Source organism: Anolis carolinensis, chromosome 1 (assembly GCF_035594765.1).
Source record: "Anolis carolinensis isolate JA03-04 chromosome 1, rAnoCar3.1.pri, whole genome shotgun sequence".
Taxonomy (NCBI): domain Eukaryota; kingdom Metazoa; phylum Chordata; class Lepidosauria; order Squamata; family Dactyloidae; genus Anolis; species Anolis carolinensis.
Window position 1 is genome coordinate 39,001,493 of NC_085841.1, and position 60,948 is coordinate 39,062,440.

The 60,948-nt window shown below is 41.7% G+C and overlaps 2 protein-coding genes across 2 annotated transcripts in view; one reads left to right on the forward strand and one right to left on the reverse strand.

Moving 5' to 3' along the window:
* The window catches only part of LOC100567840 (histone H3.3A), a 10,013-nt gene extending 5,512 nt beyond the window's left edge, over window positions 1-4,501 (forward strand). The window contains exon 4 of the mRNA XM_003216069.4: window positions 3,857-4,501. Within this exon, the coding sequence (XP_003216117.1) occupies window positions 3,857-3,985 (129 nt within the window). The 3' untranslated portion in view covers window positions 3,986-4,501. The remainder of the gene's footprint in view (window positions 1-3,856) is intronic.
* Window positions 4,502-30,747: 26,246 nt separating this feature from the next.
* Window positions 30,748-59,577, reverse strand: acbd3 (acyl-CoA binding domain containing 3). Its single transcript, XM_003216088.4, has 8 exons — window positions 59,134-59,577; window positions 45,865-46,006; window positions 41,936-42,076; window positions 40,832-40,990; window positions 39,640-39,814; window positions 38,932-39,121; window positions 35,203-35,487; window positions 30,748-33,035 (listed from the first exon to the last, which is right to left on the reverse strand). Exons 1-8 carry the CDS (start codon window positions 59,468-59,470, stop codon window positions 32,824-32,826), a joined length of 1,641 nt encoding a protein of 546 aa, XP_003216136.4. The 5' UTR covers window positions 59,471-59,577; the 3' UTR covers window positions 30,748-32,823.
* Window positions 59,578-60,948: the final 1,371 nt, after the last annotated feature.

Here is a 60,948-nt window from a genome sequence, read left to right on the forward strand (position 1 = left end):
GTTGGCTTCACAAGCATGCATCCATTTGTTGTAGGTATAGTAATAACTGCCAGTATTTCATTTCCCCCAAGTAATTGCCTTGAGTTTAATTTTGGAAGTTGAAAGGTTAAAATCCAGCAATTTTAATACAAATCTTATGAAGGAGTTACAGGCAAATCCATCAGTGTGCCCTGCATGTCTCCAGTGTATGGCGATCTGATTTTATTTAAATTGGATTAGTGGGTTTGTTTTAAATATGGTATGTATTATGTTATGTAAGAATCTTTAGTTTATTTAATAGTTTCTGACTTTGCCAAATTGCCAGTCGTGAATGCTTATTATGTAGATTTTCTCTTTCTTTATATCAGTAAGAAGAATAGGGAAGCCTGCTTGAAGTCCTGTAAAATATGAAAGGGGGATGTAGATGTGCTTACTTTTCTGTGAAATATATGATTTTTGAATCCTCTAGTATGGTAATAATTGGAGATGGGGGGATGGCATGAAAGGATTTTGGTCTGTTCCAGCAAAGAAAATAGCTATTCAATGTAATACAAGGTTTCTGTTGTTAGGAATAGTGTTTGAATATTGGTTTTAATTTGTGATTTAGCGGTTGTGTCTTCAGTTCTTAGTTACTTCCCCTAAAAGACTAAGTGATATCATCTTTTTTTTACAGCTAGATAACATTGAAAGTTTATGTTTTGACTGTGTTTTTTATCCATTAATTGCTGGTTTTTAAAGAGCTATACATGAAGGATTGCTCCATGGTAGATTTTTTTTTTTTTTCGTGTCAGGAGCAACTGGAGTTGCTTCTGGAGTGAGAGAATTGGCCGTCTGCAAGGACGTTGCCCAGGGGACGGCCGGATGTTTTTTTGATGTTTTTACCATCCTTGTGGGAGGCTTCTCTCATGTCCCCGCATGGAGCTGGAGCTGATAGAGGGAGCTCATCCACACTCTTCCCAGGTGGGATTCGAACCTGGCAGCTTTCAGGTCAGCAACCCAACCTTCAAGTCACTTAGTCCACTACGCCATAGGGACCATATGTTCTGGAATCATTGCAATTTGACATCACTAACTCCCAGGGTTCAGTACTATGGAAACATGGGAATTATCGTTTTAGCTTTTCATGTTATATAGTGCTGATGCCTCACCAAATTTCAACTCTCAAGATTCCATAGCATTAAGTTAAAGCAGTGTCAAACTGCATTACTTCTACAGTGTAGATCAGGCATGGGCAAACTGGTCCTCCTAGTATTTTGGACTTTACTCACACAATTCCTAACAGCCAGGAAGCTGGCTGGGATTTCTGGGAGTTGAAGTCCAACAAATCACCTGGAGAGCGAAAATTTGCCAGTGCCTGGTGTAGATGTACCTTTTGGCAGAGAAGGGGAAGAACCTTGTAAAACTACAACTCCATGGTGACATAGAACTGAGCCATGGTAGTTAAAGCATTTGCAAACTGTTAATTCCACAGTGCAGTTGCAGCATGGCTGGCAAATAGGCACTGATTTGTCCTGGACTCGTAATTGCATTCGAAGTCGCCTGGGGCTAGTAGAATTTGTAGTTCAAAACAACTGAAGAGACCCTCTTGCCTACTCATGCGCAAACAGAACAAACACATCTGTCCTGGGACTTGTACAAGTCCCCCTTTGTATGCTCTGTTCCTTCTGTTTGATGTTACACTGTTAGGTAAAGGTTTTCCCCTGCCGTTAAGTCCAGTCATGTCTGACTCTGGGGGTTGGTGCTCATGTGGCCGGCATGACCATGGAGCGCTGTTACCTTCCCGCCAGAGTGGTACCTATTGATCTACTCACATTGGCATGTTTTCGAACTGCTAGGTTGGCAGGAGCTGGAGCTAACAGCAGCCGGTCCCGCCGCTCCCGGGGATTGAACCTGGGACCTTTCGGTCTCCAGCTCAGTGCTTTAACGCACTTCGCCACCCGTCCCATCTAAAGAGAGAGTTTATCCAGCCAGGGTTTTTAAAAAACTGACCATTGAAATAGGGTGTAATTATAACACAGTAAGATATACATGGTGGGAGAAACAATATAGAACTCTACAAGGCATATGCAGGGTTGACTGGCTTAGTAAAGCATTCAGTAGTCTAGAAGCTAATAGCCTACAAAAACCAAGAGCCTATTAGATGTGTGTTGCATGTTTTTAGACATCTGGCATTACTTGTTCTTGAAGTCCCAAAGCCAACGAATTGGAAAATGATTTACCTCATGCTGGGCTGCCATGTTGTGGCCAATGAGTGCAACCTGGGCTGAAGGGTCAAAATTGTGAAGGTTTCTTGTGTAAGCATTTGCCAGGATGCTGCACAAGTATATGATCTCTTCATTGCCTGGGTTTTTCTTAGCACAACCACAGAGAGGATTGGGGTGAATAATAGAACCCAGATGTCATAGAAAATTTTGCAGATTCATTATAATGGTTGCATTGTTTTTTTTAAAAAAAAAAACCCATAATGCAGCTGTCTAGCATGACAAATGAAGGGAAATTCTGTGCTAATGTATCTGAATTGTGAGGTGAGAGCTTTGAAAATGATAATATTGTGAAGAGCCCATAGGTTTCCTAGACCAGGTCTACACATTTATACAGATTTTTCCATACTTAAAATATGCAAGACAAGGGTAAAATTTGTAGTCCTATGATTGTTTGAAGATAGCAAAGGCAAGTTGAACTAGTGCTGTTTAAGATATTGAAATTGCAGTATCTAACTTTCATGGATCTGTAATATCTGAAAAGTATATAGTACTGAGCTGCGGTTTAGATATTTCACACTAATTGTGCTGCTGATAATACAATATGACACCCATGTCCATGGGAGATACATTCCATGCCCCTAACATGGATAGCTGAAACTGTGGATAATAGCAAACCCTATATTTTGTCTATCTGGGCAGAAATAATACTATACAATCTCACTTGTTGACCTAGAGAAGCCCACAAACATGTTAATGAGAGATAATTTTTGAAAATTGGGTAAGTGAAACCATCGGTAGCAAATCCCACATTGCAGTGCCATGTTGTGAAAGTTTTACATAAGCAGAGAATGGGGAGCCAGCCAGTTATAAAGGTGATATATATTGTTCATATAAATGGTCGGCTTCTAAGTATGGAACTAATATAAGGGCCTTGGATGTGATAGAGATGTGAAGGTCTGGAGAAAAATTAAGGAGGAAAATTTCTGAAGCTTTCCCCCCTAGATAAATAGAACATTGGGAAAAATAATTTTTGTGTATTTTCTTTTAGAAAAATTCACTTCTCCAAAATAATTTCTAAAAGCAATGTATGACAATGTGCATGTAGTTTATCACTGTTGTGTTTACTGCTTTTGGTTTCCCTTTCCCAATTCCTTCAGAGATAACTGAATGCATTATGTCTGCTTGATGTTACAGAGAACTAGAGTAGACCTAAGTAACTTTCTTTGTCTTACTGATATTAATAGTTTATTTTGATTTTATGTTTTTGTCTGCTTTTAATAAACTGGCAAAACCAAAGAGGTTCCTTACAAGTGGACATTATAGCTCCATTTGAAACAAAGAATCACTTTTTTTAAATACAGCAAACAAAAATCTACAGCAGATAAAATTACATATAATATGAAGTGACTTTTAATCTGTAAATGATGTTAACATTGCATGATTTTTAATTTTTCAAAAAAGTTTGAAAAATTCCAGAAAATACCATAATTGGTAAAATTGATTTTATTTGTGGCTTCAAAATTTCCAGAAATTTTGTGGCTATATTCCTGGTTCTTGCTAGTTTCATAAAACAGTTAAGAAAAAGAGAAACATAATAATAAGAGTGTAAATGTAATTGCTTAAAGCTCTGGTTTTTTTATATTTAATATGTTCACGTTCTCTTCTCTTAATAGGAGGCAAGCGAGGCCTACCTGGTTGGCCTGTTTGAGGACACCAACCTGTGTGCTATCCACGCCAAACGTGTCACAATCATGCCAAAAGATATCCAGCTAGCACGCCGCATACGTGGAGAGCGTGCTTAAATTCTACTAAGATGGATTTGTCATTCTCAAAACAAATAAAATCTCTTCTTCCTGTTTATTGGTAGTAATGAACATTAGATTTTTTCCATGGGGTAAAAGGTACCTAAGTATATGGTTGCAAATGGAAAAATAGAGGACAGAATCGGGTATTGGCAAGTTCTTTTTCATTTTCATTTGTGTGTGGATTTTTAATATAAACGTGGGGACATATAAAGCATTATTGCTATCAAAAACCATTTCAGTGAACAAATATCAGCAGTTCAACTTTATAATAATTATAAAATATGCCAGTCAGATTTTTCTGGACAATGCCAGCATTGGATTTTTTAAAAAATGGGTAAAATTTCTTATTGATGGCAACTATATGGTGTCTGTAACATTTTTATCATACAGTAGATTCCATCCATTCACTATACTTTTCTAACTAAGTTGTCCTACATGCAAGTACATGTTTTTAATGTTGTCTGTCTTCTGTGCTGTTCCTGTAAGTTTGCTATTAAAATACATTAAATAACATTTGTTTTCTTTGTCTTAATTTTAACCCTTCCCAATTTTACTGCTAGTTGCCATAAGCTCGACCAGTGGAATAAGAAAGCATAATAAACATACAATGCATTTACATTAAAATATTTAGGGGTGTATGTCATCACATTTTAAAAGATTACACTGGTCAACACACATTTTAGTCCCTCAAATGTTAGACCTATTTCTGTGTATATTTCATTCAAAAATGGTGCCAGGCTTCCCCTATCAGAACTAGTTTTTGAGATATATAACATAAGCCATCTACCTGTTTTCACTTTCTCACCCATAGAAAATCATGATAACCAAAGAACTCCCAAGAACAGGACTGAAAACGAAGACACCCAAGAAAATATTTTTTTGGGCTGGGCTGTGTTTGGAGAAGATTAAAACCTTATGTCTAATGGTAATCTTGTAAACTATGAGGGGTCTCCAATGTATTAAATCAGATATGTGTATATTAGAAGGTATTTTGTACTATCAGTGGTCTTTCAACAGAGGTTAACATAAAAGTGTTGGTTTTGGATTGGTATACTTGCTTGGCTAGTTTCATTAAGAGATGTTTTGGCAACCTCTAAGGCAGTGGTTCTCAGCCTGTGGGTCCCCAGGTGTTTTGGCCTACAACTCCCAGAAATCTTAACAGCTGGTAAACTGGCTGGGATTTCTGGGTGTTGTAGGCCAAAACACCTGGGGACCCCCAGGTTGAGAACCACTGGAATAGGACATTCCCAAGGTCACAGGGTGAGTTTCCCTAGCTGAGTGGAAGTTTATTTACACTAGAATTTGACACCACTTTAACTGCCATGACTCGGTGCTTTGGAAACATGGGAGTTGTAGTTTACAAGATCTTAATCCTCTGCTAAAGAGTGCTAGTGCCTCACCAAACTACAACTCCCATAATTCCATTGCATTGAGCCATGGCAGTTACAGTGTTAAATTTCATTAATTCTACAATGTAGATGCCCCACAGTATCATGGATCTAAATCTTGATTTGTAACCTAACATTCAAGTCACTACAATCTCTTTTTATAAGATAGGTAACCCTTTTATAGCAATAGGCCATTCAATTGGCTTTCCTTGGGGTCATATTTTCAATTTTTAGGGGTAAACGTTTCAGAATAACTACATTACTTGGTCATTGTGAACAAGAATATCTTACCTTGTATATATGTAGTTCCTGGTGTGGGGAGCTGTTAAGTGAATTGGAAAAGGCTTGTAAATAAGACATTGTGAAAAAATCCTTCTTTTTAGGCCTAAATCCAGTTGCTACCATCAAATGGAGTACATAAAACTTAAGTGTTGACTGGTGTTTCTAGCATTGTTGGGACTAGCATTTTTGATTTAGGGCCTATGTGTTCTCATCTTTGTTTTCGGACATTATGCCCTTGGGATATATTAGGCAAATGAGTGTGTCAAGTTCATAGGATGTTTCATTTTTTGTTCCTGTGTAAAAGGTGTATATGGTCCACTCATTGACAGAAATACATTTTAGTTCTTAATCTAGTTGAGAATTTTGAGAAAATTAAACCAGAATTCATGTTTAGGGTAGGATATGCTTGCGAATTCAATATAGTGTTTGCGACATTCATTGAAGAAGTCACCATGATGGAAAAATAACCTTCCTGAAATTAAAAAAATAGGAAACACTCAAAGAAAATCCAGATGTTTTTGAAGTAACTGGAGAATTCTTGCACTAAAATGTTTGAATTGTATAGTTGCATAAAGAATTGCCTGTTTCTCTAAAAGGTGAACAGGAAAGCTAAACGGTACAAAACTTCACTTTTTACAACGAACTTTAGGATTTTAGTTCAGTTAATATTAAACATCCCAATTATTGAAAATTTTATATTTTAAATGACTTTTAAAGCAGAACAAAATATGACCTAATTTTTTTTCTTCTATCTGAAATAATTTCCCCTTAAAAATTGCAACTGGATGAATGTAAATGTTCTATTTATAAAGTGAATATAAATTATGGATTAACTGTTGAATTTTCTGTGAACTCCTAGCCTCAAATCCTAAGAGGGAACTTCTGTCAGTAACATTTTCTATCCTCATAATCTCCAAATCCCTGGCCCCAAATATAAACTCCTTTCCTTTACTGTCTCTTCTGTCACTCCAATCTTCATTGTTCTGTAACACATTTAATTCATAGAATCATAGAATAGTAGAGTTGGAAGAGACCTCATGGGCCATCCAGTCCAACCCCCTGCCAAGAAGCAGGAAATCGCATTCAAAGCACCCCCGACAGATGGCCATCCAGCCTCTGCTTAAAAGCCTCCAAGGAAGGAGCCTCCACCACAGCCCGGGGGAGAGAGTTCCACTGTCGAACAGCCCTCACAGTGAGGAAATTCTTCCTGATGTTCAGGTGGAATCTCCTTTCCTGTAGTTTGAAGCCATTGTTCCGTGTCCTAGTCTGCAGGGCAGCAGAAAACAAGCTTGCTCCCTCCCCCCTATGGCTATCATGTCTCCTCTCAGCCTTCTCTTCTGCAGGCTAAACATGCCAAGCTCTTTAAGCCGCTCCTCATAGGGCTTGTTCTCCAGACCCTTAATCATTTTAGTCGCCCTCCCCTGGACGCTTTCCAGCTTGTCAACATCTCCCTTCAACTGTGGTGCCCAGAATTGGACGCAGTATTCCAGGTGTGGTCTGACCAAGGCAGAATAGAGGAGAAGCATGACTTCCCTGGATCTAGACGCTATACCCCTATTGATGCAGGCCAGAATCCCGTTGGCTTTTTTAGCTGTTGCATCACATTGTTGGCTCATGTTTAACTTGTTGTCCACGAGGACTCCAAGGTCTTTTTCGCACACACTGCTGTCAAGCCAGGCGTCCCCCATTCTGTATCTTTGATTTCCATTTTTTCTGCCGAAATGAAGTATCTTGCATTTGTCCCTTCGTTTTGTTAGTTTCGGCCCATCTCTCTAGTCTGTCAAGATCGTTTTGAATTCTGCTCCTGTCTTCTGGAGTGTTGGCTATCCCTCCCAGTTTTGTGTCGTCTGCAAACTTGATGATCGTGCCTTCTAACCCTTCGTCTAAGTTGTTAATAAAGATGTTGAACAGAACCGGGCCCAGGACGGAGCCCTGCGGCACTCCACTTATCACTTCTTTCCATGATGAAGATGACGCATTGGTGAGCACCCTTTGGGTTCGTTCGCTTAGCCAATTGCAGATCCACCTAACCGTAGTTTTGTCTAGCCCACATTTTACTAGTTTATTTGCCAGAAGGTCGTGGGGGACTTTGTCGAAGGCCTTACTGAAATCCAGGTAGGCTACATCCACAGCATTCCCTGTATCGACCCAACTCGTAACTCTATCGAAAAAAGAGATCAGATTAGTCTGGCATGACTTGTTTTTGGTAAATCCGTGTTGACTATTAGCAATGACCGCATTTGTTTCTAAGTGTTCGCAGACCACTTCCTTGATCTTTTCCAGAATCTTGCCTGGTATCGATGTGAGGCTGACCGGACGGTAATTGTTTGGGTCGTTCTTTTTTCCCTTCTTGAAGATAGGGACCACATTTGCCCTCCTCCAATCTGCTGGGACTTCTCCCATTCTCCAAGAACTCTCGAAGATAATTGCTAGTGGTTCTGAAATAACTTCTGCTAATTCCTTCAATACTCTTGGATGTAGCTGATCTGGCCCTGGGGACTTGAATTCGTTTAGAGAGGCCAGGTGTTCCTGGACAGCTTGTTTCCCTATTTGGGGTTGGATTTCCCCCAATCCTTCGTCCATTCCATGTTACTGAGGTTGAAGATGGCTTTCTTTTTGTGAGAAGACCGAGGCAAAGAAGGCATTGAGCAGTTCTGCCTTTTCCCTGTCCCCTGTCGCCATCATCCCATCTTCTCCTTGCAGAGGCCCTATCGCCTACTTTTTCTTCCCTTTTTCTACCAACGTAAGCAAAAAAGCCTTTTTTGTTGTTTTTTATGTCCCTGGCAAGCCTGAGCTCATTTTGTGCTTTAGCCTTGCGAACCTTTTCCCTACAGGTGTTGGCTATACGTTTGAATTCTTCTTTGGTGATTTCTCCCCTTTTCCACTTCTTGTGCATGTCACTTTTGAGCTTTAGCTCAGTTAGAAGTTCTTTGGACATCCATTCTGGTTTCTTTGCATTTGTCTTATTTTTCTTCTTTGTTGGCACTGTTTGCATTTGCGCCTTGAGTATTTCACTTTTGAAAAACTCCCATCCATCCTTAACTCCCTTGTTTTTTAATATTGGCGTCCATGGAATGCCGCTCAGTAATTCCTTCATTTTTTGGAAGTCAGCTCTCTTAAAGTCGAGAATGCGTGTTTGACTTGTCTTAGTTTCAGCATTCCTTTGTATTGCAAACTCCAGGAGCACATGGTCACTTGCCCCTAAGGATCCAACAACTTCAACTGTGTTGATCAGGTCTTCCACATTTGTTAAGATTAGATCAAGAGTTGCTGATCCTCTTGTTGCCTCTTCTACCTTCTGGACCATAAAATTGTCTGCAAGGCAAGTGAGGAATTTGTTGGACTTTGTACTCTTGGCTGAGTTTGTTTTCCAGCAGATATCGGAATAATTGAAATCGCCCATGACTACTATATCTCTTCTTTGTGCCTGTTTGGTCAGCTGTTGACAGAAGGCTTCATCAAGTCCTTCATCCTGACTCAGAGGTCTGTAGTAGTCATAAAGTTATAACTCAGTTTAAAAAACTGCTTCATTTTTACTTCTTGGAACTACTGCTATAACAAAATTTGGTACCAAAGGAAGAAATACTGTGGGAATGCAGACAAACATCTGATTTACAAACTACTCATAGTTAATAACAGGGATGAGACGACAGGAAGTGAGAGAAATCTATGAGTTATCATGGGGAAAAGGTGTTTCCACTGAAGCTCTTCACCAATCCTTTCAACAACAAGCCACATTTTTCAAAATCCAATTATCATAGGGACAGAAATAGGTGAAATCTTCCGAACAAACCGCAAAACATACATCCTAGGGGTTAACCCTTCCCTATGCTCTCCAAAGCGAATAACCAGTACCGAAGTTACACTTTAAAATGTACCCGTTCGGGATTTACATACAAATTCAACTTAAGAACAAACCTACAGAACTATCTTGTTTGTAACTTGGGAACTGCTTGTAATATGAATAGGATCTGACATCACAAAAAAAAGGAATTCGATTCAGTATGTCCAAACATTTTAGTCCAAACATTGAATCCCACCCACGGGAGAAAAGCAGGATATAAATGAATTAATAATAGTCAAAATGAACATACATGTATGCATATCAAGTAAACAAAAAACATTTCAAATGTTCCAGAGACCACTATGTTGTCTCTTCCAAAAATACATCAAGGAATGTTTTTTCAATTTCATCAGCTTCCGCTTTTCTCATGTGGCCGAACTATTATTTTTAATATGCTATTATTATTATTAATTCATTTCTATCATGCTTTTCTCCTGTGCGTGGGATTCAAAGCGGCGTACAACATATAAAATTCATACAAATACATCATACAGCAATACATGATCAATTAAAACATCATATCCCGATATAAAAAACCCAATTAACATACCAAATAAAATAATTTTAAAACTTGAAACAAACACCATTTAAAGATACCCATAACTTCTGGCCACTGAAGTTATTTGTCAAGTATTATCAAAGACAGGCTTATCTGGAGAACAAACCCTATGAGGAGTGGCTTAAAGAGCTTGGCATGTTTAGCCTGCAGAAGAGAAGGCTGAGAGGAGACATGATAGCCATGTATAAATATGTGAGGGGAAGTCATAGAGAGGAGGGAGCAAGCTTGTTTTCTGCTACCCTGGAGACTAAAATGCAGAACATTGGCTTTATACTACAGGAAAGGAGATTCCACCTGAACATTAGGAAGAACTTCCTAACTGTGAGAGCTGTTCAGCAGTGGAACTCTTCCCCCCCGGACTGTGGAGGCTTTTAAGCAGGGGGTGGATGGCCATCTGTTGGGGATACTTTGAATGCTTCTTTTCCTGCTTCTTGGCAGGAGGTTGGACTCGATCGCCCATGAGGTCTCTTCCAGCTCTATGATTCTATGATCTTTCCCCTTTTTCTTTGTGGTTCATGCCTGGAAAGAAAGTGACTCTGGAGGCAGCTGCTGTTTACTTTGCCTGCTTTAGATAGGCACCCAGAGCTGCAGTAGGATCCAATTGTTTTTGTTTAAGCTTTATTGCATTGTTGGGTTGCAGTTGTAGATGCACAACTACATCCAACACCAAAAGCTTGTTTTTTTGGGGGGGGGGGTTAGCCCTCCATCACCATTACAGTGCTCATGCTGCTAAAAAAACACCTTCCAATTAGACAAGATGAGGAGAAAAAGTGGGAGGGCATAAAAAGGAGCTTCTTCAAATATATGGTCAAATTAATATAGTTTGATACTTGTTTAACTGCAATGGCTCAGTACTATGGAATCAGGTGTTGTAGTTTATTGAGGCACCAGCACTCTGAAAGAAGGGTGCACATCTTGTGAAGCGACAACTCCCATGATTCCATAGCATTGAGCCATTGCAGTTAAAGAGGAGTAAAACCTCATTAATTGTGTAGATGCACTCTTTGTTAAATGAAGTATGCTTGTATTTCTAATTAGGTAATTCCTAAGTCTGGATGATTTTCACTGCCTTCAGTCTTCCATACACACTGCCTTTTAAAACTCCCATTCAAATGCTCAACCATTTGCCAGCCCCCCCCCCCCCGCCCCGCCCCTAGTATCCTATATGTCACGTCCCCTCAATAGATTCCATCTTATTAGGTATACTATACATCACATCCATTATCATATTTTATCTTAATTTCTATGATAACATTTTAAAGTCCAGAACATCACACAGGTAGTACAAGACATAATGGTTGTGAATTCATCCAGTGTATCTCCAGTAGTAGAAAGCTATAAATATCAACATAGTTCCTACTTGTTAAGAACAATATGAAAATAAGTATACTTTCCTGTTAAGTTCAACCAAAAAAAATTAATGAGATAGGCTAGCCCCCCCTTTTGTAGGTGGAGGATAAGAAATAATGAATTAGTGTCAGAATACATGAAAGCGATTTAATACTGCCATTCCACTGGCCGCTGAGTGGGAGGGAGCCAGTCTACTAATCAGGAGAGTCTTTTGTGTTTGGGTTGTGTTGTCATTACCATCAAATTTTGCTGTTCTTATCACCAAATTAATTTACACTATCAAGACTTGCCATCAGTTTGGGGCCCCTACGCCCAGCAAAACATAATACTATATAATATAATAATATTGTGCTATGATAATAATAGGAGCCTCCGGTGGCTCAGTGTATTCAAGTGCTGAGCTGCTCAATTTGCAGACCGAAAGGTCCCAGGTTCAAATCCGGGGAGCGGAGTGAGCGCCCGCTGTTAAGCTCCAGCTTCTGCCAACCTAGCAGTTCGAAAACATGCAAATGTGAGTAGATCAATAGGTACCGCTCTGGCGGGAAGGTAATGGTGTTCCATGCAGTCATGCCAGCCACATGACCTTGGAGGTGTCTACGGACAATGCCAGCTCTTCAGCTTAGAAATGGAGATGAGCACCAACCCCCAGAGCTGGTCACGACTGGACTTAATATCAGGGGAAAACCTTTACCTTTATCTTTTATGGTAATAATATAATATATTGTATATGCATATAATATTGATACTACCAAGAGGGTTTGCCCTTGCCTTCCTCTGTGGCTGAGAGAATATGACTTGCCCAAGGTCACCCAATGTGCTTTCAATATGTAGATCCATGGTATCCAGTCTTTGGTCCTCTGGGTATTTTGGACTTCAGATCCCGGAATTCCTGAGCATTGGACAAACTAGCCAGGGCTTCTGGGAGTTAGAGTCCGAAACACCTGGAGGACCAAAGGCTAGACACCCCTGATGTAGAACTTTGCCAAGAAGAAGAAAAGAAGGGCAACCCCCAACATACAACCCAGTCTGAACTGTATACAATGTGGAGGAAGGGAGCAAATAGATCTCTATGCAATCCCAATTTTGGGAGGAAAGTGGGATTTAATAAAATACTAAAGGCAGGCACTGTATGGATATTGAAAAATAGAAATTTTAGATGGTGTTATCTTTAATGTTTAAACCATGGACAGTTTTAAGAATCATTGGATATTACACATGGGTTTTAATTAATGGTTTTAATATTTCTATGTGCATTTGTAAATATGTTGTGATCCGCCTTGGATATGCTCTGGAGAAAGGCGGCATAGAAATCTCAGAAATAAATAAATAAATACTATTACTACTACTACTACTACTACTACTACTAATAACAATAATGATAATAATGTTGATACCTTCTGATTAATTTCACTAGATGGTAACTGTCTGCTAGAATGGATGTTAGATAGAAAGCACCAATATGAGATACAGGTTTTTGGAATAGTCTAAATTGTAATCTGCAATCTCATCAGGCATCCAAGTGATTTTCAGATGGTATCTTAAGCATTTGCAGGTGATAGGAGAGATCAATCTACCTAGAAAGGAGGATAAGAAGGGTGAGAGGAAGGAAAGAAGGGTTAAAAGCTGGAGAGGAGTGAGGGAATGAATTGAAAAAGCTTCTACCATTTCTGTGGGATAAATATTATATTTAAGGATTTTTAAAACTACCAAGCTACCAAAACATAAAAGTATATCAGTGTGATTTATGAAGTAACAGTCTCATAAAATGTACTGTCATAAAAGCATAATAATAAAGCAATGGTGAAACAGCTGTTTAAAAGCATTTGAAACTGTTACAGCCATCCTCAACCTAGAACCCTCAAGGTATGTTGGGTTATTAATGTTTCTGGCTGGGGGCAATGGGAACTGTAATCTGGAGGGAAGAGCATAATGATTCTAAAAACACAGGTATACTAGGTACATCACATTTGCTGCTAGAATCTCAATGGATCATGGTGAATACAGCGGTGTCGGGCGGGAAGAACCTGTTTCCCCGCACTCTGCATTGCCCAACTTATCCCTAACCCCATTGGGGGGGGGGTGTCTGCTGCCCAGCTCCTGCTCATTATTGCTAATGCCTTGGTGACATACACTGGTTTCTCTCCTTCTGCGCCATAGTGTCCCACCGGAAGTACCTCTACATTGTGGGATGGGAGCCAGCGAGCTCCTCGGCTTAAATGGAGAGAAACCAGCATACACCACCAATTTTATTGATATTTATTTATTTGCAGTATTTATATACTGCCCTTCTCAACCCCGAAGGGGTCTCAGGGCAGTTCACCATGTTGGCAACAATTCAATGCCCTTGATAAAAAAAACCAGCATAAAACATTGCAGTTGACCCTCCCCTAATAAAACATAAAACATTATTAAACACGTCACATAATATAATATCATATATCACACAAAGACATAGCCGTTGTCCATAAACAGTCCTGTGTCATTGCACTTTCAGCATTCACTTTAAATATTCCTATGATAGGCCGAACGCCTGGTTCCACAGCCAGCTGTTTCCTAAAGTAGTCATCTCCTCCCTGCCAACCCCACAAAGAAATTCCTGGACATTTGGGTTGGGCAAATCTCTTAGACAAAGGTAGCCATGAAAGTCGCATTGTGTGTGTCTACAGGAGGTATCCATTCTCGATCTGATATTGGTGGACTGATACTTATCCACTGATTATCTCAATAGAGCTGAGAGATGGCTGGCTGTGGAAACTTAAACCTAAAATCCAAAGTATGTGCACACATTGGATTCCTTTATTTTACACCCAAGGCTTAGTTGAAGAAGATCATCAACTTTTGTTCTGAAAGCCTGCACCCTTGTTTTTCCCAAGACATTTCCTCTTCACCAGAGACCAGGGCCGGTCGGAGATAAATTTAAATATTAAGCGGGGGCGCTGAAAAGCGCCCCCCGCCGGCCCCGCCTCCTGCGCCCTGGCCCCGCCTCCCAACCAGCGTGCCCTGGCCCCGCCTCCCGCGCTGCGTGGGAGGCGGGGCCAGGGCACGCTGGGTGGAAGGCGGGGCCAGGGTTGGCCCCGCCTCCCATGCTATTCGCCCTGGCCCCGCCTCCCACGCAGCGTGGGAGGCGCGGCCAGGGTTGGAAAGAGGGAGGCTTCGCCGCCCGGGGAGGGAAGGAGCGATCTCCTCCTCCCCTCCCCGGGCGGCGAAGGAACCAGGCTTCGCCGCCCGGGGAGGGAAGGGGGGATCGCCTCCTCCCCTCCCCGGGCGGCGAAGGAACCAGGCTTCGCCGCCCGGGGAGGGAAGGAGCGATCTCCTCCTCCCCTCCCCGGGCGGCGAAGGAACCAGGCTTCGCCGCCCGGGGAGGGAAGGAGCGATCTCCTCCTCCCCTCCGCGGGCGGCGAAGGAACCAGGCTTCGCCGCCCGGGGAGGGAAGGAGCGATCTCCTCCTCCCCTCCCCGGGCGGCGAAGGAACCAGGCTTCGCCGCCCGGGGAGGGAAGGGGGGATCGCCTCCTCCCCTCCCCGGGCGGCGAAGGAACCAGGCTTCGCCGCCCGGGGAGGGAAGGAGCGATCTCCTCCTCCCCTCCCCGGGCGGCGAAGGAACCAGGCTTCGCCGCCCGGGGAGGGAAGGAGCGATCTCCTCCTCCCCTCCCCGGGCGGCGAAGGAACCAGGCTTCGCCGCCCGGGGAGGGAAGGAGCGATCTCCTCCTCCCCTCCGCGGGCGGCGAAGGAACCAGGCTTCGCCGCCCGGGGAGGGAAGGAGCGATCTCCTCCTCCCCTCCCCGGGCGGCGAAGGAACCAGGCTTCGCCGCCCGGGGAGGGAAGGGGGGATCTCCTCCTCCCCTCCCCGGGCGGCGAAGGAACCAGGCTTCGCCGCCCGGGGAGGGAAGGAGCGATCTCCTCCTCCCCTCCCCGGGCGGCGAAGGAACCAGGCTTCGCCGCCCGGGGAGGGAAGGGGGGATCGCCTCCTCCCCTCCCCGGGCGGCGAAGGAACCAGGCTTCGCCGCCCGGGGAGGGAAGGAGCGATCTCCTCCTCCCCTCCCCGGGCGGCGAAGGAACCAGGCTTCGCCGCCCGGGGAGGGAAGGGGGGATCTCCTCCTCCCCTCCCCGGGCGGCGAAGGAACCAGGCTTCGCCGCCCGGGGAGGGAAGGGGGGATCTCCTCCTCCCCTCCCCGGGCGGCGAAGGAACCAGGCTTCGCCGCCCGGGGAGGGAAGGAGCGATCTCCTCCTCCCCTCCCCGGGCGGCGAAGGAGCCAGGCTTCGCCGCCCGGGGAGGGAAGGAGCGATCTCCTCCTCCCCTCCCCGGGCGGCGAAGGAACCAGGCTTCGCCGCCCGGGGAGGGAAGGGGGGATCTCCTCCTCCCCTCCCCGGGCGGCGAAGGAACCAGGCTTCGCCGCCCGGGGAGGGAAGGGGGGATCTCCTCCTCCCCTCCCCGGGCGGCGAAGGAACCAGGCTTCGCCGCCCGGGGAGGGAAGGGGGGATCGCCTCCTCCCCTCCCCGGGCGGCGAAGGAACCAGGCTTCGCCGCCCGGGGAGGGAAGGGGCGATCTCCTCCTCCCCTCCCCGGGCGGCGAAGGAACCAGGCTTCGCCGCCCGGGGAGGGAAGGAGCGATCTCCTCCTCCCCTCCCCGGGCGGCGAAGGAACCAGGCTTCGCCGCCCGGGTAGGGAAGGAGCGATCTCCTCCTCCCCTCCCCGGGCGGCGAAGGAACCAGGCTTCGCCGCCCGGGGAGGGAAGGAGCGATCTCCTCCTCCCCTCCCCGGGCGGCGAAGGAACCAGGCTTCGCCGCCCGGGGAGGGAAGGAGCGATCTCCTCCTCCCCTCCCCGGGCGGCGAAGGAACCAGGCTTCGCCGCCCGGGGAGGGAAGAGGGCGAAAGAGGGAGCCACAAGGCCAGGGCGCACTGGTCGGGCGGCGGGGCACCGTCAGAGCGGTGCCCCGCCTCCCTCCCAGCCTGACGGCGCCCCCCGGGACCTGCGCCCGAGGCGGCGGCGTCACTGGCCTTTATGGTGGGGCCGGCCCTGCCAGAGACTTAAACAATCAAAACTAAATCCCAAATCCATTTACATTTCCTGATTTGGACAATGGACTTTTCCGGGGCTTGCCTCCTTGCGGGGAGCCCCTCCCCACAGCCGATTGGTCCTTCCAGGGCTAGCCCCCTGTGTCTCTTCCCCTCCATCAAGGAATCCCCACCTGGAGGCAGCACCATCACCAAAGCGCAAGTCAATCAAGGCACTACTGGTCAATCAAGAAAGGAAGTGGATGGAGCAGGAAACTTGAATAGCTGTCAACTGTATAAAATCTAATTTCTGTGTACTGTATGGTTATGCTTATATATTTTAATGCTAGCCATACTTGCATCCTTTCTGGCCATACTGTGAATAAACTATAGCTTCACCTGGTGAATGGGTTCTTCATTCGGGAATTTTGGGAAAAGTGCATGAACCCTTCTGTTCCATAGTCCCAATCTCAATTCTACCTCACTACAATCCAGATCCACATTCTGAAACTGGATTATAGGGCAAGGTAGACCCAGCCAAATAGGCCATATCTCATGAGTTCTGTGAGCAGGGCGGCCCTAGGTAATTTTCAAGTGTAAGTGAACAGAGTTTTGGCACCCCCTCCCCCCAAACCAATCACTGAAAAATAAAAGCGTTGGATAAGCAAAAAATGTTGGATAATAAGGAGGAATTAAGGAAAAGCCTATTAAACATCAAATTACATTATGATTTTATAAATTAAGCACCAAAATATCATGTTTTACAACAAATCAACAAAAAAGCAGTTCAATACATGGTAATGTTATGTAGGAATTACTATATTTGCGAATTTAGCACCAAACATTGAACTGGGATATAGGGCAGTATGGACTCAGATAAACCAGATCAAGGCAGATATTGTGGGTTATTCTGCTTTGATATTCTGGGTTATATGGCTGTGTGGAAGAGCACTGAGGGCCTTCCACACAGCCATATAACCCAGAATATCAAGACAGATAATTAAAAGGCCACCTAAAGGGAATCTGGCTCCCGGTATTAAAAAAAAAACTCAAGGGTGAAGGCCAGGCCGAAGGCGGGCCAGGCTGCGGAGGCAGCGGGGACAAAGCAGCAGAAGGAGAGTAAGGCCATGCCTAGGCGGAGGACCAGGAGGGAGGCCCAGGTGCAACCTTCCTCTTTTTCCTCTGCTTTGTCCAAGCCTCCTCTGCCTATTCTGCCTCCTCCTCCTCTTGGTGGCAGTGACTTCTGGGGAGAGTGAGGAGGTTGGAGGCACAAAGAGGGCGGAGAAGCCAGGGAGGGGGAGGGAGGCAGGCTGCACCCTTCCAACTCATGGTGGCTTCAGCAACTGCATAGTTTGCCTAACGGTTGAACGGCCCCTGTCTGTGAGTTTCCTAGCTAAAGTCAAGCAAGGAGTTCCATCTGGAAGTAGTCTTGGAACACTTCACGAATAAAAGCTGCATGTGGGTCTCGTATACCAGCTGGAGTGACTTCAAACAATTTCAGTATGCCTGCGCATTGGAGAATATACACACGGGTCTAAGCTAAAGCTACTTGGAGGAACCCGAGAGACATACTCCCAGAGACGTTCCTCTATCTTGCTGACAGCAGGTACAGAATTGGCAGTGGTGAGCTTTCTGCATTCCCAAAGTGATAGACTCTGAGGAATTGTTTACCTCAAAGGGGAAATCTGTCTTTCATGTATGCTTTATTTCAATTTGTGGTTTGGAGTAGCAGCCGAAAGCTACAACAGAAGCACAAAGAAGAGGGCTGTATCTGACCAGACCTTCCTTCCTTCTCATTGACAGCATCTACACAGAATTGGTCAGAGCACAATAAACAAAGCTGCTGACAGGGCTTCAAATGCAAAATCCTCATACAAAACCTCAGCGTCAGCTTGGATTGCGTAGGTGGAGTGAAATCCTGAAGTAGATTAGTGGTAACTACTGAAATTTTATTCAGAGGGAAACTCTAAGTAAAAAAACCACTTGCCAGATTTGTCTCCTTTAATTTCAGCCACAACTGAGCAAAGATTGTGGTCCATTCCATGAATAAATATTTCTGGCCCTGTCTTTTTAATACAATTAGATGATTAAAGGAATGTCTTTTAATCAATTTTGTATAGAATCAAATTTAAAATTAATGTATATATGATGCTTTGTTGACTGTGTTGTGGTTCTGTTTGTGTGCTCCTGTCTCTGTGTGCTGTATTTGTGTCTTTTGGTCTTGCTCTGATTTTATTGGTGATTGACATATTTTTTTAAAAAATTAAGAAATCTAAAAAACTGGAGCATTGCTTTCAGCCAGATGTAACTGTCTGGCTCCAGGGCCAGGCTTAATTTCTGAAGTGGGAAGATCTGAGCTACATTCAGGCTTTGAATACTTTCCATCCAGTGCCATTCTTGCCTCTCTGTGTATTTCAGATTTCAGGGCCTGCTCAAGTCACATTACCTGCCACCTTCTCTCCAGGCCTCAGGGAGGAATCTCAAGCTAAGAGCACTGTCTTGAAAAGAAAATAATTATTAGTACCACAAACAGCAGTTGTCTTCCTCCATTTATTTACTATGTGCCACTAGCTCCTGCTGCAGTTGCTTTGAAGCAACTTTTCTAGACTCTCCTGCAGGTCCACCTTCCCTTTCTCTTTCACCCCTCAAAGATTGTGAAAATGTCTGCAGAAGGGAGCAGTTACTCAAAGGAAATTCCATTTCTGGATGCATCCCAATTTCTTCTCCCTCCAACCAAGCCAAGACCAGCTAATTCTCTATCATCTGAATTGCCTTCATGATACCCCTTTTCCTCGTTATTATCAATAACAGCAGCATCCTCTCTATTGGCTTGACAACTGATGGGCAGTTCAAAGATATTGAAACATCTATGAGAACTTATGTACACATATGAATATTGGACTAGATTTCTGTCAGTGAAGTACCTCAAACAGTCTCCCTCTGTAGATTTATGTTAGCATTAGGCAGCATGGGAAACAAGACTACTTCCGAGCCCTAAAAGGGCAATTTCTTGCACTTCTGGGCATGGTTACTGCTTGGACTATTTTTTCAAATTAACCCAGTCTTCAAATAAAATGTCACCACCTCAAGCTGTTGCACACAAAATGCTTGTGAAAGCGGCTTCAATTGACCCCAAATCGTGGCTGCTTTCTTTGTGTCGTGAGCCTTTTATTCATGCCAGCTTGCCATATTGTGTAGGCTTTCTTCACACAATGCTGAACAGAAACTTTTCCTGCCAAAGCTTGATGCTGTTCAGAGAAAATTGTCTGGTCCACATGGTGAGTGAGTCCCTTGGGATGATGACTGACCATGTGTTGAAACAGCTGACACAGTGAGCAAATGGCAGTAGCTCCTCCATGATGGCCACTTTGTAAGCACCAGCTCTAGCCATTCGCATTTGATAGATAGAGGGAGCATTACAAATAATCTTTAGTAACACTTCCACATGAAAAGCTTTGCTTAATAATTATTACATATGGCCTGGCACTTAGTCAGTCTTGCACTCCTATTCAGACTTACCACCTTCCCAGGGGTGGTTCAACCATTAGGCAAACTATGCGGTTGTTGAAGGCACCATGAATCAGAAGGGCGCAACCTGTCTCCCTCCCCCTCTCTGGCTCCCCCGCCCTCTTTGCGCCCTCCGACCTCCTCCCCCTGCCCAGAAGTCACTGCCGCCAAGAGGAGGAGGAGGCAGAATAGGCGGAGGTGGCAGGGACAAAGCAGCGGAAGGAGAGGAAGGCAGCCCGGAGACCTGGGCCTCTCTTCTGGTCCTCTGCCCGCAGTGCCCTCTGCCCAGGTGTGGCCTTCCTCTCCTTCCATGGCAGTGGCCTGGCCTGCCTCCGCAGCTGCGGCCTGCCTCCACGGCCATGGCCTGGCCCGCCTCTGCAGCCTGGCTCGCCTCTGTGGCCACGGCCTGGCCTTCACCCTCGAGTCCAGGTCTCCAGGATGCCTGGCCATGTTCCAGAAGCTTTCTCTCCCAATGGTTAACCCACACCTAGGCAGGCATCCTCAAAGGTTGTGAGGTCTAGGTTGGAAGCTAGGTAAGTTGGGTTTACATATCTGTGGAAAGTCCAGGGTGGGAGAAAGAGCTCTTGTCGGTTTGAGGCTAGTGTGAATGTTGATGGCCAGCTTGATTAGCATTTAATGGCCTTGCAGATTCGAAGCCTGGCTGCTTCCTTCCTGAGGGCATCCTTGGTTGGGAGGTGTTAGCTGGCCCTGATTATTTCCTGTCTGGGTTTCCCCTGTTTTCAGAGTGTTGTTCTTTATTTACTGTCCTGATTTTAGAGGGTTTTTTAAAAATACAGGGGGCCAGATTCCCTATCAAAGCAGAATAACTCACAATTCTGCCTTGATCTGGGTTATCTGAGTCCACACTTCTATATAATCCAGTTGAAAGCAGATAATGTGGATTATCTGCCTTGATATTCTGGGTTATATGGCTATGTGGAAGGACCCTCAGTGCTCTTCCACACAGCCATATAACCAAAAATATCAAGGCAAAATAACCCACAATATCTGCCTTGATCTGGTTTATCTGAGTCCACACTGCCCTATTTCCCAGTTCAATGTTTGGTGCTAAAATCGCAAATATAGTAATTCCTATATAACATTACCATGTATTAAACTGCTTTTTCTGCTGATTTGTCGTAAAACATGATGTTTTGGTGCTTAATTTGTAAAATCATAATGTAATTTGATGTTTAATAGGCTTTTCCTTAATCCCTCCTTATTATCCAACATTTCTTGCTTATCCAACACTTTTATTTTTCAGTGATTGGTTTGGGGGGAGGGGGCGCCACAATTCTGTTCGCTTACACTTGAAAATTACCTAGGGCCGGCCCTGCTCCTTCCCATCTTAGTAGCTGGTTGGGAGTTTGTAGGAACTGTACGCCAAAAGTTAACATTTCTTAAACCTGCTTATGACATTTATTTCCTATATCTCTTTCATCCTGGTAATCAAAAAGTCCTCCTATTAATAATGTCTAGATTAATCTCAGCAAAATTTCTGTGTCATGTAATTTCAGATCATGCCTTGTGGTGTATTTAGAAGTAAGACAGGATGGAACAGTAGTTTGTATATTCAATTGGACTTCTGGGAGACAATATTTTGAAAATGTGATCCGCCATGGAAATCCCAAAGGAAAGCTTGGACAAATCGTGCTCTCAATGTTAGAGGAAGGTAATGCCAATAAATTTTGAAGAAAAATGTGAAGAAGTCTGAGTAACCTTGAAAGTGCACAACAAGATCAAGAAGAGTTCAATTTTCCCAAATCTCTGAATATTTTTATGGGATTGCAATGCATATAACAAAAAATGCTTGGACAATGAATTGTATAGATTGTACTCCTTATCCTATCATCCTTGAGCAAGGCAAGAGCAATGGGAGTTGAGTCAAACAAAATCTGGCAAGCTGCTAATTCCATAATCTTGGTATATTGCACCTTACAATCTGCTTATCTTTTTGCTCACTCTCACAAATAGCATATTTATGTCAACACAGAAGTACTTGTGACATTCCAGAAGGTGAAGAAATATCCTGAGGAGAATGAAAGGGTATTATCAAAAAGAAATAGGGACCCACTGAGCAATTTGCACAAGAGGCAAAAGAAAATCACTACTGCGTATCTTCACAGTTTCATCCAACTGCTACTTTTTTGCCAGATCTGTTTAATGTAATTTCAGGCTAAGCTCTTCTTTGAAAATACAGATGGGAAGGCTGGGAGGAGGATGTGTCACCTTTTGTTCTAGGCACAGAGAAGCCTATGCTATTGGAGAAGTGCGAGAGTCATACTCTGGAAGAGTAAAATTCCAAGCTCTAACATAGCTGAAATTGGACAGCAGTGGTTAAAATTATTGATATAGGAGTGATGTGAATTATATCTATATAAGCCAGGGAAAGGCTGTTTAGATACAACTAGTAATATCATTATAACTGGGACATATGGGAATTAGGGGGAGAGACAGAGCGCTGGAGATGCATTTTTTCTAATCTATTACAGAATAAATCTGCTGCTCACGTGAAAAACCTTAATCTAAAGATCTAATAACAGACCTCTTTCTTTCAGATGCACAATAATGAACACACAGGGATGCCCAGAGGAAATAACCACAGCAACATCATCATCACTGCTGAGCTAAATATCTACATTTCACAGTGTGCCAAGTGACATTGATGGGGGTAATTTCCACATTTACTGGTAAGGAATCTGTTTTTAAAAATGCGGAGATAAAGTGACTAGTGACTTTTACAGCTAAACAAATACTAGCGGTGCTCTCCTTGGTGAGAGAATGCTGAATTTCTCCTATGATTCCACTCATTCTAGATCAATTCTGGACCAAATGAGTTCACATTTAGTATCACTCCTTTCAAAGACTAGATTTGTGCAAAACAGTAAAGGAGAAGAGACCAAAACAGTCTGGAAGCCATATCTTATGAAGAGCAGCCCAGGGAGCTGGAGATGTTTAGTTTGAAGAAAGGAAGGCTGAGTGGGGACATTATAGCAATGTTTAAATATTTGAAAGGATGTCACATTGAGGAAAGAACAAGCTTTATTTTCTGTTGCTCTAGAGACTAGGATACAGAGCATTGGATTCAAACTGTAGAAAAAGAGATTTCCCCTAAACATTAGCACATTTATGAATCAACTGTAGGTTATGAATCTGTAACATCAGGATAGAACACCAGACTATACTAGTCTTGTGCTTTTGTATAGAATCTCTATTTGTTTCTGTTTGTTTCATTCGTATGGACCCATTTTCATTTTCAAGTGCTGCTTCCAAAAATGGGGCCTTTCCAAATGAGCTGTTTCATTCTTTCGTCTGAAAGAATAAAATTTTTCATCCCATTGGCCAACATGGGAGGGCTTCCCATGCTCCCCTTCCCCTCAGTTTTAGGGCTATTTCAGTGATCCTCAGGCTCTCTCCAGCATTCGGGTTGTTAGGGTTTCTGGGATAAACCCATCTCTGAATCTGGATAGGCAAAATGCAGTCTATGGCTCATTGATGCTGTTTTGGCAACCCTTGGCTCTTCTTCAGACTCCATTATCTTTTTAAATGGGTAGCTAGCAAGGCCCCCCTGTACTTTCCAACACACAGTAACCTGCAGGGCCTGCAGCTGAGCACTGAGCAGAGTTGCAGAGCACCTCTTACTAGGCACTGTGTGTATGGCCTGCAGGCCCAAAGAGCCCATGACTTCCAGGGCTTGCAGCTGAGCGCCGAATGCCAAGTGCTTAATAACAGGCGCTCCGCACTATGCTCAACGGTCAGCTGCAAGCCCTGGCAGTCACGAGCGTTTTGGGGTTGTAGGCCACACACACTCTTAAAAAGAGTTTCTTTCCAAGTTACTGTGTGTTGAAAAGTACAGGGGGAGCTTACATCTTAACAGCAGGAATATTTTCTTAAAATATTGTGTATGTATTAATCTTAAATCCATAATTTCATAGGATTTTCTTAAGCAAGGAATGCTTGAATGCCAGTTTTGCCAGTTCTTTCCTCAGAAATATGGATGGACTATAGCACTGGGTATTCCTTGGTGGTTTCTCATCCAAGTGCTAACCACAGCTGACCCAACTTAGCTTCCAAGATCAGATGGGATCTGGTACATTTAGGGTATCTAGGCAAAATATTACTTGTATCATTAAGAAATTATTGGCTTCATGAACTGAAACATCCTCAGGATCTGCTACCCTAGAACTCATTTCAAGTAAACAAACAAAATCCAATTGCAGAAAGCCAAGATTTTACAATATATTGTAGAATACTGCCAACTAACACCAGAGCTATACATCAATGAATGCTAAGAGGTATTTTAAGGTTGCTTGATGGCATATCTTTATGTACAGGAAGTTTCCTCTCTATGCTCAGCTTTGTGAAGCAGAATTACATCTGAAAAAGGTATCTGTATACCGAATGTAGCCTCGGAGATTTTTAGTGTGCATGTATCAGTGATAAAAAATAATAGAATTGCTTTTAGTGATAATAAATGCATCAGCATCGACTGTAAATATTTCATTGCAAATCACACACGTCTAGCAAAACATTCAGTAATAAAAAGGCCTTTTAAAATATCCATTAGGAATCATATTCTCTTACCTTCATGGTTAGAAATCACTCTTAAAATACAGCTATTCTTATCTATCTATTTAAAATATATTATTTATATGTATCAATTCCCACCTTTCCAAAGTTTGAGGAGTCTAATGGAATAAAAGCACTGCGATGAAAATTAAAGATAAGGATTTAAAGCAGCAAGAAGTCTCTCTTAAACTCTATATTTATGTTCACTTCTGTCTCTTCTCTTAATGCTGTGGACAAAAAGGGAAAGGGATCATCAGTGGAGCATTATGTGTTACAGAAATACAGCACCAGTCTGTATCTGTAAAGAGGTGGCTGTGTTAGTCTGTCACAGTATAAAAAGAAAAAAGTTAATGGGTAAAGGAATCCAGTGAAGGTTGCGTATCCCTTATCCAAAATTTTTTGGGACTGGAAGAGATTGGGACTTTGGAATACCTGCACTTGCACAAATATACATGAGATATCTTGGAGATAGAGACCAAGTCGAATCCCAAAAATCACGTATGTATTATATACATTTTATGCCCATAATTTGAAGGTTGTTTTATGCAATATTTTAAAAACATAGTTCGGTGCACAAAACAAACTTTGTGTACACTGAGCCATCAGAAAGAAAATTAGCCAGCCATATGGATAATTTCAGATATTGGAAATCTGGATAAGGAATGCTCAACCTGTCATCTTTTAGAATTTCATCTTGAGCTTTCGTGATAGCAATCCATTTCTTCAGATGATGTGGTGGAAATGCTTTGATTGTGGGTTTCTGCATGGCAGGGGATTGGAATCAATGGCCCTTGTGGTCCCTTCCATATCTAGTTCAGTGTCAGAAGGCAAGGTGGTGGGTTGCACTGGGGGTGGGCTGAGAGGTAATTGTATTGTGAGTGGCGGGTTCTCTATGTATGTGTATGTGTATGTTTGTAATGTGTATTGTGGGCGTTTTACAATTTTAAAATAAAATTCTATTTTTTAAAAAGGAATAGATGGCTCTTGTGGTCTTTTCCATATCTATGGGCCATTCTACGCAGACTATAAAATCCAATCTGACTCGAGATCAAGGTCAAGGTGCCGATGTAATGTACACCCCCAATGTGAGCTGCAACATGAACCCTGCTGGAAACAGTGTGTTAAAAATCACACCACAAATTCTGGATCAAGCCTTATAATTAGTTCTATTGGTCCAATGAAGCAATTCAGAAATCATTGCTGACCCACAATGGCACATATCACAATTGGGGGGGGGGGGGGTAAACAAGTGAATGGATCTCCTGCCTGCTCCCATGGCAGCAACCAGAGATGCATCTGGACCAGTCATGGCCTGAAGCTTAACCCTTTGATCCCTTCTACTCTGAGGATTATACAACAGATCGTATGGGACACAGAGTGTGCACAGGGGAACTGGTGAGAGTGGCAGCCTCTTCAGGCTACCCAGAATCCTTTGGGGGTGCCACATGTGGCCCATGGGCCATATGTTGTGCAGGTCTAATCTAGACTGTAGAATTAATGCAGGGCCCTTCCACACAGTGTATAAAATCCACATTGAACTGGATTATATGGCAATGTGGACTCAGATAATCCAGTTCAAAGCAGATACTCTGGGTTATAGAGTTTTGTGGAAGGGCTCACAGTCTGACATTACAACCGCAGCTCAGTGCTATCATAGGTTTTGTAGTTTGGTGAGGCAACAGCACTCTTTGGCATGTAAAACTACAACCATGGCAGTCAAAGTGGTGCCAAACTACATTAATTCTACAACAGTTACAGGATATGACTGTTGCACAAGGTCCACAAAAACATACAGCATGCAAAGTGTCATTTTCCCCATCTATTCAAAAGCTGCAACTAATAGCCTCTCTGCTGACCATTCACATAATTGTAACTGGCTTATTATTCTAAACAGCATGAAGGTAGGAGAATGTATGTGATTGGACCTCTACTGGGCAATTGATTTGAAATGTATGTCAAATTAAGTGTCTGTAGCCCATATCCTGGCTTAAAAGACTATTTTGAAAGGTTTATTATAAAAATATGCAAGAGTGCTATGAAGGCCATTCTATAGTGATCTCTCACTTGTTTGTCCTCTTATATCTGTGTCAAACAACAGAATAAAGAGTTCAAAATACACATGTTCATGGTATTCTTTTACTACATTCAGTTCTACCTGCAGTTGAAGTGTATTAGTTCCTTAAGAGTACATGTGTATATATTGTACCTTTCATCCTAAATGCCTTTTGCATTCTTTCCTTGCATATGTAACATTGTTCTCAGTAACCACACAATAATCATTTCTATAATGAGAACTGGAGGAACAATATTCCTTTGCGTTTGCTGGATAAATGGTTAAGAGTTCTTGTTCCCCTGCCAGTGTTTAGTGCATTCAGTGTTCCCTTCATGGCCAAACACTTCTAAGATCTTAAAGCAATGCAAAGAGCATAAAGAAACCGTTATCAAATTGTTTGTTGCATTTTTCTTTTATTCATAGATTTTATTTTGAGTGATAAGGAAGCTCATTTGACTGTATAACCTCTTTGATCCCAGCTCTAAGGAATGAAGGTTTTGTACACCAAAAATATGCCCTTTTACCAGATGGCCACCAGATGTCAGTAGCCAAACAGATGTGGAAGTGAAGAGGTTGAGAAAATATCCCAGTTTGAAAAGTATGCCTGTGAATTACTAGCACTTAAAATGCTCTCCCGTGGTTCCAATATTCTTGCCCCTATGTTAGTTCAATTCCCCACACATTGCAAGAATGAGTAGGGAATTAAACTAAGGTGGGTTTGCTTGTGATCAGAGTTGAGAAAAATACTTTTGAACTACAATTGTGAGGAATTGATTATGTTAAAGTAAATATGACCAAATTTATAAATTCTTCCTGTTTTCCCAGCAGAGACTAGATCTTGGAAAATTGCATAATATTTTAACCACCTATTATTTCAGTTGGGCTTAAATACTGTGAGCGAGCCATATTTCACTGCACAATTGTTGCAGATTTTGTACCAATTTCCCCCAAAAGTACAATGCAACCATTATGTAAATCATTTTTTTTAAATGTGCTGCTCCAGTTGTGCCTAAGGCTCTCCATTGGCTAAAAGCTGACTTCCGTGATTTGTTTAGAGCACTGCAGTACTGATGGTATTGTCACTCAATGCAACAAAGAGCCATTGGCACAAGTGTTATTGAAAAATCAACCCCCTCCTCTAATAATAATAATTCAAGTGTATAACATATTTTTAGAGCTTGGCTGGGTCTCAACCAAGCTCGGCCCCAGCCCAACCCCAAAAATTCCTGGGAGGATTAATCTAATCATTCACCAAGCCTAAAACTGGATTGACAGGAAGCACCCAGGCCACAGACAAGGGTCCCATACCCCTTATAGATGTTTGCATTGACAAAAAAAATAGGTTTCTCCTATGTCTTGATTCAGGTTTATGTATTATTAATAGTGGGGAGAAGACTCACACATATACACAAAAACTGGGGTACAACCATAGACATATCCCTGGGCACTCAAAGTATTATGCTCTAAATTTTTACATGCACAGCATTGCCCTGATGATAGAAATTTCTGTTGCTTGCTAATGCAATTTACATTTTCCTCCTAAGCTTCTCATGACCTCAACCTCTTAATTTCGTTTTACCTGTTTTGTCCTTCCCAAATGAAAGCTAGTCCCTCTGCTGGACATTTCTAATATTGCAAGTGTGTAAAAACATGATTTTAAATTATCTGAAGAGAAACCAGACAATTTGGAGTTGGGAATAAGGATTAAAATAGAAATATATAAGTTAAGAGCATTTGCTGCAGGCCAGTATGAATAAAGTAGAAAGGCAACTTGTGTGGAGGGAGATGAGAAGGGAGCTTTCCCCCTCATTCAGGGCCTCTAAACTGCACAAAGAGAGATGAAGCAAAAGAAAAAATGTGTTCCTGGATTAACAGCAAAATAGCTTACCGTGTTCACTCTGGCCTCTGCAATTCTTAAGCCCCGAGTGCCAAGAAAAATAGGGCACAACCTTTCGGTGGCCTATAGGATGAAAGTGGGATTAATGTCTCTCTTATATCCTGTGGGCATTCAGACTTCTACAGCATGCATTGTGTATGGAAATAAAAATAACAAGATCCATTTGACCAGGTTATAACATTAAATCATGCGCTGAAGTAGAAAACAACTAATCCTTCAAGCCAAATAATAAATCATACACTTGATTTGCCTCTATGGCTATCGAAGGAGGGTCTTACAATATTCATATTTTAAAAATCCAAACATGAAGTAGAACCATATACTGCAATATGGTGTCTAAGACCTAAACAGAACCATATACGAATATCATTTTTAAAGTGCAGTAAGCAGAACGTACCCAGTATTCACACTATGGAATTGTATAAGGGCAGTACTATGTTGACAGTTTTATTTTTAATTCTTCACCTTCACTGGCTATGTATCAATTTCCAAGATGAATTCAAAATGCATATCCTGTGAAGCCCAATGCAGCTTGAGTCCGGACTATCCGAAAAAGCTAATATTTTCTTATATGCCCAAACCTAAGGAGTGGGGAAGGGGCTTTCTCTCCCACCACTGGAAGAAGTATGGTTGGAGAGGACATGGGCAAGGTCCTTCTTAGTGGCTGCTTCCACGCTGTGGAACTCCCTGCTACAGGAGGCTTGGTTGGGTCACACAGTGATCTCTATTCACCCGCAAGCAAAGCCCCTTTTTATTAAACAAGTCTTTGTAATTTACCTGGTAAAAGGCTCTTCCAATGAGGTATGTCATACCATTAATGAATGTTGTATATGTAATGTAAACTGTTTTAAATTGTTAATATGACTATTTATTTAATTACTTTTGAATGTTTGTTCCACATATTATTTTAAATGAATTTTATTTTCATCTTATAAGTAATCTGTTGGGGGTCCCAGATAGGGACAAAGACAAGATACAAATTAAATACAACTTATTGTAATTTATTCTGGGCACCACCTGATGGTGGAGAATACAGGCTATTGCATGTGAAATTAATACTTTATGAATTGGAATCCCTCTTCTCTCGACATGTGAGAACTGTGTGTGCGTGTGTGCATATAATCCTTGAAGGCAGCTGTTTGTTTCTGGCAGCTTGGGTTCAATGCCTTTAGCTAAATCCTCAATTCAGTTATCACTGCTTGTCCCAGGAATGTGGCTATTGCAGTTCACATACTAGAACACATATCCAGCACAATTTTCTTACAATCTGTATAGGTGTTGCGTCCTCTCTCTTCAGATTTATTGCTATCATCCAATGTGTACATTTTTCCATTTTCTCCCTACATCTCTTAGGAGATCTGTGTTTTCTGTTATGGATCTGTATCTCTATCAGTAGCACAAGCTTCTCCATTCATCCTATCTTTTAAAGTTGACATCCCCCTACAAATGGCAAACCATTCTCTCTGAATATAGGCAATCCTCAATATCCAAGGGTTCTACATCCATTGATTCCTTCACTCATGGCTTGCATGGTATAGATTGTGAAGGTTCACTTGTGGAGAGGTTACCACAACTAGCATCCTTGCTTATGGGACAAATTATTATTATTATTATTATTATTATTATTATTATTATTATTATTATTATTATTATTATTTTCTATCCCACCCTTCTCCCGTGGGTGGGATTCAAAGCGGCATACTGTTAAATTAGTAACTTTCAATTCCATTATTTAATCGATGGTTTGATGGTTGTATAAGAGCCAAAATTGATGATTTTTCTACACATGAGGTGCCCAACAGGTGCAGTCTGGTGGAAGACAACAGGTTCAAAAACTACTGAAAAGATTCTCAACTCTTGCATTTTATGATTCCCATTGTTGGCTGATACTTAGTTTGGAACAGGCTGAAAAAAGACTAATTTGCACACGTCTTCCGTCAACCGATTTCTGACGCACATTGTTCTCCCCAATGCCTCCTTATTCAGAGCATTTCCTTCGAATCTTCACCTCAGCAATTTATCTCTAGACAGCTCTACATTCCACAAACTAATCTGAATTACGGAAACAAAAATGATGTCAAACACCACTAATTTGCTAAATCATGCAGATTAAATCCATTTTGCTTAATTTACACCATGCACAAAAATCTGTAAAAATTTCAAAATGAGAAGCTCCTAAAGGAACCATTAATTCCCAAGACCATTGACATAACAGTAGGGATAAACATTTGTTTCATACAGCTAAACATCTTGCCAATACCATAAAATATTTTCCAACCAGAACAATGCCAGTAGTACTTAAGAAAAAGCCAAGAAGTTCCATGTCAGCATTTATTTTAATTCAGATTAAATATATTATTCCAAGGGATTTTGAAACCACACTTTTCTGAGCTAGTCAACAGTAAGAGGCAGTTTTTGGAATTTGGATATCCAAGATTTGAGAGCAAAACCTGCTGTTGTTTACAAATATACACTGTCCAACACAATTTCTGTTAAATCATAATTTAATATGGACAAAAACAAACCTGAAGTATTTAGTAGAATTAGTGCCTCCCTCTTAATTACTTTAAAAGTTAAGATACAGCTCTGAAAAAGCAAGCTACTTTCTAACTTTATGGGCTTATACTGTGTTATGTACACATGAGAACAGAAAGTGTTATTAGAGTTGTCTGGACAGCAGAATTAGTAAATCTTGCAATGCACAACTAAAATAAAATGAGACAGGAAAAATAAACTGCCTTTTAAAAAGAACCCTACAAGATGTAAAAATGAAAAAAGTATAATATATGTACAGATATTAAACAAAAAAACCCTTCCAGAATTCCAACACTCATTTCTAGTAGAAACACATTTACTTGCAGCTAATTCATACACATTCAACTGCAAACAAATAATTTGTAATACAGGTTGGGGGAAGATTGTATCCCTCAAACATAACATAAAGCCTTTTTTAAAAAAATAATAATACCTGAACTGCATCCTGCTTCTTGGAATCATGGTTCCACACAAACAGGGTAACGCTTCTACAAAGAGAGAGGAAACCCATTCGTCTTCATCACTGATAAGCAAATATGCAGTTTTACAGTTTTACTCTAGACCTGTTGTGCAATTTTGGAATGCCTGTACTTCTGGTGTAAATAGAAAATATTTAAGGGCATAAGAATGGGCATAGGATGCAATGTGAATCGAACAGAGATGAGTGTCTTTCTGGCAGTGATATCCATAACAGTAGTGTAACCTGAACTCCTACAACATAATTCGGTTTTATTAAGTTCACAAAGTGCAAACTATGGTTTACTCTTATCCTGTCTGACAAAAGTCTTCAAAGATTACAAAAGCTGGCAGAGATCTGGTTTTAATTTCAATCCTATTTATGCTTCAAAAAGATGCACTCCAATATGAGAGCCCCATTATGTAATTGTAGCACAATATACACTGGAAAATTCTAGAGCTTCACCCAAATACCAAATCAATAATGTTCCAGCTCTGACATCAAAACCCTGCACAAAGCTTGCTCTCAGGATTACAAGGATTCAAGTGAAGATAGATACCTGTCTTGTCATCCAAAATTAAATTTGTTAGTTTGACTTCGGACAAGAGATTTCACTGATGTGCATGTGTTCTGTGTGTATATATACATACATACATACATACATACATATATATGTAGGTATATGTATATATTACACACATTTGCCTCAGAGGAGTCCATCTCCCTCTACCGAGGGCACATGGGGATGCAAAAACTCACACAGACTTTCCCCTCTTCATCTGGCAGCATGCTGTCTGGACAGAGGCTCCAAATGACTTTTTCAATGAGATAGACACAAGACGGGTTCATTTCTAAACTGCATCCACTAAGGTTTCAAGTTTAATGGTGTAAAAATCTGACATTCAAATACAGTTGTAAGAAACTTGCTTTTCTACAGTGCAGACTGCATCTGACTCCCTCCCCCAGAGATAAGGCTGGCACCCTCGTATGAACAACTAACAGGTTTTTTTAAAACGTTGAAAGCATATAGACCAGGCAACACCATATGGACTGCCACCAATTAAAGAAATATCTTCCTCTTTTTATAATGTGTGTGTTAGGCATTTAAGGGGTCCGAAAGGTCAACCATATGCCACTTGTGAGACCTTTTATCTTATGCTCTGGCCAACAACCATGTTACCAGAAAGGACTGGGGAAATCCTAACCCCACAAACTGCATTAACACTGAACTGCAGAGGAAAACCCAATTCCCAGTGCCAAATGTTAACACGGACACACAAAAAACCATACAGATACATCAGACAGGGTAACAGAGTCAAGAGGTCCAATATGCGTGACGGAAATCCCAAACAACATGACGTCTTCTGCAATACCCCAGCCTCCGATACCAGAACAAGATTTTTATCTAGTATAATAGACTCTGTAGTAAACTGTTTTTGACCTCCATAATGAGTAGGAGTTGTCAAATTTAAGGAGATAGACTCCTTTCCCTGGGTACTGATGGCTGCCAGCGTACACTTCTTCATGACAGTCCCGTCTGTACACAGGCACTATTTCATCTAGTTGAGGCTTGTTGGCGTTCTTTTTGGCTTTCTCTTCACTGTTAGCGTTTTCTGAAAAAAAAAAAAAGGCAGAAATAAAATATTAAGTCACAGATGGGTTTCCTTGATTCCAGACACAGCGCACAACCCATCATTTGTAATCAACACTGACTAATCTTCCAGGAAGCATAGCAACACATATGTAAGTAATTTAATTGAATCAAAGCACAAAAGTCTACAGAATACAGTGATGACCAAACGTTTCTGCAAAGAAAGAATACACTGTGGCTACCACATCAAGGTTTTGTCTGAAGCAACTCAAGTTCATCCCTTAATTCACATCTCGGACAATATCAACCAACAGCATTACTTTTGCAATGTCACAAACTTGACCACAGTGAACAGCATTACTTTTGGTTTACAACTAATTTTTCCCTTTAAAACCAGAGAACGGTAAAATGATGACCATGGTCTTCAGTCTTCTGTCAAATAACTGCTAAGTGATAATGTAGTTGCATGGTGAACTTGTAAAAACAATATTGGAAAATAATATATATTTGTAAATTGCGTTTTTCTATAGTTTCAGTGATTACTTTTTTAAACTCGTGGATATCAATGGGACTACAGCCTCTCAGTGACATAGAGGGAACTGACATAATTGTAACAATAAGGTATTCCTAACAGGTTCTGCAAAAATAAGAGCTGTGCCTTTAGCTGCCACACCAAATGCAACTGAAAACATCTCACGCAATTTCCCATTAAGAAATGATGCTGGGAAAGAGTTCTACAAGACAAATAAATGAGCCCAAGAGCAAATTAAGCCTTAGCTCTCCCTAGAAGCCAAGCTGATTAAACTGAGACTGCTCTACTTTGACCATATCATAGTACGATATGGCTCATTAGAAAAGGGAATGATGCTTGGGAAGGCAGAAGGCAATAAGGAAAGAGGAAGACCACGGTAAATGTGGACTCAAGGAAGCCCTGAGCATGCAAGGCGTGAACAGGGTTCTTGAGGACAGGGTGACTTGGAGGTCTCTCATTCATAAAGTCACCATAAGTTTTTACTTGACAGCAGTTAACATGAAATAATGAAAGATTATGATAAAACAAATTTGGTAAATTGGAAGCAAAAGAATTCCATCAAAGATAGCAACTCAATTAGGCCTTGCAATGAATGGCATTAATAAGCTTCTAACCTCAAACTGCAGCTAGCAAAGGCTGAATGTATCTTAGCATCCAGGAAGGTTCTTTCCTCCCACACTACAAGGAACATTTCTCCTAATCAAAGATTTAAAATTTACCATATAGAAACAATAAAATTCATCACTGACAGTGGAAGATACATATCTGAGCAATGCTTCTATAATGCAGCACTTTCCCCTTAACCATTAAACAATGATGGCTTAGGGGAAAAAAGAGGACATGGGAAGTTACACCAAAAATGTACTAGATGAGAGAACAATAAAAGCTAGTATTTTACTGGAAATGGATGAAAGGAGAGAACTGGAAGACCTGTAATTTGGAGTCTAGATACTATTATATTATGTCAATCTAGATCCCTAAACATAAAGCAATCTACATTCTGACTAAGCTTCATTTCTGTAAAAGTAAAGCACAAAGCTGTATTTCATCTGGTAGATTTTGGTGATGTCTCCTCAATTCTTATCAGATTTGAAATTCCCAGGAAATTCATGGGAATCATGAAAGACATTGTGACAAGACAGACAGCATTATCATGGAATGTTGTTCTAGACAAGGCTGTATAAGGCCATTGACAGCAATAGTCATAAAGAGGGTTTTCAAATTCAATTTGGTTCTAAACCTATCTGCATGACTCCCATTTGAAAATTCAAATGATAGAACAAATGACTAGCTTACAGCGTTGTACAGCTTCTCCTATTTACCAGCTGCCATATTGGAACCAACTTTCCAAACTGGACATCTGTCAGTTCTTCCTTGGCTCTTGCCCCAACCACACCATGACATAGGCAATCTTGTCTGATTTTGGAATCTAAGCAGGGCCAGGACTGGGTAACATTTGGATGGGAGACTATCTCAGAATACTATGGATTTCCAGGCAGAACAAAGAAAGAATCCTGCTTGCATTCCTGAAAAGTTGCTATCAGTCTGATGCAGTATTAGGTAGCTTCTTATGTTCCTATGATATATAACTGAGATTATTAGCAAGAAATAGCTTTTTCATGTCTCAAACTACTGCAAAGTGCATGTTATAAGATACCTTCATCTTCATCCTCATCCTCGCTGGATTCACTAACGTGTACGCTGACTGCTGTGTTAGGGGAGTCTGTCCATTCAAAATATACCCCAAAACCAATGTCATAATTGTCTGTAGCAAACTCCCAGAAGAGATAAGAGCCTTCTTCATGCGTTGGTACACGAACTGTCACTACTTCTCCTCTGCCAACTGTGATCACAGAGTCTGCATCCTGGCGAATCTTCTCCTTGAAGTCTGATATCTGGGGCCTTGTCCACATGGAGGGCGCTGCTATGACTGGAACAGATTCTAGAAGGGAAGACAGGACAAAGAGAGTAAGCAAGCTCAAAAATTTATATCTGGACAAACAATAAGTCTTGGTGTACAGACTAATAAATGAGAAGAAACTCCCAACAATGCAGAAATTTCCCTTCCAAAAATATTTACAAGCATTCCCTGGGATTATGAACAAGACAGGTTCTGTAGGTTTGTTCTTAAGCTGAATTTGTATTTAAATTACAACAGGCACATTTTTAAAATGTAATTTTTTTAAAGTTTTGGGTAGCATAGGGAAGGTTAACATTTCTGTTATGCTTGTTTTGCTGACTGTTCAGAAGATTTCACCTCACTTTCTATTCATATGACAGTTGGAATTGGAAAATTTTGAGTTGCCCTGGAAACTAGGATTGATGATAAAGCTTCAGTGGAGACACTTTTATCCCATGATAAGTTTTACAGGACTGAATTTCTCTTTTGAGGGGTTGATTTCCTCTCATATCATACTGTCTCACCCCATTTGTAACTAGGAGTAATATATAAATCAGATGCTTATAACTCTGGGACTGCCTCTATTGCTATTTTCACTGAGGCCCAAAGGAAAAATGCTGATGCTTCAAAAAGTCTCCAGGTTTTAAGTCAGGTCAGGATTGGTTTAAGAGTAATAGAGTAAATTCCAAGCATATACTATGCATTACCTTAAACTAGAAGCAAATGGAAAGACTACTACTTCTCTTTTCACTCTAGAGCTTTCGTTTCTCTCTGCTTATGAGACTTCAACTCTAAGGAAATTTCACTGTAAAGCATAGTGGGCAACTATGCAACATGTAGGGGCCGCTCTGCCTCATCTTCCACCATGAACTGAAAATGACTGGAAGATCACCTTAAGCTTTCTGAAAATATTATGGACATTTTTCATACTTGTCATTGTAATTCTTCGAGTGGCCATCTGTGAATCACACAAATAGGGTTATCTGCACTTGTGCAGCACATCATTTGGAACATTTCAAATTCTTACGTAAACTTTTTTGGCAGCTGCATCCATGGAACTGAGGATTTAGGCAGGAAGGGTACAGTATATTGATCCTAGGAGTGGGCACCCATTCTTAGGGCTGACATATCTCAAAAACTAAGGACAGGCAGGATATAAAGAGGAGAGGATATGAAAGATGTCTTAAGAACCGCCTTTACTGAAGGCTAGAGGATATAGGAGAAGAAACCAACTGCTGTGGCATGCCAGACCAATAACACAGATACTTATTAGATTAGGCCTTATAAAGAGGCCTGTTCTTCTCAGCTCGAGTCTTGGTGGCAGCCAATAAGGTGCCTTGCGGCAAAGGTCCCAATTCTGCTTGCTCTGAGTTGTGAAGGCCTCGCAGTGAGGACATGAACCAACTTTGTGATCCTAATCCAAACAGAATAGATACTTGAAGTGTCTCAATTTCACCCTATCCCTCACAATCAATGAATTTTTAAGTAATGCCAAGGAGGCCATAAAATATCTCCATGGGAAAGGAATGGCCAAAAACAGGTTGAACCTGAAAGCCGCTAACTAAGCCCTAGTCTGAAACAGAAGGGACCAAGTGAGAATGAGAAATATAACAGAAAGCTGAAAATGTCGAAGGGAGGAAACATCCCAAAGTAAAACAGAGTCAAAAGGCTTCTAGCAGTGCCACTGCAATGGCAGTAGAAAAGGAGCTGATGAGGATTTAGGTGGGACAGGTACCATGGCGTGGAACAGAAAGTGGGCAGGATTACTACCAAAAAGCATTTAAATAGAGAATGTTTTCTGGATGCTTCTCCACTTCTCTATTCCCCCTTCCCATGCTAAAAAGTGGGAGGAGGAAAGGAAATTTTGGGATAAGCCCAAAAGATGTATAAAATGAATTCATGGATAGGCATAATTTCACTCCTTCCTCTAAAAAGTTAAGCAGCAGATAACTACAGATTCACAGAGAAGAGACAACAGTTTAAGGGCTTGACCTAGCAAAAAGGAATGCTAGTTGTTATTAGGCATGGGCGAATTTCTCAGAATCATTGTTAATCGGAATAAAATTGTATCTATTTTGGGTTCCGAACGGAGTTCCAGGGTGATTTGGCCCTTCGGAATTAACCTTCCAATTCAAAGCATTGGAACCCATTTATTTAATGACCTCGGAAAACCTTCGGATATACGAGAAAGCGTTTTTAATTCAACCAAACTTTGTTTGCAGGGAGGAGCAGCCTAGCCTGGGCTTGCCTCCTTGCCCAATCAGTGCTGATTATTATAATACAATAGAGTCCTGGCAGAAAGGGAAGAGCGTTTTCTCTCGAGTGGCTGGTGGCTAGCATCGGGCTTAATATCAGCCCCATAGGAAGAAACCCAGTCCTGAGTGTTTTTCCTCCTGGTTAGCAGCAGGCTTAATACCAGCCCCATAGGAAGAAACCCAGTCCTGAGCATTTTCCCTACTGGTTAGCAGCGGGTTTAATATCAGCCCTATAGGAAGAAACCTACTCCTGAGCGTTTTCCCTCCTCGCTAACAGCGAGCCGGTTTTGAGACAGCATGGTGTAGTGTAGTGGTTTGAGAGTTGGATTACGATTGTGGCTTGATTCCCCACTCAGTCATGGAAACCCACTGGGTGATCTTGGGCAAGTCACACACTCTCAGCCCCAGAAAACCCAATGAAACACGAAATAACACTTTCAAACTAGGAACAGATTTCCCTATTCAGAGGCTGATGGCCATCTGTCAGGAGTGATTTGATGGTGTACTATGATTTCTGTTCCTGGGTGATAAATGTCATTTCCTAATTGGTTCTGTCATAGAAACATGGCAAAACTTTATTACACTGCCAAAACCTTGTCTTTGCGTAAGGGATATTGTTCTATAAATAGCACATTATGGTTGTTGAGTCTCTCTCCACAAATTCAACAAAGTTTCTGAAGTAGAATGACTTTCAAAGTAAAGACAACCCAAGGAAACAGGAAATAACACTTTCAAACCAGGAACAGATTTTTGTTATTACTGAAAAATGTTTTTTTTATAAAAAATTTGAAAATTTGCTAAAAATCTGAGGATAAGTCAAACGTTGTTAGATTTGGTGAGCTAACAGTGGTAAATGTGTTCTACCACTGTAGCAAGTTTCATTAGGATAGCTCAAAAAATGAGGGAGAGAGAAGCCCCTCAAGTTTCCCCATTGACAATAATGTTTTCCTTCATGCGCATCTGCCATTAACGAGGTACATACAAAGATTCGGAAGTTTCGGAAAGTTTTGAACTTTTTGCCCTCAAAATTCAGAAATGACTTTAGAAACGAAGTGCCAGTGCCCTCTACTTTTGAAGAGAATTTAGAACCATTTTTTTCCTGGATCACACATGCCTAGTTGTTATCCATGGCGGAAGAAACAACAAATAAGAAGTCCAGTCAGAATCAACATACAAGCTGGTTTCCATCATCATCACCATGATCATCTTGTTCAGGAATTTTTACTCATACCTTTTGGTCCATTCTCTAATGCTTCTTCTGCAATATCCGTTTCCAGGTCTTTTTCCGGGTTCTCTGTGTGAGGACTAGCTTGTCCATTTACTGATGGGATCTCTCCTGTGACAGCAGAGTTGGCCTTTGACATGGAAGTAACTGAAGCCCCTGCTGTGGCTGCTGCTTCCTGCTGCTTTTGCAAAGCTGCCTACAAATAAATATGGGACATAAGGACAATGAAAAATGGGACATAAGGACAATGAAACAGGAATTACATGTGAAATTAATATTATAGGTGAATAGCACACCACAATCTACATAAAAACTAACGAGGATTTGAATATGAGTCCCTAGTAACCATCATACTTTGACGATCAGTATTTACAGCAAATATTAACAGTAAATTATGTATCTCTGTGGACTGGGCAAAGGATCAGAAAAGAAGCTCTGTAGGAGGTAGAGAATTTTAGAATAACAGTTAACAAAATTAGCACATATAGTACAAACAATATTAAACTCCAAATTTATATCCTTAATTCCTTGTGAAAGGATAGAAATCAGAAAAATAGGGGATCTGTTTAACAAAAAAGAATGTTAATATAAGAATATGCTTTTATCCCTCTCCATGACAAACTGCAATACAGGCATGTTCTGCTGCTGATGCCTTAGCTGAGAACTGAGCATCTATCTTTCCGATAGCAGCTTTGACAACACATTGGATTATACCTGTTGCTGTGCAAGCTGGACCTGATAAAGTTGTTGCATGTATTGTTGATAGTGTTGCTCTTGGAGCTGACGAATTAGGATCTGCTGCTGCTCATAGTTGCCCGGATACTGCTGGGCAGCATATTGTTGGAACTGAACAGCTGTCTGGGAGTTCAATGCTGCCATTATCTGTTGCCTAGATGAAGAACAAATTGCCTTGATAAATGATTCTACAGGCATCTGAGGACACCTCTGAATTACTCTCTAGGCATTTGAGACCATCAACTGGCATCAAATATATCAACCTAACTGCTCCTAAACCAACAAGCTTGCTATAGTAATAAAGATATACAATATTAGCCTTTCTTTCTGCAATATAATAGTATAGGAAAAAAGTGGTTGCAGTATTTACTTATGTACAGGTGATTAGTGTTGTGCATTTGTATGGAATTGCTATCCGTTTCTGTATGTTCCATTCACATGGCCCCATTTTTGTTTTCGGGTGCCACTTTTGAAAATGGGTGCCTATACAAATGGCGTTTTGTAAAAGGTCCAAAATAAACCTGAATATTTTCATGCCTGCCAGGGCTGCAGGCCTTGGGAGGCACAAACGTTTCTCTCTTCTTCCCCCCTTAACTGTGCAAAGCAAAGGAAGAAAAAACACCTTACTGTAATTCCATCAGCATGTGTGGACACTGCGCATCTTCATGGTCTGGCATGCGCGCGCGTGCGTTTTGGGCCTGCTTGCCAGACGCATTCTTCTTGGAAAAAGCCCCATTTCAGACCCTGAAAGATGCGCTTGGCATTTAAGTGGAGCATCGAGTAAAATGCATTATTTCAGCGCTCCGCTTCAGGGCCCGCTGGCAGGCCTGCTCGCCAACACAGTCTTTTTCCAAGGAGAATGTGTTTGGCAAGCAGGCCCAAAACGCATGCACGTGCCAGACCCTGAAGATTCTCTGTGTCAACACACATCGATGAGTTACAGTAAGGTTTCCCCCCCCCCCCTTTGCTTTACACAGTTAAGGGGAGAGAAGGGAGAAGCGCACAAAAATCAGACACAGTTACTGTTCCCATTTTTAATTTGTTTCAGTGGTGTTTCCGTACTGAAGGGGGGTGTACCATTTCGTGCATTCTGAATAAACAGAACGGTATGGAAACATGGATGAAACAAATTAAACAGTAACTGAGCCCATGTCTACAGGTGATGCCTTACTTCTGCTGTTCCATGCGAAATCTTTCTTCTTCTATTCTCCGCCTCTCCTCCTCTTCCCGTCTCAGCCTCTCTTCCTCTTCTCGCCTTCGCTTCTCTTCCTCTTTTTGCAATCGTTCTCGCTCTTCCTCTTCACGTTGTCTCCGTTCCTCCTCTTCCCTCCTGTAATAGCCACATAGAGTATTTGGTGTGCTATGATTTTTCTGTGTCCATCCTTCATAATTGATTAACAGTTGAGAAACAGATGATTTCTCCATCTCTCTACAGAGCTGGCTTTGGATATGCTAATAATGAAGGCAATCAAATAAGACACAGCCATATTATTTGTGGTGTATTTATATGTCGCTATTTCAAAGTACAGTCCATTTGATTCAAAGGGACTTAATCTGGGATAGGCATGAATAGGATTGCACTGTAAAGTAGAAGGTGATTTCGAGCAGCACAGAGAAGGTGTAAGAGATATGTTCCAGAATAAACACTACACAGAAAGATTATTATTTTCTGCTTTCCACCAGGGGTTAGAATCATGTCATTCTCCAAACATTGATGGATTACAAGTCCCAGTAGCACTAGCCAGTAGTAATGTTGAGTAATGTGCAATCCAACAACAACTGAAAAACCACATGATTCCTTCACTTGCTTCATATAAAAAATTGAAATGTTAAAAAATAGTTATTCCCCACAGAAGGGAATAAGTGAAGGATGCCATTAGTGTGCAAGCAGAGTCACATCTGACAGGAAAAGGACAACGTAAGAACACAGTTCAATTTTTAAACAGGAATCCAAGTTCTGTGACACTGAACAAGATAATATATCAAACAGATATGCAAAAGATGAATGTCTGCATGCAAAAGATATCCTACTTTGATAAGATTCCTGTACAAGTAAAATATGTACGTGCTACTTCAAACAATGTTCATGTTTTCCAGAAACACTAAGATTTTCGAAACAAGTAAGCATGTTTCCAAAGACAGGAAAAAAATGTGGCACTAAATCCAATAGATTCACATTAAAAGTGTTAAAAAGAAATTAAAAATGAAGTGACTTTAAAGGCAGCCAGGACACCGCACATTACATGGTGCCCTACTCACTTCTAGGGTTGCTCACCTTTTTTTCTCCTGTTCTTCTCTCTCTATTTTATGGGAAGTAACATATGTGGAGAAGAGATGGCAGCACTTATTTAAGAGCTTGACAAACTCTGTCATGGCGTCCTGTTTTGTCATGTTTCCAAGGGCAGCCCATTCTTTCCTACAAGGAGGAAATAAGCAAACAGCATTTTGTCTACTGAGCTGTCCATATAAAGAGAGAACATGTTTACAAGTCTACACATTAAATGCCATTTTAGTACTTAGCTTTTGTGTGTTTTTAATTATAATGTATTTTAACTGCAAGCAGCTTTGAATCTCAACTCTGTCAGAAAATCAGGGCAAAAATAAATTATAGCAGCAGCAGCAAGTATGGGGCTATTACAAGAGGATTTCAAAACTAAAGGATCTCAATTTAGGCAAAGGAAAAAGAAAACAGCACAAAGAGACAAATACTAACAGCATCTCACAGTGGCTGGGATTTTCATGGTTTGACAACAAATTAGTAGGTTTCACATCAGTAGTGTGGTGTGTTCATTCCAAATTTCAATCCAGACTCTAAAGGGGATATGCATGATACCAATCATACAAAGAACATTTCAGATTCTATGGGTGCATCAAAAGTGTAGGTTAATGCTGTTTGACAGTACTTTAACTGCCACGAGTCAATGCAATTATTATTATTATTTTTATTATTAAACTTTATTTGTACCCCGCTAGCATCTCCCGAAGGACTCGATGCGGCTTACAAAGGCCAAGGCCTCAACACACAATATAACAATACAAAACAAAAGGCAAATTAAAACAATTAAAACAGTATAAACAACAAGCAATAAACAATACGCTAAAACACAATAAAACTGGGCCGGGCCAGAGTAATGGGTACAAGATTAAAAGTGCTGATGTGACAGGTGATATATAAGGCTTCTAGGGCAAGTGCAGAGTGCGATATACGATCTAGTTCTAATAAAGTGCTTGTGGGACTTGGAGTTGGAGATTTCCTATTAATCTGGGAAGGCACATTGGAACAGCCAGGTCTTCAAGTTCTTTCTGAAGACTGCCAGTGTAGGGGCCTGTCTGAGATCCTTGGGGAGGGTGTTCCAGAGTTGGGGGGCCACCACAGAGAAGGCCCTGTCTCGTGTCCCCACCAACCGCGCTTGCGACGCAGGCGGGATCACGAGCAGGGCCTCTCCAGATGACCGAAGTGAACGCGTGGGTTCATAGGCGGAGATGCGGTCACGGAGGTAGGATGGTCCCAAACCGTTCAGGGCTTTGTAGGTAAGCACCTGCACCTTAAATTGGGCTCGGAAAGTAAATGGCAGCCAGTGGAGCTCCTTGAACAGGAGGGTTGACCTCTCTCTGTAAGGGGCCCCAGTTAACATGCTGGCTGCCGCTCGTTGGACCAGTTGAAACTTCCGAGCCGTTTTCAAGGGCAGCCCCACGTAGAGCGCATTACAGTAGTCCAGTCTGGAGGTGACCAAGGCATGGACCACCCCGGCCAGATCAGCCTTCGCGAGGTACGGTCGCAGTTGGCGCACGAGTCTCAGTTGTGCGAAGGCCCTCCCAGACACCGCCGACGCCTGAGCCTTGAGCGTAAGCGATGAATCCAAGAGGACTCCCAGACTGCGGACCTGTGGCTTCAGGGGGAGTGTAACCCCGTCCAGCACAAGTTGCCACCCTATACCCCGGTCAGGATTACGATCGACCAGGAGGACCTCTGTCTTGTCGGGATTGATCTTCAGCTTGTTCCTCCTCATCCAGATAGACACAGCGGCCAGGCACTCGTCCAGCACCCGAGAGGCCTCCTTGGAATTAGGTGGAAAGGAGTAGTAGAGTTGTGCGTCATCTGCATAGAGGTGACACCCAGCTCCAAAACTCCGGATGACCTCTCCCAGCGGTTTCATGTAGATGTTAAAGAGCATGGGAGACAGAATAGAGCCTTGCGGGACCCCACAGTACAAAGGCCAGGGGTCCGAGCAGGCGTCTCCCAGCTTCACCATCTGGGATCGACCCTCCAGGAAGGATCGGAGCCACGACAAAACCGTGCCCCCGAGACCCATCCCAGAGAGTTGTCCCAGAAGGATACCATGATCGATGGTATTGAAAGCCGCTGAGATGTCCAAGAGAACCAACAGGGTCACACTCCCCCTGTCCAGCTCTCTACGGAGGTCATCCACCAAGGCGACCAAGGCTGTCTCGGTGCCGTGACCAGGCCTGAAACCAGACTGTGACTGATCTAGGTAGTTGATGTCATCTAGAAAGCCCTGGAGCTGGGAGGCAACCACCCGCTCCAGCACCTTACCCAAGAAAGGGAGGTTGGAGACTGGTCTGAAGTTGTTCAGCACTGTGGAGTCAAGGGAAACCTTTTTAAGGAGTGGACGAACCACAGCTTGTTTCAGGTAAGATGGAAAAAACCCCTGCTCCAACGATGCATTAATGATCAACACAAACCAATCAACCAGCCCCTCCCTGGCCGATTTAATTAGCCAAGACGGGCAAGGGTCCAGAGCCGACGTGGTTGCCCTCACAGCCCCAAGGACCTCCACCACGGTCTCAGGAAGAACAAGCCTAAAAGAATCCCACAAAATCGGACAAGCAGATGCCTCAATCACCTCCCCTGGCACTGTGGTGAAATTGGAGTCGAGCTCAAGGCGTATCTGAGAGACTTTGTCTGCAAAATGGTGTGCGAAATCGTGACACCGAGTTGCTGGGTCGTCAAAAGTCTCCTCCACCACAGGTGGCTGAAGGAGTTCCCCAACGACCCGAAACAACTCCGATGATCTATTGCTGCAGACGCTATACGGGTAGTCATATAGGACTCCTTGGCTGCTCGTATAGCCACGGTATACGCCCTAAGAAAGGCTGTAGCCCGTGCTCGGTCGGACACGTCCCGAGAACTCCTCCAAGTGCGCTCTAGCCCCCTCCTCGTATGCTTCATCACAGCCAGCTCCCCAGTGAACCAGGGAGACGGCTTGTCATGACGCAACGTGATGGGACATTCGGGAGCAATCGTATCTATCGCCCTGGTCACTTCCCTGTTATAGAGATTGACCAGGACGTCGACAGGATCGCCAGGCTCCATGGCAGGAAGGACCCCAAGATTCCTCAGGAATCCCTCCGGATCCATCAGTCTCCTGGGGCGGACGATCTTAATTTGTCCTTCACCCCTGCGGAGGTTTAGGGTCGCCGAAAGTCTAAAACTGACCAGATAATGATCAGACCATGACACAGGAAGGGTGTTTTGTTCTTCCACTCTGATCATTCCACTGTCCGCCACAAAAACTAGGTCGAGTGTGTGTCCAGCCTGATGGGTAGGACCAGCTATAATTTGTGATAGCCCCATGGTCGTCATGGCGGCCATGAAATCCTGAGCTGCACCAGTCAAGGGGGTCTCAGCATGAATGTTAAAGTCTCCCAGCACCACCAGGCGCTGGGAGACCAAGGCCGAATTGGAGACCACCTCTGCTAGCTCAGTCAGGGAAACTACTGTGTCGCGAGGTGGGCGGTACACCAGCAGAAACCCCACGCTATCACGGTTCCCCACCCTCAGGTGGACGCACTCAAACCCAGATGCTTGCGGAACAGAGCATCTGACCACGGCGATTGATTGGCGATAGACAACTGCGACCCCTCCTCCGCGCTCCCCCAGCCTGGCCTGCTGATGCACTCCGAAGCCTGGTGGGCACAGCTGAGTGATATTTACTCCCCCCAGCTCATCCAGCCAGGTCTCGGTAATGCAAGCCAGATCCGCCCCCCCATCCAGGATCAAGTCCCGAATGGCAGCGGTCTTACCATTGCAATAGAATCCTGGAATTTGTAATTTTGTGAGGCATCAGCACTCTTTGAAAGAGAAGGCTAAATACCTTGTAAAACTAATAGTCCCATGATTTCACGGGATGAAATAATCTATATGATCAACAGTTCAGAAAAAAGAAAAAAGATGCAATTTACCTTCTATCGTTTCCCAGCACATCGAAGAATCCAACTTCAGGGCAAGTATCTGGATTGTATGGTCCCAACAGAACCTGTTTATGCAATGCTACAAGTCGGAGTTTCTCTTCATATGTTGGATGAAATGCTTTGCCATCTTTTTCTGAAGAAGATAAATGATAACATTGTTAATACATACAATTGAAACCACTGCGCCAATATGTACCACTTGACATCATTTCATAGACAAATGAGTTATGGAAAATCATAACTTCATTTACCATCAGCAGTATTCTCTGGACAGTGGTGACTAATTGTCATGAATAGGAATACAAGTATAACTCAGTTGACAAAGCCTCTGACAATGAAGTTCCCTTTTTTTAAAAAAAGTCTCTTTATGCCAGCCTAACTCCTGTTTTCTTCCTTATCCTCTATCCAGCTAAAAGGTTTATAGAGTGCAGGTAGATCTCCCACAGATTTTCAGCTATCCACAGCTTGAAAATATTTTGTAAAAATCCAAGAAGCAAATCTTAAATTTGCCATTTTATATATGGGACACCATTTTGCCATGCCACTGTATGGAATAAAACTTGGGGCATCCACAGAGGGTCCTGGAACCAAACTTCAGCAGATACCAAAGATGCACTGAGCTGGGAACAAAATGTAGGACACATGTAAAAATATAGACTTTCTGTTTTAGGTTGCAGCAACTAGCCTGCAGTAAACCATGCAAGAAAGCTTAAGATGAGAAAGAATGAGTGATCATAACAGACTTTGGCCCCTTTTACACTGCCATATAAAATCCAGATTATCTGCTATGAACTGGATTATATGACAGTGTAGACTCATATAATCCAGTTCAAAGCAGATGTGAATTATATGCTTTGATAATGTGGATTATATAGCAGTGTGGAAGGGGCTGATATAAAATTGAGCATGGGTGAACAACAAAGCAGAAAGAAAAGAGGAAACTAGATAAGCCTAACTTCCCAGCTACCATCAGCCTGTTAAAGCACAGATCTCCAAGATTGGATATCAAAATGGAAATCGTACAAAAAGGGGACACTGTTGTAACAAAAGTCATGCCTCAGTGCATATTAAAAGAGGGCTTTAAGTACGGCAGTTACTAAAAGGTTCAAATGTTTTTGTTTACTTATGCACACCTTTCTTGATCTGGCTGCTTCATTTTGCATGGGCATATTCTTAGTTCTGAATAAAACTTGGTAGAAACATGTTGAATTGCTCTTCTTTATTTATAATAAATTTGCCTGTTTTTTTTCCATGTTGTTTCTGCCTCTGGTACCAAACTTTGTGTTAGTGAAGTAATGCTCAGGAACACATTCACTTTGTTAGCTGAACAATACTTAGACTTCTTTTCTTCTCCAGAGAGAAGAGCCTGAGGTTTTCCAGATGCAACTGTACTCTTTAACTGTAACCAGTTTCAGCAAATGGAGACCATGCATGACAAAATTTCAAGTTAAACATCTGGAAGGTAACATACCTGATACAGCATTTTGTCTCATACAGAAGTAGAAGAGACTAGGAATTCAGTCTTTTGAACACTTATTTCTGAATGACACTGAGCTCACTGAGGTCTATTTCCAAATAAACACACAGAAAATGCTGATGCACATTTTTGTTGCTACACCTACTTTGTTCACCAAAGTGTTCAAAAATCTTCAAAGATTTCAGTACACAGAATATCTGCCCTGCTCTTATGCCAATCATGATAAAGTAAAATCAAGTTTAGGCAACTGCTAGCTGATCACAATCTCTCAGATTCGCATAGGAAGTGAAACTACATTGTAGAATTAATGCAGTTTGATGTCAATGCTATGGAATCTTGGGAGAGCTGCAGTTTAGTGAAGCAGCAGTACTCTTTTGCAAAGAAGGCGAAATAACTTTTTAAACTACATTGCCCATGATTCCATAGCATTGAGCCATGACACTTAAAATGGTGTTACAATACCTCTACAGTACATTACATCTATAATGCAAAGGTACCCAAAAATAAAAATAAAAATGAGGATGTGGGCAGATGAAGTGTGCCACTATGAGCTAATTGGAGAAAGGTTAGAATGAAAATATAATAGAGGGGATAGAAGCTGATGAAAGTAATATGATAAAAACAGAATGTGAGGGATAGAAGATAACAAATAAGATCCCTTTTGTACTTCTAAACTTAAAAGTGCACAGAGAGCTTTCTAGCGCAGTGCCGGTTTTTATTTATTTGTTCTTTATACAGACATCTGCCTGCCTTTTATGATTTCCAGTACATTAAGCCTATTTTTGATTTTTCTGCTAGGATACATGTTTGCCCAGACATTATTTATTCATGTTATTTTACATACATATTGTAGAAAGTGATTTAAATAAGAAAATAACCAAATATGTTACTGAAGCAAATAAATGGCTTTTGCTTTCAATTATTAAACAGCTCCTTAATGAATAATTCACATATATGACTGAAACATGAGCTCTAAACCGGCAGCGTTGGACAGGGCTGAAAGAGTTTTATTAAAAGCTGCCCAGAAAGTAAATAATAATGATACATTTCATATTTTTATCTAGCATTTCTGATGAGCAACAGAAGAGAGATGACACCCATTAAAAGTTTCCATGCCCCATGATTATTAGTCCAGTCCAAAAAGGCTACATCCTAAATATCAGAAGCAAACTTAACTACAGAAAAAAAAACTTATTTGCAATTCAAGTACTGACATTTTAAAATCTGCTCTAGGGAAGCTATGAAGCAGCTGCTGATCCAGTAAAACTGTTAGAAAAGTACTGGTTTGGATGAATTTATTAATGACACTTGTAGCACATTCACAGAAGTCTGAAATCATACAGAGAATGTCAGCACTAGATTGCAGAACAAGTCCAAAATGAATGCTCCCATTTTCTCTTATGGAAAAAATAAGCACAGGGAATTTTGTTTTATATTAAAACAGTGAAATCATATGAATGCTTTAAAGTACTAATAATTTCAGGATGTTGGGATTAGCAGAGCATCTTTTTCATATTTCAAACTGGGAAGACATTGTTATTGAGGCTATATGTATTCAAGTTATTTCTGATTTATAGCAACTCTAAAGTGAAGCTATCACTGGGTTTTCTTGGCAAGACATAGAGGGGTTGGCATGAGGATAAGAGTGCATGACCTAACCAAGGGGGTTTTATGACTGAATGGGGAGCCAATATTTAAATCACACTGGCTCTCAGAAAAAGGGATAATTTCTAAACACTCTGCAACACCATCATGTGCAATGGGTAGAAAGAAGATACTTTGATTCTACTGCTAAAACTGTTCGTTTCCAAAATACTTAAGATAATATAATAAAATAATTTCTCCTGCTCTAAACTGCACTGCAAAACAAAGAAAAAATAGACTAAGTAGGAGTATTTTTTAAGTGTGGAAGGACTATAAGTGACAATAAGCTTCCTAGAGAGGTGCTCTCTCTAGAAATTTCTAGATCCTCCAGTATCACTGAAGGAAGCTAACCACTGAATCACACCAGAGGACTTAGGGATTCTTAGAACTTTTTAATCAAATGTCAGTCAGAACTGCAAATATGGAGGGATGGCTGTACACATTTTGTAGCTTGGCGAAGTCAGATAACTACAATTTGTTGTAATTTGAAGTTATTACATTCATAGGATAGTGGAGTTTAAAATAAAATGTTTCATCACCTTACAGGCTGTTCCTCTGAAAACATCTGGCTCCTCCAAACTACTTTGTATACAAGATGTATTAGTAACTGGTTGATTGCTACAGAAATTCATACATTTCTGGAATTAAGTTATTTCAGCAGCCCATACTCTGCCATTGTTGCATGCAGTTATGAATGGAAAGGATCCAACTAGTTTCCCTGTTCTGACATGTGCTTTTAAGTAGACTGGGAAGCAGTTTTCTATGGTTTTCTCTTACTCATGTAGTCCTATATCCACTTTGTGTAGCCATCTCAAAATCTTAGTTAAGAAGTTGCCAAGGTAAGGGTTAATAATTCCAAATAGTGTTCCTCCTATGTTCTGTTGGCAAAAACTGTCACGTAGGAAACTAGTTGGATTCCACTCCATTATTTAAAACAGAGAGGTGCCTGTTCCTAAAACTTAGAAAATCTTCACTATTCTTTAACATATCAATCAGTACAAGTTGGTGTCTGTGTAACATTTATTTACCTTCTGTTTTATAATTTGGTACACTGTTTCAACAGCCATTCCATTTTTTGTTTGAGCGGAAATCAAATTTACACTCCATTATCGGGGCTCTAGGATTTTTCTGGCTAAGCACACATTAAGTACATACATAGTCTGTATTGACTGCACAAAAAGGATCTACATTACTAGGAATGCTGTCATCCCCCTCCCAATTCCTCTGGGCCATCTACTAATATAGCATGACCTAGTTTAGTCCCAATGCAAACTGAAATGTTGTACTGGGTCAAATGAGCTCCCAAGATTTGAGGTGGTTTACTGATTTTTTTTTTACTGTTTTGGGACACTGTGCAAAGTGTCTGAGTGTATCCTGGATGTATTAAGACCTTTCTCTTGTGATTGCCTTTTCTTTCTTAGTAGCCAAAATGAAATTAGTATGTGTAAGTGAAAGGCATGCAGCTTTTATACATAGGGTGCTTTAATTTTTGGTTCATGCATACATAATGAGTAGCAGAAAAAATTCTGTTTTGGGATGTTTTCACTGAACATTTTCTGAGTCTAGCTATGCATTGATTCATAAAATTTATCACATAACCTATGGGTTAAGTATCAGTGAAACTGGGCAGTTTTAAACTTACAATTAACTTTTCCAAGTGTCATTATTTCCCTCATGAAACAAGCCAAAACACATATGCACAACTCTGTGGCTATGGTAAAAGCCCTCAGTGCTTTATAGCTACAATTTTAACGTAAAAAGGGAAGTATGCAAGTTTTTATATCTTTATTTTTATTTTATATTCCCAGATTTTTCGGTAAACAGGCCTTTGTGTGTGTGTGTGGGGGGGGAGAGCTTTGTACGTGTTTGCCTATGATGTAAACCACATGATGTACAGTGTATACTCAGTAGTTTGTTCTTATAGGCTCTCTGAGGCCTTTTCTAAGAGACATAAGAATCAGTTTATCTCCTTTTGCCTATCTCAACATGTCCTCATTTCTATAGTTTTCAAAACTGATGACTAGTTTTGTTTACAGATGGAAAACATTTTTGATTGGATCCCAGTTTGTTACAGAGCCTTAGAATAACCTACTATTTTAAAACGTTCCCAAAGTCCAGATAACATTTCAGCTTCTTCTTCTATTTCTGTTACTAGCTTTGCATTATAATGCTGAATTTAATGAACAACACATTGTGGAGACCCCTTTACATTAATTGAATTTAAGCATGGTATAGCAAATGGTAACATGGATGCCTCCTCTCCTGTATTCACAGAAAAATACTGTTTGCTAAACCCTCTTGTTCATCTTAGAAGCAAGACCACAAGTGTGTGATTCTCCCTTGTAATATTACTTATATCTGCTCTTAGTGAACGGTTTCCTTTTTTCATTGATTCCATCTTGTTGTTTCTCCTCCTTTGTGCATCTTTTTGATTGAAAGCAGACTTGAATGCTCTGACCTTTTGTACAGATACAAAATTTCAGCCTGAGGTTTGCAAATGTGTGAATTCTGAAGATGGTCATATAAGTCGGCTTAAAAAAAAGGCATCTAGCAGGCCCTAGATGCCATCAAAGGAGAGAGAGTAACATTAGTTTTCTCTTGATCCCACATTTCATGTGATATGATCATTCAAAATCTCATTTTACTCTCCTATTAGCTAGTACACTTCAAGTATGAGCCAAGTTAAAACAATACAGTAGAGTCTCACTTATCCAACATTCGCTTATCCAACGTTCTGGATTATCCAACGCATTTTTGTAGTCAATGTTTTCAATATATTGTGATATTTTGGTGCTTAATTTGTAAATACAATAATTACTACATAGCATTACTGCGTATTGAACTACTTTTTTTGTCAGATTTGTTGTATAACATAATGTTTTGGTGCTTAATTTGTAAAATCACAACCTAATTTGTTGTTTAATAGGCTTTTCCTTAATCTCTCCTTATTATCCCACATATTCACTTATCCAACGTTCTGCTGGCCCGTTTACGTTGGATAAGCGAGACTCTACTGTAGTTTGAGGGCTTTCTTGAAACGGACATTTTTCCAGGCTTTGTCTTTTTTTAAAAGGTAAAGGTTTCCCCTTGACATTAAGTCTAGTTGTATCTGACTCTGGGGGTTGGTGCTTATCTCCAATTCTAAGCTGAAGAGTCGGCATTGTCCATAGATGCCTCCAAGGTCATGTGGCTTACATGACTGCATGGAGCACCGTTAACTCTCCCGTCGGAGCGGTACCTATTGATCTAAACATATTTGCATGCTTTCAAACTGCTAGGTTGGCAGAAGCTGGGGCTAAGAGCAGGAGCTCACCCCACTCCCAGGGTTTGAACTAAATACCCCAAATGCACCAGATCCCATCTTATCTTAGAATCTAAACATTGTCAGTTCTGGTTAGGTGGGAGACTGTCAGTGAATACTAGATGCTATAGGCTCTAGACCAGCAAAGTATGGTTTATAGAGCTGTTTTATGGCCCTCTAAAAGAACCTCCCGACACAAACAATTTTGTGCCCCAAATGCACTAAAGGGACAAAATACATCTCACATCAGTATTTGAGGTATTCAGCCTCTGCTTTTTCAGTATAATAAAATATCTGCCATGGGTCTAATGCAAAAGATCTACACTTGGTAGGAAATAATTTTAATCAAATATTTTTCAATCAAATTGAGAATCTCTAGGTTCTCCAGTAAGCTGCTATGATAAGATTCCTGGAAAAGCCAACCACAGAGTCATGCTGGAAGACCTAGGACCTTTCCACACAACCCTATATCCCAGAATATCAAGGAAAAAAATCCCACAATATCTGTTTTGGGTTATCTGAGTCCACACTGCCATATATCCCAGTTCAAAGCAGATAATGTGGGATTTTATTCAGCTGTGTGGAAGCACCCCAAGAAATTTGTAAAGAGGTGTTCTCTCAGATAAGCAAACAGCAATTTATTTATTCATTGTTTTTCACCTCCATGGAGATCCTATGCCCCTGACTCGAGTAAATGAGGAGGCCTGGCAATAGTTGGTGATGGCAAAATCATGAGCACTAAGGAAGAGACTTGTTAACCTCTTGTATTCTCTTGTATTCTTGATTCTTAGCAAAATACACAAAGTCGAGATTAAATTAATATAACATTTTACAGATATACGCAAGAAGCAAAACACACAATATTCTGGAAAGGACTACGATCTTAAATACTGTACATGTATTTGATAAATACTACTAATCTCTGTGGAATTTACTTTCAAGTAAAGATGAATAGTTTAAGTGCATAGAAGATCAACACTACATAGAAAGTCAGAATAGAGAACACGACATGGAAAATGTATGCCATGTCCAAAGTCCGGCCGGGATGGGGGGTCAATTGCAGCCCCTGTTCAAATTTCCACCAGCCCCCTCTCTCCAGGCTCCCTTCCTTGCTTTTTCCCTCCTTCTCTCAGCTTCCTTCCTCTCTTTATTTGTTTGTTTGTTTGTTCCTTCCTAGGGATCAGGGCCCCAGAAAAGGTGGGCTCCTTGGGAGGAGAGAAAGAGAAATAGCGGCCTCTTGCATCCCTTCACCACTCGGGCATCCCGTCCCAATGGGATGCTGAAATTGCGGCTCCACATTTCCAGCTCCTTCCTTGGAATGAAAAGGGGAGAACCAGGCAGCAACTATAACCCCCCCCCCCCCCCCGCCACAATCAAGGCCTCCCAGACAGATGGCCATGCTGCCTCTGTTGAAAAATCTCCTGAGAAGGAGACTCCACCAGAGTCTGAGGAAGAATATGCCACTGTCTGAAACGACTTGGAAGGAACACAACAACAATCCTGGGTTGCTGTGAGTTTTTTGGGCTGTCTAGCCATGTTCCAGAAGCATTCTCTCCTGACAAAAATCCTGATTAATTTGACTCTCATCAGCCAAAAGCAGGCCCACACTTCTCATTGAAAGATGGTACATTTATGTTGGTTAAAATTGTCCTTCTTTTTATATATTTTACTGTTCTTTAATGGGTTTTTTTGCACTACAAATAAGTCCTATACAGTGTGCATAGGATGCATTCATGTTTTTTTCAAACTATAGTCTGGTCCCCCAACAGGCTGAGGGACCATGAACTTTTTAAGCCCTTGGCTTAAAAAGTTTGGATACCCCTGTTCCAGAAATTAATATTTACAACTATCAGGTTACTTCAGGAAAACACCAGCTGACCTTTTTTTTGTAGTTCTCTTTGAAAAATAATACAAACTAACCACTCTATAAAAGAACTGGAACTTCATCCTACTAGAAAAGGCCATTCTTGGCTTATTTTTTTGAAAACAAAGATGCACTTTAACAATATCAGTATCTATTGTGAAGAGAATAAACCACAAGTATCACTAAAAAGCAACAATAAGGTAAAGGTTTCCCCTGACATTAAGTCCAGTCATGTCTGACTCTGGGGGTTGGTGCTCATCTCCATTTCTAAGCCGAACAGCCGGCGTTGTCCATAGACACCTCCAAGGTCATGTGGCCGGCATGACTGCATGGAGCGCCGTTACCTTCCTGCTGGAGCGGTATCTATTAATCTACTCACATTGGCATGTTTTCGAACTGCTAGGTTGGCAGAAGCTGGAGCTAACAGCGGCGCTCACTCTGCTCCCGGGATTTGAACCGGGGACCTTTCCTTCTGCAAGTTCAGCAGCTCAGTGCTTTAACACACTTCGCCACCGGGGCTTCCCAAAAAGCAACAATAACATGAAGAAAACATCCGCAAAATTCTGTGTAAGTGGCTGTGGTGTGAAAAATATGGGAAAAACAGAAATGGATCTGCAGCAGCAATATACAATTCTGTATTTTGTACTTTGATGTTCTATTTGATTTTTAATTGGCATATAACTTGAGTTTATCTTGGTTGAAACCAAAGACCAAAGTTCTTAAAATAAAACAAAGTGTGAGATGAGTTGGGGATTTTGCTAGCCTCTTTTCCTGCCATCCACTAACAAGCTCTACGTGAAGTAAGCAACTCAGTTGGGTTTAATTTCCCTCATGGTGAGCTTGCCCTACTAGGATGGGGCAAGTGGCAGACTCTTTTTGTGAAACTATCAAGTGGCTAATTGGTAAAAGAAATGCAAGACAAGTATTTGTTTGCTCCTTAATCAGAAGGGGAATGCTTCCGCTATAGAAGGGGATTGTTTTCATATCAATTTTCTATTTTAAATTGATATGGAAATTATATCTAACACCAGTAAAAACAGCTAATATAAACAAAAGGGGATTGCTTTGTTGCTACACAGAGAACTCCCAAAATGTTGCTGGGACAAAAAGGTCACTATATTTACCACACTCACAATTGGTTGAATCAAAGGCAGAATCTAGACAAGCAATCAACAAAAAGTAATTTTATTAAAAGTGTTGCAATGCATTTACTGTTCAGCATGGCCAAGGTTCACTTTCATAAAAAGCCCTTGAGTTCTGTATGAAACATCCAAAGCTGCGACTGCTATCAGCACCTTGAAAACAATTAATCAACTATTCTCCTTTTTCACATATTCATATACAGTAGAGTCTCACTTATCCAAGCTAAACGGGCAGGCAGAAGCTTGGATAAGCGTATATCTTGGATTATAAGGAGGGATTAAGGAAAAGCCTATTAAACATCAATTAGGTTATGATTTTACAAATTAAGCACCAAAATATCATGTTATACAACAAATTTGACAGAAAAAGTAGTTCAATACGCAGTAATGTTATGTTGTAATTACTGTATTTATGAATTTAGCACCAAAATATCACGATATATTGAAAACATTGACTACAAAAATGGTTTGGATTATCCAGAGGCTTGGATAAGTGAGGCTTGGATAAGTGAGACTCTACTGTATATAATACTTATTTATATACCCCCCCCCCTCTCAATTTTACATAAAACCATGTGAAAATGTCCTGGAGAAACCGATCTGTCAAGATCACATAGGTCCAGCTTCCCTTATGACACAGTTTATTTATTTATAGTATTTATATTCTGCCCTTCTCACCCTGAAGGGGACTCAGGGCGGATCACATTGCACATATAAGGCAAACATTCAATGCCATAACATAGAACAGAGACGTAGACAGATGCAGGCCTCGAACTCATGACCTCTTGGTCAGAGCGATTTGTTGCAGCTGACTGCTAATCAGCCTGCGCCACAGCCACAGTTTCCAAGCAAACTACTATTTACATTAAAAAGGCCGGTCTGCAAATGAGTTTCACGAAGACCTATGTCTGCAGCCTTTCTGCAAGACTGAATCACATCTCTCACCTGTAACTCTTTGTTTCTAGGCAGCACTCTGCACAGGAAACTCTGGTTTCAAAAGACTGTCTTGCAAAGAAACAAAGCTTGTATCTCCAGTTCACCTGAGCCACATTTCCTGTCCAGACACATACAGTATATTAACCTCCTCAATACCATTCCTGTAGAATACGTATCATCACCCTGCAAGTAGAGCCCTTTCCACATTTATCACATCCGCTTCTTTTTTCTTATCTCAAAGCTGTACAGACACAGAGGTAGCGCTTAACTATCACGGAAAGCAAAGGAAATGGTAACGTGGCAGCAGAATTACGACAGATTTGTCTTTTTTTTTTTGCATGAATGTTTCTAGATAAAAGCCTATTTTCTAATGTGGGTGGCAGAAGAGGCTTTAGTCTGAATTATATGACATTTAGGGACACAAGGGAGCAAAGAGAGGTAATCTTCCAGATCTTCATCACATCCCCATGGGTGTATGCCCCTTCAAGGTGCCTGATTATTATAGCACCTCCATTTTATTTATTTATTGCATTTTTACTCTGCTCTATCACAACCATGAAGGGGACTCAGAGTGGCTTCCAAACTGGCAGTATTCAGTGCCACATTAAACATAAAAACATATAATTGCAGAATAGAATATACATTAAAATCATAAAAAACAATGCCTATAAATACAGTACATATACTGTTAAACATTGCACTTAGACCCGAAATAAAAACCCAGAAACCATTTCAAATAGCTGCATGTTACCCTGTGCTACTCTCCAAATGCTTGGTCCCAAAGCCAGGTTTTAACTTTCTTTTTGAAGGAGAGGGAGCCGATCTGATTTCCCTAGGAAGGGAGTTCCACAGCCGAGGGGCCACCACTGTGAAGGCCCTGTCCCTTGTCCGCACCAGCTGCACTTGTGAAGGAGATGGGACCAAGAGCAGCCTCCACCCCCCCCCCCCCAAGAAGATCTTAGCGTCCGGACTGGTTCATTGAGGGAGATACGTTGAGGGAGGCTAGAACCTCCATGAAATGCATAGGGTTTTCTTAGAGCGTATCTACATTGTAAAAATAATGCTGCTTGACAATGACATCACTTTAACTTCTGTGGCTCAATGCTATGGACTCCTGGGAGTGGTAATATTGAGTTGCTGTGAGTTTTCCAGGCTGTATGACCATGTTCCAGAAACATTCCCTCCTGATGTTTCGTCCAGACATCTTCTGAGGTTGTGAGGTTTGATGGAAACTAGGCAAGTGAGGTTTATATACCTGTGGAAAGTTCACTGTGAGAGAAAGAACTCTTGTCTGTTGGAGACAAGTATGAATGCTGCAATTAATCAACTTGATTAGCATTTGATGGCCTAGCAGCTTCAAAGCCTGGCTGATTCTTGCCTGGGAAATCCTTTGTTGCTAGCTGGCCCTGATTGTTTCATGTCTGGAATTTCCCTGGTTTCAGAGTATTGTTCTTTGTTTATTGCACTACTTTATTTAACCTGCTGTATTTAACCTTCTCTGCCAAAGAGTGCTAATGTTTCACCAGCTCTTGTTTTTACCAGTTTTGTTTGTATGTGAGAATAAAACATCAGAGATGTGTTTTATAATGCTTTTATGATGACAATGTAGAAAGATCCTTTAGAGTTTTTTAATACTGGTAGCCAGATTTTGTTCATTTCAATTGTTTCCTCCTTTCTGTTGAAATTGTCCACATGCTTGTGGATTTCAATGGTTTCTCTGTGTAGTCTTGACATGGTGGTTGTCAGAGTGGTCCAGCAGGTGTTCTTAAATAATAGCTGATGAAGAAACACAACCTACAAACTATCTATAGATCCACTAAGAAAATCCAACAAATGCTATGTTCAGCAAAGGACAAGAGGGATGCTCTCAACTCTGTAGGAGTCTACCGCATACCGTGCAGCTGTGGACAAGTCTACGTAGGGACCACTAAACACAGCAGCATTGTCCAAATAAAAATCAAGGAACATGAAACGCACTGCAGACTATTTCAACCAGAGTAGTCAGCTATAACAGAGCACTTGATGAATCATCCTGGAAACCATATTATTTGAGAACAAGAAATGATGGACCACTCTGATAATCATCATATCATGTCAAACTACACAGAGAAACCACTGAAATCCACAAACGTGGACAATTTCAACAAAAAAGAGGAAACAATGAAAATGAACAAACTCTGGCTACCAGTATTAAAGAACTCTAAAGTCACTAAATAAAGAGCAACATTCAGAAAACAGAGGATTGCCAGACAAGAAACAATCAGGGGCAGTTAACAGCTCCCTGGCCTTCTAACTCAACTGCTGAGTATGCCTGCCCTGGTTGGCACAAGTAGATTTATGCACTTTATAAGTTTTGAGTTTTGTATATTGTTTCATGTGTTTAATGTCTAATTGTTTTAATTCCTCTGTATTTTTACTCTACTGTATGCTTTTAGTGGCATTGAGTATTTGCTAGATCTGCTAGATCTTGACACAAATAAATATAAATAAATAAATAAAATAAGTCTGCCCATGCAAAGCAGGTAAACATAGCATTGAATGAAACATGCAGATCACAGGATGTCTCAAACCTACACCAGTTGATAAACTGGCACGTCCCCCTCCATGTGTGAGGGAAGATGCTGCTAACTGTGAGAGAAATAAGGCTAAACACTGTGATTCTTTTAGGTAGTGCCACTTTGCCAGGTTGTTTCCCACCCTGAACATTATTCCAGATATATAAATCCCACTTGCCTAGTTTCCAACAGACCTCTCAACCTCTGAGGATGCCTGCCATAGATGTGGGCGAAGCGACAGGCGAGAATGCTTCTGGAACATGGCCAGACAGCCCGGAAGACTCACAGCAACCCAGTGATTTCGGCCACGAAAGCCTTCGACAACACACGGAAGGGCTAACCTTTGAAGAAGCGCAGCGCCAGGCCGTAGAGCTCCTCCAGGCCGAAGCCCCAGCGGCGCTCCAGGCTCCGCACCCCGCGGTCGCCACCCTCCTCCTCCTCCTCTTCTTCTTCCTCCTCCTCTTCGCAGGCCTCCCGCTCCGGCTCCTCCTCGGCCAGCGCCGTTTCCTCCTGCTCCTCGCCCTCCTCACGGCCCCCGTGGCTCGCAACCAGAGCCGGCAGCGGCCTCCTGGGCTGGGCCTGGGCCCCGCGGGGAGCTTCCTCTGAGTCCGGGCTGAGCGTCAGGCCGTCGATAGAAACCTCCAGCCGCTCCGAGCTCAGCGCCGCCGCGGCCGCCATCGCCTGCCTCGCCCCCTCCGAGTGCTAGTGCTGCTCCTCGGCTAGGCGGCCACGTCTCGACTTCCGCCTCAGTCGCTCGCTCGCTCACCGCGACCCGGATCTTCCGGCGCTGTGAGGACCCGGATGTAAGACGCGGCAGGAAAGGGGCGGGACGTCGCCTGGAAGCCCCGCCTCCCAGCTCACCTGGAAAGGGTGACAGCGGAGGCCTGTGCTTTCTGGCCTATGGAGGGCTATAGATCAAGCATGGGCAAACTTCGGCCCTTCAGGTGTTTTGGACTTCAACCCCCCACACAATTTCTAACAGCCAGTAGGCTGTTAGGAATTGTGGGAGCTGAAGTCCAAAACACTTGGAGGAAGGGCCTAAGTTTGCCCATGCTTGGTGTAGATGCACTCTATTTCTTCTCTGTTTAGTGCCATCAATGTGGTAGAGCCTCGCTTATCCAACATAAACGGGCCGACAGAACGTTGGATAAGCGAAAATGTTGGATAATAAGGAGGGATTAAGGAAAAGACTATTAAACATCAAATTACATTATGATTTTACAAATTAAGGAACAAAACATGTTTTACAGCAAACTGACAGAAAAAGTTCAGTACATGGTAATTTTATGTAATAATTACTGTATCTACAAATTTAGCATCAAAACATCGTAACCTACTGACTACAAAAAATTGACTACTAAAAGGCAAACTGTGTTGGATAATACAGAACGTTGGATAAGCGAAGGTTAGATAAGCAAGACTCTACTGTATATGTAAAACCACCAAATGTGCAATGTGTAGAACCCAAACCTGCCAATGGGGTGCAACCTAAAATACTTTGTATATAATATATATTTACAAACACACACATATGTGTGTAGATCTTCATGTCTGTACACACATACACAAAGGGAAGCAATATTAGCCTATATATTAGCCTTCTCCCCCAAAGGAGACTCAAAAGCATTTCACACTAAAAACCATAACAACTCACTTCTGGTGCGAGAAAATTGGCGATCTCTAGAGATACATTGCCCAGGGGATGCCCGGATGTGTTAGCATCCTGCTAGGAGGTTTCTCGTGTCCCTGCATGCTAGAGCTGACAGATGGGAGCTCACTGTTTTGCGAATTCGAGTCAGCAACCCAACCTTCAGCTCAGCAGTTCAGCTGGCACAAGGTTTTAACCCACTGCACCATCGTGGCTCTGATAAAAAACAAAATTAAAAACAGGACTATTTAAAACACAGTTAAAACCAAATAAAATACATATTAAATGACATAAAGTAAAATACTACAGCTGTGAAACAAATTTTCTAGATGAAATACAATTTTTTTACAATTAATCTCAAAACACGCGATCAATACATGTAATGAAAATATAGGGGTATAAGATAAACTGAAATTCCCAAGGCTTTAAAAATTGAGGGAGTTTTTAAGATTTAAAGGTAATGCAGGGAGGAACAGCTTGCAAATGCTCCTTTTGCTGTTAAATAAAC

What these genes read in the sequence shown, in the direction of transcription:
- acbd3 (XM_003216088.4), bottom strand. Translation starts at nt 59,470, where the DNA reads ATGGCGGCCGCGGCGGCGCTGAGCTCGGAGCGGCTGGAGGTTTCTATC. An exon ending in TTTCGCATGGAACAGCAGAA is followed by an intron (nt 39,815 to 40,831) that starts GTAAGGCATCAC and finishes TTCTTCATCTAG; the next exon opens with GCAACAGATAATGGCAGCAT. An exon ending in TCCAGCTTGCACAGCAACAG is followed by an intron (nt 39,122 to 39,639) that starts GTATAATCCAAT and finishes ATTTATTTGTAG; the next exon opens with GCAGCTTTGCAAAAGCAGCA.